Source organism: Aethalodelphis obliquidens, unplaced genomic scaffold (assembly GCF_003676395.1).
Source record: "Aethalodelphis obliquidens isolate GAN/ISIS:26980383/991018 unplaced genomic scaffold, ASM367639v1 scaffold51, whole genome shotgun sequence".
In the NCBI taxonomy this organism is placed as follows: domain Eukaryota; kingdom Metazoa; phylum Chordata; class Mammalia; order Artiodactyla; family Delphinidae; genus Aethalodelphis; species Aethalodelphis obliquidens.
This window is the reverse complement of record NW_020837995.1, coordinates 12541050-12601997: the sequence shown is the minus strand read 5'-3', so window position 1 is coordinate 12601997 and position 60948 is coordinate 12541050. Positions and strand designations below refer to the sequence as shown.

At 39.2% G+C, this 60948-nt stretch overlaps 1 protein-coding gene across 5 annotated transcripts; it reads left to right on the top strand.

The window, feature by feature from the left end:
- The first annotated feature begins 8974 nt into the window (after window positions 1-8974).
- SLC30A4 (solute carrier family 30 member 4) lies at window positions 8975-40711 on the top strand. 5 transcript variants are annotated; one of them, XM_027084212.1, is made up of 8 exons: window positions 8975-9172; window positions 9283-9787; window positions 17725-17871; window positions 30419-30572; window positions 32262-32463; window positions 33179-33284; window positions 34067-34201; window positions 34818-39320. In XM_027084212.1, the coding sequence occupies exons 2-8, from the start codon at window positions 9397-9399 to the stop codon at window positions 34970-34972; spliced, it is 1290 nt and encodes a 429-aa protein (XP_026940013.1). In that variant the 5' UTR covers window positions 8975-9172; window positions 9283-9396; the 3' UTR covers window positions 34973-39320. The 5 variants fall into 5 exon arrangements, with proteins under 5 accessions (XP_026940013.1, XP_026940015.1, XP_026940014.1 ...); XM_027084213.1 differs by having other exon boundaries at window positions 9042-9172; window positions 34067-34227; XM_027084214.1 differs by lacking the exons at window positions 33179-33284; window positions 34067-34201; window positions 34818-39320 and adding an exon at window positions 39913-40711 and having other exon boundaries at window positions 9041-9172.
- The last annotated feature ends 20237 nt before the right edge of the window (window positions 40712-60948 follow it).

Below are 60948 nucleotides of genomic sequence, written 5' to 3'. Positions count from 1 at the left end.
ACCACAACCTGATGATAATAGTTATTACCTCCATTTTACAGAGGAGGAAACTGAGGCTCAAAGAGATCTTGTAATTCATGCCAGTTCGCTCTGCTGGTGGGGGGCGGGGGCGGGGGCTGTCATAGACAACAACGCCCCAGCCAATAGGCTGAGGTCTACTGGGGTTCTGGCGCCTCTGTTCAACAAATGCTTGTCAAACACCTACTATGTGCCAGGCAGAGGGCCAGGTGCAGGAGATACAGTAGTGAGCAAAGACAGACAGCCCCCCTCTCATAGAGCAGAGTCTAACAAGGGAGTCGGAGGCAGCTCTTAGTCAAGTAATGCCACTAATGAAAATAAAAGTACAAAGTGAGGCATTAGCTCATGTAACAGATGGACTCCTCTAGACCTGGGGTGCCACGGGTGCCATGGGGGAGACTGGCCCCAGAGTCTACCTAGAATTGATTAGGAAAAGGAGTGGTGAAGAAAAGCATTCCAAATAAGGCAGCTGCAACTTACAAGGGCTGTGGTCAAAGCCTCAAACAACACAAGTTCAGTGCGGATTCCATTTATAGAGTGACTCAGTTGGGGGTGAGACAACGGTGGAGACACAGTCAGATTTCCATGCTGAAAAGTTCAATGCATTTTCACAAGAGTCGCTGGGAGGCTTGGGCAGCCACAAGCAGAGCACTCTGGTGGGTTCTGGGACCCCAGCTGCACCCCACCTATATGAGGACAGTTAGGCTGCCTTAATAGAATGTTGGGAAGCAGGGACTGATGGACCCAAGTGAACAGCCTGAATCCTCCAGCACATGTGTTAGGAAGGGGCTCACTGATAACGTGTATGTCATCAGGTGGAGGGAGTATGCAGTAAAATCCCTAACAACACTTCTAACTAGCGACTGGTCTAGATCAGGGTCAGCAAACTACAGTCCAAGAGCCAAATCGAGCCAGCATCTATTTCTGTGCAGCCCACAAGCTAAGAATGGTTTTTAAATGGTTGGGAAAAATCAAAAGAAGACTAATACTTTGTGACGCATGAAAATCATATGAAATTCACATTTCGGTGTCCATAAATAAAGTTTTATGGGAACACAGCCCTGCTCATTCGTTGACTATCCTCCACGGCTGCTTTCACAACACAGCGGCAGAGCTGTGCCACCGACACTGGGGTATTGCTGCAAAGTTAAACTTATTTATTATCTGGCCCTTTACAGAATAAGTTTTCCAGTCCTTGGGCTAGTCAGAAGCGCCTATAAATATGAGCATGTGTTCAGACAAATGACAAATGAGCTTTAGTAGGAACAAGTGCAAAGTAATGTACTTTGGGATAAAAATACCCAAACTATTTATAAAATGAAGACAGGGCTCTGAGCTGTGAGGCCACAACTCAGAACTAAGCACAATGGCAAGGACTGAAGGCAGCTAGAGTAATATTGTGTGAATTTCCTGCCCCAGACTATAAAAATCAGTACACAATGGATGGAGTTGGTTATCTGACGACTTCCCTGGATGGGGGCCCGGGGAGTGATTTCAGTAAAACTAAACTAAAATTCAACTGAGAAGAAAGGCTGTATTATTTTGCACTTTCACTTAACTGTTACATTTAGATATAGATAGCAACAGTCTGCGTGTAATCTCGGGAAAAATTAGTGATAAAGATTTACAATGCGTGGTGTGTATACAGGACTACTGCGGAATGGGTTATCAGCTAGACTTTGTCTTGTTCAATACTTTATAGTTTAATTACTGGCGTATGATAAGCACTCAAATAATATTTATTGAATAAGAGGAAAGAAGAAAAGGAAGAAGAGAAGGAGGGAGGGAGGGAGGGAGGGAGAGAAAGGAGGGAAAGAAGGAGGAAACTGGGCAAAACCTACAGGGTTTGAAGGCTGAACAGGAGTTAGCCGGCCACCGAGGATGAGGAAGAACAGCCCAGCAGGAAAACAGGAGCATTTAAGAGGCCAGGAGAGCCCAAGAGGCCTGGAAATAATATCACATAAACCCCCTGTCACCTTTGCTCTAGCTCTAAGGTAACTTGATTTCCCATATCACTGGTCCTGTGAAGGGGGCATCCAGGGCAACAGGAGAGGTGTATCCTTCAGGATAATTAAGTCATCAGCCACACGGTAATTTCCTCAGTCTTTCTGAGCAGTAGGGCGAACACCGATTTCTTCAGCCTGATCCTTAGGGGTAGTTTCCACAGCTGCAAAGCTTACCGAACTGACCTGGGACCTTGGAGGCTCTAACAGGGTCACTGGAGGCACTACCTGGTGTGGCTGGCCTCTCTCTTGGACACCTCTGATCTCTTCCATTTCAATGTAACAGGAGTCACATCCACAGAGTTCCCTGAGAACACCCAGCCCAGTGTGCTGCGGGCCCAAAAGGAATAAGGTGTCTTTCTCAAGTAAGATACTCTCCCGGCCCAGCAAAGACACAGCCAGCATTCAGGAATCTAAATATTCAGGGTTCCGGAATCTGTTCTCGCTGAGAGGTAAACTCATCCTGGTAAACCGAAAGCCCATGCCCGGGGAATCCCCCCTGTCCCAAGCAAACCAGGACAGCTGGGCACCTGCCAGACGGGTTCCTCATTTACAATGGGTCTATTGGGGAGGGGGAAATTTCCCTCTCTATTCTTCTTGAATTCGTGTGGTTGGATTAATAATAAAAGTAACAGAGAAAAAGGAACAAATTTTAATTCACGCCCATGGAGGACCCATAGCAATGAGACCTAAGAAGTAGCCAAAGCAGGCAGCTTTTATACTTTTTAGACAAACAAATTTGTAAGGAATTGACAGGACAAAGACACTTAGGTTCTGGGTGCCCAATTAGTGAAGAATCAAGACAGAGTTTGGGCTTAGGGTAGTAAGCTAAAGAAGTAGTAAGATTTGTTTATATAGTCTTCTCAGCCCAAATTCCCTACCTTTGGCGATAAAGGTGTCCTATCTCCAGACACAGGGAGTGCACCTTTCACATGAGAGATTTATTTTCTGCTTTCAGGAAGACAGAAGATTCAGAGTGTCCCTTCTTCTGTTGGCCATAAATTTAATTCAAAATAAATAATATGCCATTGAGGCGGTTTGGTCTACCCAACAGGCTTTTTTTTTTTTTGGCCTCGCCATGTGGCACGTGGGATCTTAGTTCCCCGACCAGGGATGGAACACGTGCCCCCTGCATTGGGAGCTCGGAGTTTTAACCACTGGGCCACCAGGGAAGCCCCCCAACAGGCCTCTTGTCCTACTGTTCCCCAGACCTCATGTGGGCCTATTCCAGAGAATCTGCTGCCTCCAGCCCGTCAACCAGAATGTGCAGAGTGGCTCCTTCTGGGTCAGGGAAAGGGACTGCATGGGCCAGGTGGGTCACTGGGGACAAAGGAGACCAAGAAACTGAGGTAAAGGGGTTCCCAAGGAACCTCAACTGTTGGAGAATTGGATCTAGGACTCCTGTCTTTTATCTGGTGTCTGTATGTGTTTCTGTGCAAACAAGGAGGATCGAACAGTACCCGGTATCAGGGAAAATTTTCAACATTTGCAATGTTTGAAGATAGGGAGGAACTACTAAAGGGAAGGCTGCCTGAAACCCTATTTGTGAATGAGCAGAATGTGAGTTATTAAAATATAAATAACAAAGAGGAGAGTAAAACTTTGTTGCTCAGTATAAAACAGCTGTAATAATTACAGTAACTAATATCTAATGACCATGTAGCATAGTGATTACAAGGCATTATTGTGTCATGTAAATCATACACCAAGATCTTTGTGATTAGCGTACTAAATTCTGCTCAGTCATGTGTGCACTGGTAGCCCACTTAAAACCATTAAAGGTAATTTAGGTTGGCTTAGTCTGGCTTTTTGCTTCAGGGAATACAGAGAGTTAAACGGTAGGTGAACTTGTTTCATTTGATTCTAGGAGGACCAATATAAAGATACTTTAAAAAAAATTAAAGCCATCTTTATTTATAAAAGAATTCTGGGAAAAAGTCAAAGCATTTTGTAGATTTTAATCTAATTAATCCTCACAATAACCCCGGGAGGGAGTTCTTATACAATGGCCTTCATTGTTTAAAGCCACCAGTTGTCAGAGGCCACAAAAGAGTCACTTTGTCTGCAGTTGCTTCTCTGTCCCAGCTTAATTCATAAACGTTATAATGTTCTTTGAAATAAGTCTAGTATAAACACAAACTGACTACTAGTGTATCAATAATCTCTAATCATTATGAGACACATTGACCTCACCAATAAGAATTTCGTACAAATGACTTTACACACCAGCTTAAAGAAATAGAAATGTTTGTTAGAGGGGAATTTAAAGTCATGGATGAGCTCTCTATAAACAGAATATTTTCATTAATCCACATGTAGTTACAGGGTTCCTGCTCTGAGCACGATGTTAGGTGCCATGGACACAAACAGAGCCTAGGAGAGAAATAAAGGAATTTTAACAGTGAAGCGTTATGTGGTGGTGACCTAGAGGTCTAAGTGAGCCAAAACACGTTATTAATAACCCAAGGATGGAGTGTAGCAGTCCTTAGAAGGGACAGGCGCAAGTGGAAGATATTTCATAACCAGCATTTGTCTGTACCCTTGCTTTGCAATTTGGTTCAGACGGCATGGTCTTTAATAGTTCTCACTAGTGAAGTAGGTAAGGGGACGCTTTCACATACAGAATCTCATTGCATTCTTACAGTGTCCCTATGAAATAGGTAGGACAACTATTATTTTCCACTGTTAACACACAATAAAATAAGCTCAGCAATAGTACACTGCTAGAGATCATAGTGAATGGATGGCAAAATTAGAAGCTGAACCAGGTTCTACAAGTTCCACCCTCACCTTCAAGCTCCCTCAGCCCAGCCACCACCTCCAGATTCCAAGACTGGCGTGCGTAGTTCTCAAATTACCGTCCCAGCTGGGACCTCGTTATTCCCTCTCATTTCAGCCAGACATGGTTAGAGAAATCCATAGGAATGTTTAATTTAAGCAATAAGCAAAGACAAAAACAAAGATATGAAAACAATGAACTTGACTAAGCGTGGTGTTGTTAGGTTTTGGCTCACAGGTTGGTGACAGGGTAGATGGTCTCAAGGGCCAGAGATCTTCTCATTTATCTCCTCCCCATCCAAGAAGGCAACTGCCTGTCCTCAGGCAATCTATTTCTGGTATTTCTTCTTCTTCCTTGGAGGAGGGGTTAAACTGAATCTCCAGCCTCTCTGTTACTAGAGTAACCCACAGAAAGAATAAATGATTACGTTCACCGTTCACCGTAGTGGTGTATCACATCACTAACCCTTGTTCATGCCCACCCAACAGCTTTCATCCCCTCCTGAAAAAGATAAGGGAACACATTCCAAAAACATCCTATGGGAACCTCCTATCGCCACATACTCCAATGGAGAAAGGAGTTCTCATGATGGGGAATATGCAGCATTGGAACCTGCCGACTAAGTGGATGAAGCACCTTTTCCACCTTTCAGTTTTAAAAAAACTTTTCACTTTTCTCCCCCTCCATTCCCAAGAGGGATTTCACCGGACAATGCAGAGGTCTCCAGGTGCTGGCAAATCTTTCATATATGAAACAGGGATCTCTCCTAACATACCGCAAGAAGTCTAGATGCTTTTTTGCAGATCATTCCATTTTTATGCAGAAAGAAACCGAGAGGGACAGTGTAGAGTGATGGTTAAGAGCTTGAGCTCTGAAATCAAACTGACCGGGAACTGAGTTCCTGCTCTGTTTGCTAGCTTCACGACTGTGGCCAAGTTACTTAATCTCCCTGAGGTTCCATGTCTCCACCTACTTAAAAAAATAGTAATAGCTGGCATTAATTGAGCACTTACTATGTGCTAGGAACTAGGTATGCTAAGTTTTACATGCTTTACATCCATTAACCCTCATCACGGCCCTGTGAAGCAGGTACCATCATCATCCCCACTTCATAGGTAAGAAAATTGAAGCACAAAGAGGTTAAATAGTTTGCCAGAAATTATAGGACCCTAAGATTTAAAGCCAGGATTCTAACACAAGCAGTCTGACTCCAAGACCCATGCTTTGAATCAATACCTTCTTCATAGTGATGTTGTAAGGATTAAATGAGCTCAGGTAAATCAGGTCCCCTGCATAGTGCCTGGCACATAAACAAGCCTTAAGTAAACGTTGGCTGTAGTATTATTTTCAGCATTGTCATTTGTTCTAAGAGATATCTAGGCCAGAAAACAGGTTTTGATATAGGGTATTCTGCATCTATTCCAGTTAACTCCCCCAAGATATGCGTCCTGCAGTTAAAATGACAGGCCTCTGTTGTTAACTAAACAATCTGTGTATTATGGGTTACCTGGTTAAGAGATAGCCTAAATCATTGACAACTTTTTCCATTTGCCCATGCAGAAAATCTCTTCACACTAAAAAGAAGTATTAAGTCTCTTATAAAAGAATGGCATACTGAACAAGAGCTAGCAGAATTGCAGGCAGTACTCAGCTTATAAATGGGTTGTTTCAAAAGTTGGTTTGTCTACTGTTATAAACTGAATACATAGACATAAGTTTGAAAATGGTGGTTACATTCCAAGACTATTCACAGAAGTCTATTTATTTAGCCCATTTTAAAGTTCAATGATAGAAACCATGCCACTAGCCCAAGGCAGGCCTAGGAACAAGAGCCCATGTGTGATAAAAGACTAAGAAAGGTATCTTTCCTGGTACAGAGGAAAGTTGATATAGACTATATTAGTCATCTATTGTTGTGTAACGAACTACTCCAAAACTTACCATATTAAAACAATAAACATTTATCATCTCATAGTCTCTGTGGGTCATCTGAGAGTGGCTTATCTGGGTGATTCTGCTCAGGATCTCTCATGAGGTTTCAGTCAGCATCACCCAAGCTACAGTCACCTGAAGGCTTTACTGGGGCTGCAGGATCCACTTCCAATATGGCTCACTCACATGGCTGTTGGCAGGAGGCCTCAGTTCCTCATCATGTGAGCCTTTCCACAGGGCTGCTTGAGTTCCTCATTACATGATAGCTCTGGCTTCCCTAGGTACAAGTGATCCAAGAGTGAGAACAAGAAGGTAGCTGCAATGCCTTTTATGACCTAGTCTTATAAGCCACACACTGTCACTTCACCCATATTCTGTTCATAATGAGACACAAGTTATACATTAAGAGCAGCCCACACTCAGTGGGAAGGGGAATTAAGCTCTACCTATTGATGAGAAGTATGTCACAGAATTTGTGGACATACCTTAAAATACCCTATAGTTTTTGTTGTCCTCCCATTACTCTCTCTAGGTACTCAGTACACAAAATAGTAAAAATAAACTGGGGTGAGGAGCTTCAGCCCTTCCCAACAAAGTTTACTGTAAATACCCCCCAAAATCCATGCTCTTGCCTCATCTTGCTTTAAAAACATCTATCCCCCAAAAAAATTAAAATAAAATAAAATAAAATAAAAAATAAAAACATCTATCCCCATTCCTTAAATGGAATCTCATTTGCAAAATGTATACTAAAGAGTGATCACATTCCTGAAATACTTGCTCTATTCATTTGTATCTCTCAGTAGTAGAATGTCAGGCAATGTAACAAACTAAAAGTAAAAACAACAAAGAAACTACTCCCAATCTGGGTGGATTAAGATATTTGGAATTAAGAAAGCAACCTTCAGGAAACTTTCTCCCTTCTGTCGATAATGACCTGGGTCCCCTGGTTATTGAGTATTCTGGGTCTAGGGAACTAGGGGATCTCTGATCCCCAGTTCCCTAGACCTGACCCCCATGGCTGCAGCTCTGCAGGAATATTGTGGGCATTCAAAAGTGATGGACTGCCCTGGATTCCAAAAACAGTTGCTGCTCTTGCACCAGAGACGTGCAAGATTCTAAAGTATCATCGGGATCTTCAGAGGAAAATGATGTTTCATATGACTTTCTATTGTATTTTTTGTAACTTGAAATTTGGTAATTCATGTAGACTGTTGTCAGAATACATTTCTAAACATTGGATAAATGGGAGTTTGCACTGTAATTCAACTCCAAGTAGAAGCTAGAGGCTTGATCTATGAGTTCTTCTAACAGTGTTGTTGTTTTAAATCTTGAGTGCCCATTTGAGAATATGATGAAAGCTAAGGGACTTACTCAAGAAAATACATATACCCACAAAATTTTAAGGCCTCCGAATCCTAAAACCCATCCAGGGAATCGCTGGAGAAGCGGGAGGCAGGGCTTATTGTCACTTCATTTTGTCCTTAAAATGTAGATCTAAATTAGAAGCTACTACTAAAAACTTAATTCTTTTTAAATCTTGTTGTTAAACAAAACCAACGGCCAGTACAGACACCTCTACTAGATTTTCTGTGCTGGGGTTTAGTCCATACTGTAAATACCTTGGAGGCAAAAGGAACCTGGCGGTGAGCACACAGAGGACAACACACATTTGCTGAAAAAAACAGTAAATATAACGCAGGACACAGAACTGCTGACGACCACAAGCCTTGCCCTCTCCAAGCTGACCTCACTGCGCAGCAAGTTCTGCCAATTTGCCAGAGAGGCAGCAATTCGAGGAGACAAAAGCGGCTCAGCAACCCACTTAAAAGCAAACGCTAAATTCGTTTTCTGTCGAGTATCAGAAACCCAAATCCCAGCCCAGGATTCTCTAGGCCCTCCTTCGGTGGAGCGAACTCCCGGCAGCAACGCCCAGCCCCGGGTGGGCGGGACCGCTCGAATCTACCCACTTAACCCGCGGACTCCAGCTCCATCCGCTCATACCTCTCAGCCTCGGGAAGTGGAAGGGCCGCGCGGGAGACTGGGGCTTCGCCTGTGAGTGTCCCCCGGGCAGAGGCGGGCCCGCGGGATCCGCATCCAGGAGCGGGACGAGGGGCGCCCCTGTCCCGTCCTTCGCGGGCGCCCCTGCTCAGCGCGCAGGGCCTGCGTGTCCTCGTGCCGACTCCTCCCTCGCGCGCCTCGCCCGCGGCTGCTCCGGCGCACGCGCGCGGCCTCGCGCAGGGCGGGGAGGGGCGGCGGCCGCGGGCGCCCGACCTCGAACCTGTCAGACCAGACCCGGGGAGCCGGCCTGGAGTCGTGGGCGCCGCAGGCGCGAGGACGGCCCCGCTGCCCCGCAGCCCCGGGCCGAGCTGTGCGTGCCGGCCCCGCCGAGCCGGCCGGGGGCGGAGAGATGAGCTGCGGCACCGCGGCGGCGCCCCAGGTAGAGCGCTCCCCTCTTTCGGAGCCCCGGCTCCCCCGCTGCCCCGGGCTTCGGAACTTGTGGGCTTTGTTGGGGCGCTTTTAATTTATAATGAGTTTCGTTTTCTACAGGATGGGGAGGGACGCGCGGCAGTGCCATCGGGAACTGGCACTCGGGTGAAGTAGGAGCCGCCGGCCGTCCGCCTGCACCGAGCCGTTCGGCGCCGCGGCCGCACAGCCTCTGCCATGGCCGGATCCGGCGTGTGGAAGCGCCTCAAATCTCTGCTGAGCAAGGACGATGCGCCGCTGTTTTTAAATGACACCAGCGCCTTTGACTTCTCGGACGAGGTGGGGGATGAGGGGCTTTCTCGATTTAACAAACTTCGAGTTGTGGTGGCCGACGATGGTTCTGAAACCCCGGAAAGGCCTGTTAACGGGGCGCACCCGGCCCTCCAGGCCGACGATGATTCCTTGCTGGACCAGGACTTACCTTTGAGCAACAGTCAGCTGAGTTTGAAGGTGGACCCCTGTGACAACTGCAGCAAACAGAGAGAGTTGCTGACGCAGAGAAAGGTGAAAACCAGATTGACCATTGCTGCCGTTCTTTACTTGCTTTTCATGATTGGAGAACTTGTAGGTGAGTTGTGTTGCCAACTCACTTTCCATTTACCTTGCCTGGAGAGTCTTTGTCAAGCTGTAGTTACACATAACTTGGCGTTTAAACTTTCTTTTTAGGAAGCTTGTTATTTATCAATATACTGATGTGAAAAGGCCTCACGGTTCCAAAGTGCAGATCAACCTAGGTACAACAGACTTCCAAAGATAACTCTGACCTTTTCTTCTGATTCTCCAAACACTGTGTCATCTACTGTAAAGTTAAGGACATTATCTTCATTATATATCCTGTAACTTCCTCTTTAAAAAAAAAATCTGATAAAACACCAGGTTAATTTTTGCAACCTTTTAAATAGTAAATGATTCTACAATTATTTAGAATCATAAAATTTTACAGTATGAAAGGACCTTACTGAACACCTGCTCCACCTTTTTCTTTTTTAAGAGATCAGAGGACCCAGAGGTTAAATATTAATAAATTATGAGGACACTTAAGTGGGTAATTGAAAAGCTACATCTACAGTCCCGTTGTCTTGATTTTTTTCCCTCTACATTTGAATTAAGTGGTCTCTTACTATTTCCTTTTGTGTTTATATTCAAGAAATTTGCAAAGCTAAATAATGCTAACTGACCTCACCATTTTTCATTATAAGGAGGATCTGAAAGCCAGAAGGCTCCCCTGGGTTTTATAGAACTTGGTTTTATTTTTCATTTTTAATTATTCAAGTAATGCAGTCTTACTATAAAATACATGCTCAGTTTAGATATTAATTTCAGAGTCACATTAATGTAACTGCTAACTTCTTTTAGTGACAATTGAGAAAGTGACATTAAAGCAGGGAGATTATTCTCCTGTGTTCTTTTTTTTTTTTTTTTGGCCACACCGTGTGGCTTCTGGGATCCTAGTTCCCGGATCAGGGACTGAACCCGGCCCCTCAGCAGTGAAAATGCAGAGTCCTAACCACTGGACCGCCAGGGAATTCCCTCCTGTGTTCTCTTAATGATGAACCATGACAAGAACAAAGGTGGCAGTCCAGATTTAAGATGCTGGCTGGAGGTTACGTGCAGGAAAATTATATACATTTCCTACCTCTTTTCATACCACTTCTCGCCAGTGCTCACTTCAGCCATGCTGGCCTTCTTTCTCCCTATGACTCACAAAGCTGTTTTCCTGCCCATAAGACCTTCAGACTGAGTGGTCTCTCTACCTCTGGCTTTCAAACTTTTTTGAGTTCACTATAGTAAGAAATACACTTAACATTGTGACCCGTGTAGGCATGCATGCATACGTATGTATGTATGTACACACACATATACATTTGTATAAATATATGAATAACTAAAACAAAAATTTTACTTCATGTGCTGTGTTCTACTGTTTTTTCAATTATGGTCCCAGCCCACTTAATTAATTTCATGGTCTACAAGTGGGTCACAGCCTGCAATTTGAAAAGCACTGCTTTATATGGACTGCCTTTTCCCAAATCTTCTCTTGGCTGCCTTCTTGTCATTCGTGTCTCATCACAAAAGATACCTCTTAGAGACCTTTCCAACTGCCTAAAGTCAACCTCTCTTCTCCCCTGTTCCTTCCCCAGCTTTAAAAGCCCTCAGCACCTGAGATTATCTTGTTTGTATATTCACTTGTTTAACATCAGTGTCCATTGAAATATAAGCTGAATTACCAGCACCTAGCACAATGACTAGCACAGAGTAAACACTCAATAAAATTTTGTTTAATTAATTAATAATTGCTGTTAGAGAATTATAAATGTTTAAGCTATGAAGAAATTAAAGACAGAAGTGAAACAGATCAGATAAGGCATGGTCAGCAGATTAAGAGTCAATGACTTGGGGCTTTCTGGTGGCTCAGTGGTTGGGAATATGCCTGACAATGCAGGGAACATGGGTTCAAGCCCTGGTCCGGGAAGATCCTACATGCTGCGGAGCAGCTAAGCCCATGCGCCATGACTACTGTGCCTGCGCTCTAGAGCCCGTGAGCCACAACTACTGAAGCCCCTACACCTAGGGCCTGTGCTCCGCAACAAGAGAAGCCACCGCAATGAGAAGCCCGCTCGCCACAACTAGAGAAAGCCCGCGTGCAGCAACGAAGACCCAATGCAGCCAAAAATAAATAAATAAATCTATTTTTTTAAAAAAAAGAGTCAATGACTTGCCCAAATTCCCAGTTAGAATATTGAGTCATTCAGACTTAGTGATTCTTGAAGTTAATATTTGAAGTTAAAATCACATTAATCACAATTTCCCCCTTAAAATTAGAGTTTACACCTATAAAAATTACTAAGATATAATTGTCCTGACTTAGCATTATTTAAATCTCTTACTTGGTAAATGATGTTTTGTGAAAGCTACAATAAGTATTTCCTTTCAAATACTAACTTTATTTTCAAATATGAAAATCTTTTGTTAAACACTGTAGAGATGCTAGTACTTAGAATAGACATTAACAGTATTATTCAGAATGTTACATAGAATTAAATTATATACAGTAGAGCATTTATTAAAGTGTGTCGAAAGCACTTAGAAATAAAGCATCTTATGTAGGAAGTATGGAGTAATTTTAAAATGAAGTATTTTAAAGATCTGAAAGGGGAAACTTGATTTTGAATCTTGGATTTGCTCTGAGACCTTAGGCAAGATCAATTCTTTCCATTCAGCAAGTATTTTTTAAGTACTTGCTATATACAATGGAGAACAAAACTTATGCTCCCTACTATCTAAAACACTTAATCTAATGTTTGGAGGACATTATATCTTCCTGTAGTGGAGGACACAGGTATTAATAAACACACAAATAAATTTAAAATTCAAATGGCCTTAAGTACTGTGAAGAAAAAGAACAAGATACTATAAGACATAGTTTAGACATGTCCAGCAGGACATGGTTTATGTATGAGCCACATACAGTTAAACCAAAAAAAAAGAATATTAGGAATAATTTGAGCAAAGGGAATGGAGGAAGATGTTTTCGACCAAAGAGAACAGCAAGTTCAAAACTCCTAAAACCTTCAATTCTTTAAGAGGATCTAAAAAGAAGACCAGTTTGGCCAGAATGTAGTAAGTAAGAGGGAAAGAGACAGGGGGACCAGACCACGGAGGTCATGAGAGACCATATTAAATGAGTTTAGTCTTTAATTCTAAGTACAACGGGGAGCCAGTGACTGCTTTGGAGTGGAGATTGACCTGATGGGATTTATCTTTTTAAAAGATTACTCTGACTCATATGGAGAGTGGATTGGAGGGTACAAGAGTGGAAGCAAGTGTACTTTTGCAGAGGTCCAGACAAGAAATGATTATGGCTTGAACTGGAGTGGATGGAGAAAAATGTACTGATTGAGAAACATTCTAGAGGTAACAATGGCAAAATGGCTAATGGTTTGAATGTGAGAGTTGATGGGAGAGCAGTATCAGGAATGATTCTGAAATTTCTTACCTAAGCAGCTGAGCATATGGGAATGTATGTCAGTTATGAACCAGGGAGAAAATACAGAGCAGGATTTAAGCATGGGCTCAAGGGTTGTTTTAGGCATGTTAAGTATCATATGTATGTGAAATAGACAAAGATGTCTAGTGAGCTGTTACATATAAGTCTGTCATTCAGAAGGGAGGTCAAGGCAGAGAGAGAAACAGTATGTAATGCCATAGCAATAGAAAAAATTATCTAGAGAGCCCCAGTTTTGAGGAACTACAACTTTAGAAGTCAGGCAGAAGGCAAATGGGTATCCCAGAACTGAAGAAAAGAGTATTTCAAAATGGAATAAGCTGCTGAGAGGCCTGATAAGATGAGAACTAAAATATCCTCTGGATTTAGTAACAGTTATTGATTGTTTTAACAGCTGCATTTTATTGGGAATGAAAAAACTTAAAGAATGAATGCAAATAGACTTCCAGGTAAAGATGGCAAATGAACTCATGCATCTAGTTGTACTCTCTTAAACTACAATAAAAGGATTTAAAATACACAGACACACACACACACACATATACACACACACATACATATACACATATATATATAGAATATATATATATATATCCACACAGGTGGGGAAAACCTGAGAGGAGACTCTAGCAACACAAACTAGAAAGGAATCAGGTAAAAGAGGTAACTGACTTGACCCAAGAAAGCCAACTCCTAAACAAGCAGTGGGGAAAGCCAAGAACCAATCTAGTTTACACTAATGCATCAGAAACACCTAGACAACTTACTAAAAAACAAATTGCTGGACCAGAGTTTCTAATTAAGTAGGTCTGGGGTAGGGTAGGGCCTGAGGATTTTCTAACAAGTTCCCAGGAGATGCTGATACTGCTGACCCTGAGGACTACACTTGAGAACTACACTAGAGAATCCTAAGCAGGCCCAGAATTGGTTGTACCAGGTACCCCTATAAGTGTGGTTAAAGAGGAAGGCTAAAATAAGGAAAGTTCATTAAAACCTGTTTAAGAGCCAGTCAGATATAATAGTATAATAATACAATAAGTATCCACAGAGATAAAATAAGATCATGAATCCATGAAACTAGAATAGGCTACTTTTTAAAAGAAATTCAGAGTAGAAAATAGAGCTTTTGAATAATACAAACTTTTTTTTTTTTTTGGCAGTATGCGGGCCTCTCACTGTTGTGGTCTCTCCCGTTGTGGAGCACAGGCTCCGGACGCGCAGGCTCAGCGGCCATGGCTCACGGGCCCAGCCGCTCTGCGGCATGTGGGATCTTCCCGGACTGGGGCACGAACCCGTGTCCCCTGCATTGGCAGGTGGACTCTCAACCACTGAGCCACCAGGGAAGCCCTAATACAAACATTTAAAATTTTAACTCCAAACAAATTAGAAGGTGAATTAAGGTCACCTCTCACAGAATATAGCAAAAAGAGAAGATAATGGGAGAAAAAAGGCAAGAAAATTAGTATATTAGTTCAAATTCCAAATAATAGGAGTCTGGGGAATAGAGAAAGCAGAAGGAAAGAAGTTATCAACAACACAGTTTAAGAAATTTCCCCAGGGACTTCCCTGGTGGCACAGTGGTTAAGACTCCACGGTCCCAATGCAGGGCCCCAGGTTTGATCCCTGGTCAGGGAACTAGATCCCACATGCATGTTGCAACTAAGAGTTCGCATGCCACAACTAAGAAGCCCACATACCGCAACTAAGGAGGCCGCCTGCCGCAACTAAGACCTAGCGCAACCAAGTATTTTTTTTAAAAAAAAGGAGAATCCTTACCGCAAAAAAAAAAAGGAGAATCCTTTCCAAAAACAAAGAAAAAGAAATTTCCCCAGAACTGAAGGGTATACAATTCCAGATAGAAAGAGTCAATAGGGCTTCCCTGGTGGCGCAGTGGTTAAGAATCCACCTGCCAATGCCAGGGACACAGGTTTGAGCCCTGGTCTGGGAAGATCCCACATGCCACAGAGCAACTAAACCCGTGCACCACAACTCTTGAGCCTGTGCTCTAGAGCCCACAAGCCACAACTACTGAGCCTGTTCACCACAACTGAAGCCCGCACACTAGAGCCTGTGCTCTGCATCAAGAGAAGCCACCTCAATGAGAAGCCTGTGCACTACAACGAAGCGTAGCCCCCACTCTGCATCTAGAGAAAGCCCGCGCGCAGCAACGCAGACCCAATGCAGCCAAAAAATAAATAAAATAAATAAATTTTTAAAAAAAGAGTCAATAAAAGCCCAAATTGGATGAAAATAATCCCACACCAGGTACATCATTGTAAAATTTCAGAACACATGATACACACTTATTATTGCTTCAGGCAGCTGCTGTGTTAAACAATTGCCTCTGATAGTTTTTGACAAACACTGACCGAGGTTTGCACCAGGGCCAAGCTCCAAGTCAAGTCAAATAAAAAGAGCCTTGCAAGTATAGTCTCCCAGGGAACCACCAGACAGGTCAAATAATGACAATTTCCTGGCAATGGAGCTTTTCTTTTTTTTTTTTTTTTTTTTTTTGCTGTACGCGGGCCTCTCATGTGGCCTCTCCCGTTGCGGAGCACAGGCTCTGGACGTGCAGGCTCAGTGGCCATGGCTCACGGGCCCAGCCGCTCCGGGGCATGTGGGATCTTCCCGGACCAGGGCACGAACCCATGTCCCCTGCATCGGCAGGCAGACTCTCAACCACTGCACCACCAGGGAAGCCCGCAATGGAGCTTTTAAGGAGCTCTAACGCCATCCTATTCCTTGCAGTGGCTGCCAGGCTGAGGTTTTCACTGTGGTTGCTGCTTGTTAGTTTTCAAGGCTACCATAGAACTGAAGAGGGGGAGATTGGGTATAAGGCAAGTTAAAGTGCCACAGAGCTAGTGAGCTTCTTACCAAGATTCAGCCTTTTTCCTTGAATAAATGCTACCTGTATCAGCCTTTGTTTAATTTCCATAGTTTTCAGAATGCTGATTTGGACAATTTTTGCCCACGTTCTTATGGCTTTTATGGAGGAGATGATTTTCATAGGTCCTTACTCTGCTGTTTTTGCTGGTGATCATCACATGTGGCTCTTTAGGTTAACAAAAATTAAATAAATTCAATTCCTTAGTTGCACTAGCCGTATTTCAAATTCTCAAAAGCCATCTGTGACTAGTTGCTGCTCCATTGGCCAGCACAGATAGAACATTTCCATCATCTCAGTTTTATTGCACAGTGTGGCTTTAGGGTATTATCCTTATTTTATAGATGAGTAAACTGAACCTCAAAAATGGTAAGTAACTTGCTCAGTCTCTGAGATTTCAAAGCCCCATGTTATTAACTGCCAAGCTGTATTTTCTGTCAGTGATTCCAGCTTTTTCATGTAAGGGAATACATAAAAAATGATATTTCTATAGAGCACACTGGCTGGAGTAAATGGATGTGACTACAAGATCACCAGCCCCAGTTCTCCTGCTGCTCTTGACTCTGCATACACATCCCAGGAATAGGGGAATCAACATCTCAGCACACTTATGTGTCACAACATCCTGATCATGAAGTTCTGCTATACATTATAACAGTATTTCTCAGTGTGGTTACAAGACCAGAAGCATCAGCATCACCTGGGAACATGTTAGAAATGTAAATTCTCAGGCCCCATCTAGACCTACTGAATTAGAAATTCTGGGAGTGGGGTCAAGAAGTCTATAGTTTAACAAAACTTCCAGGTGATTCTGATATACATAAAAGTTTGAATACCCTGTATTATATTATAAAAACTTATTCTATGGTGCTAGGAAAATTGGTTGACCATAATGGTCATAAATAAGTACATATATATGTATATATGTACACATATATATATTATTATGTATATATATATATGCACACATATATAAAATACATATACACACCCACATATATGAAATATACACATTATTATTATGTATAATAATACATAATACTGGAAAACTAATATAAAAATTGTATTCTAAATACCATCTTTTATCCCTCTATTAGGAGACATTGCTGTTTATACCGAAGAGAATCAGTTAATTTTTATCTTTTGTTTTGAACTAATGAACATTTTGTGAAATTTCTTCAGTTTATGTTCAAACCCTCCCAAACAAGTGAATACCTACCTTTTATTCAGCTTTATTGTAATATTTAGATATGGTGGTTATTAATTTCACTGTCTAATAGTAGAATTAGTAGGTTGAGTAAAAACTGTATTGCTAAACACACAAAACTTCTCTTTGTGTCAGCCCCCATTTAATGGCTCTTAAATTTTTTAAGGTCATTTACTCCTCAGAGAATCTGTTCCTGGAAATGGACATCTTCACCATTAGAAAAATATGCATAGTTAATGTTTTGCATAAAATTTCAGGATACCTTGACTTAATTGCAATAGGATAAGTATTTAGTTAACTTTAGTTAGAAGTTTATGTTTTGTAGGATGCTGCATATTTTTGGTTTGATTGCTTATGTTTATTATTTTAATTAACTTATTCCTTCTTTCCTGTCACCCTTACTCTAAGGTGGATACATTGCAAATAGCCTAGCAATCATGACAGATGCACTTCATATGTTAACTGACCTAAGTGCCATCATACTGACCCTGCTTGCTTTGTGGCTGTCTTCAAAATCACCAACCAAAAGATTCACCTTTGGATTTCATCGCTTAGGTAGGTAATTGGGCGTTTCTTTGGTTTATAAAATTTTATAGTAAAACCACAATGAACTATAATCTTTGATTAACTGAAATCTTTCTGATGATAGTCTGTTTGAACAAAGCAAATGAAAATAGACAAATAAGATTCATTCAGATATATATCTTCCAGGGTACATGCAGTTCAGTCAGCTAAATAGTTTACACATATAAAATTACACGGTAATCAGGGACTTTCCTGGCAATCCAGCAGTTAAGACTCCACACTTCCATTGCAGGAGTCATGAGTTCGATCCCTGGTTGGGGAACTAAGACCTCACATCCCACATGCCGCATAGTGCGGCCAAGAAAAAAAAAATTGTGTGGTAAACATTAATCTTCAGATGTTGTTCCTTGTGTCCTGAAGGTGTTAACAGAAAAAAGTTTACCTTCAGTTTATCGAACCAAGCAAAACCACATGGATTTAATTCATCAATGAGCATTAGCTTTTCTTTCTCTTAAGGTATTCCAACCAAAGCGACTTATAACCCAGGTTTTAGGCACTACTATAATATGTATAACATACTGTATGGCTGACCTTCATTGTGGCCATTAACTGTAAATGCTAACAAAGATTCTTTGCTTGACCAAACGTTTGTCAGTCTCCTGAGCTGTCTCCCAAGCCCATCTCTGTACTTCCTCATTAAATCTAGTTTTAGGAAGAACCCTGCCAAACCAATTTAACAGAACCTCCACTCTCAATATTTGATGGGTTATTCCCAGGTGATGTCTCATCACCCTGGCCTGTTTTCAACAAGGCTTCCCTATACCAATCTTGATAGCTTCCCCCCAACTGTATTAAAGTCTTCTTTACCATGTTTTAATAAGTGTCATTGAATTTTTTTTCTTTCACAATGCACACATATTTATATTTTCCTATTTTGAACAAATATTAATATTTAATTAAGAGAGGTTAAAATCATACATTGTTATCCACACAACTCTTCTTGCCATGTTAGTGTTTTTTTTAATTTTTACTTATTGTCAAAATACATATAAAACAATTACCTGAATTAGTATATGAAGTGCCATATGACCAATTTTTTGCTTAGAACCCAAAAATTGATTTAGGCAGCTTCAGCAAAACCTGTCTTAAAGAACCAGAATTAACATCTTGTAGTTTTATTTTGTGTAGACAATGACACTCTTGGCTAATATTCCATTCAGTTCCTCCCCTTCTTTGTTACTTTTTAGCCTAATCTTAACATCTAGGTCTCCTATAATTTAGTAGCTGGGTCTTCTAGTGTAAAACTTGACATTTTACCTGAATGGCTGTATTCCAAGTAGCTATCCAGGTCGTAAGTTTGGGAACTTATCTGGCATCCCCATTTCTCAGCACCCTCAGCTGCTGTACAAGAGCAGTAAAGCCCTGAGTGAGGCCTTTCCGTTATTTGTTAAGCAACTGAATAACACATAATGCATTTGGATGTGTTCCTAAAAAAAACTCCCACTTCTAGCTGACACATTATACATCCATTTGTTTACTGATTGCCTTGGGGTTTTTAAAAAACTTCAAAATTATTCTTAAACTTTAATATTTTTGTGTGACTTAAACACCTGCAATTTAAGAGCAAAACTCAAACTAGCATCGTGGAATGGGGATTTTTACCTTCTAACACTATTTGAGAGAGTGCATTCATTTTAGGTTATAGACCCCTTGGAATTCTAATGAAAACAGTGGAATTCTCCCCCAGAAACATGCAATACCAGAACATAGAAAGTTCTACAAATGATAAGTTAAGAACCCATAATCATGAAAATTCTATTAAATATCAGAGAAGTACTTAGTGTTTATCTAGATAGTCATAGATAACAAGTACTATGAAAAGATGAAAGAAAATAGAACTGACTGGTCCTATTGTATTTCTGTACATTTCTATAGAAAGTCAAATTTTTCCCTTTCCTTAAAAGTACTACTTCAAGATGGTGGACTAGAGGTCAGCATTTGAGAGTCCATTGAAATAAAAGGTACCAAATCAACACAGAGAAGCAAATGGTTGAGTCACCAATCAACAAGACATTTTCAGAAATTTCTGGAAGTTGGAAAGTAGATGGGAGTGGGTTGAAGAAAGAAACAAGCCAAGAAGCGACAGCCTGGAGAACGCTAGGGTAGAACTGGACCAGCCCAACAGAACTCCAAAGAAGACTCAGGGACAGAGATGGCAGAAGTGAGAATTGGGGCTGAAAACAAGACTAATTGAATGACTGCAAATGAGAGACTGCTCCCACTAGTCCACTGTGTCCCTACCTTCCTCCCACCGCCACCTCCACTCAGGCAGTCCGCATTTTCCCCCATGTAAACACCACATAGTTCTTCCAGAAGGAAATTGAATCAAATGTTTGGAGAAAGCTGAGGCTTTTAGTGTGAATGTTGATGCTCCAAAATAATTCGTTTTCATACTAGAATTCAGGGTTCTCCAGCCTTCTAGTTTGGTTCCCCACATACTCACACTAAAGTAATACACTTGTCTTAGTCTTCCCTGCTCTACACCCCTTATTAGTAACCATTTTAAATAGTTATGGCTTATCCTTCCAGCATTTCCCTTTTGCAAAGGACAGTTTCCCTATCCTATTACCCTAAATGTGAACGGACACCCAAGGATCTTTCAGAAAATGGGAAAAACCAGCAGCATGAAAGAAAGTTAAAAAACAAACAGACAAACAAAAATTTGTCGTACAGGAAAGAGAGGTGACTTAGGAAACAGAAGAAAATGTTTTCAATTATCTTATTAATATACCCAGAATAATAAAACAGTAAAATGTTTTGAAAAAGAAACATACAGAAAAAGCTCTTTGAAATTGAAATATTACTAAAATTTTTAAAGTTTTTTTCAATAGAAGGACTAGAAAATATAATCAAGAAAGTCTCGGACTTCCCTGATGGCACAGTGGTTAAGAATTCACCTGCCAGCAGGGGACATGGGTTCGAGCCCTGGTCCAGGAAGATCCCACGTTCCACGGAGCAACTAAGCCCGTACGCCACAACTACTGAGCCTGTGCTCTAGAGCCCGTGAGCCACAACTACTGAGCCCATGAGCCACAACTACTGAAGCCCATGCACCTAGAGCCTGTGTTCCATAACAAGAGAAGCCACCGCAATAAGAAGCCCGCGCACCACAATGAAGAGTAGCCCCTGCTCAACGCAATTAGAGAAAGCCCACCCACAGCAACAAAGACCCAACGCAGCCATAAATAAATAAATTTATTTTTAAAAAAAGAAAGTCTCCCAGAAAGACAAATACCATATGATATCACTTATATGTGGAATCTAAAATACGATACAAATCAACATATCCATGAAACAAAAACACACCTACAGATATAGAGAACAGAGTTGTGGTTGCCAAGGGGGAGGAGGGGTAGGGGAGGGATGGAATGGGAGTTTGAGATTAGCAGAGGCAAACTATTATATATAGGATGGATAAACAAGATCCTACTCTATACTATGTTCAATATCCTGACAAACCATAATGGAAAAGAATATGAAAAAGAACATATAAATATGTATAACTGAGTCACTTTGCTCTACAGAAGAAATTAACACAACATTGTAAATCAACTATACTTCAATAAATTTTTTTAAATAGTTAAAAAAAAAAAGGTCTCCCAGAATACAGAACAAAAAAATAAAAATAGGAAGAAAAAGTTTAAAACTATAAAAGAATAATCTGGGAGGTCCAAAGTTGTGTTATTAAGAATCTCAGAAAAAGAGACTTACAAAATAAAAGGGAGTGACTGCTTAAGGGGTACAGGGTTTCTTTTTGGGGGTGATGAGTGTGTTCTGGAATTAGATAGTGGTAATTGTTGCACAGCCTGTGCGTATACTAAAAGCCACTGAATTTGTCCACTTCAAAATTGTTAAAGTGGTGAATTTTGTTATTTGAATTTTATCTAAAATTTTTTAAGTCATCTAAAAAATAAAAGGAAGAGAATTGTTAAGATATAGACAGGTATTTTCCAGAGCTAGGGAGGGAATCACATCCTCACACTAGCAGGGCCTTTTTGGGATCTTCTTTTTCTTCTTTGTATTACAAAAGCTTATAAGGATATATCTAGATAAGACTTATTTCACTTATCCTGCTCTTTGAAGTAATGGAAGAAAAACTTATGATGTGGGGAGGATTAAAAAGACAACAAAGATATGTAGAATTGAATAAAGCTATAAACCAAAGCAGTGGCTGTCCTTGTGTGCTGTAAAATTCCACCACCTCACGAGTAATCTCTCTAAGTTCTGTAGGGAAACGTTTGTTTACATTGGACACATTTAGATAGTGTGCCTCTTATGACCTCTACTACCAAGACTTGGGAATTCAGGTCTTAAAGAACACCGCAGAAGGAATCCCCCCTAAGAAACTTCTGGTTTATTACTGTGTTGTAGAATTTGCTTTGTTTTAATGGCATGGGTGGTAGGACAGGAGTTGGTTTTTTCTTTGTTGATTTATTTTGTAAATCTGTAAAACATGTCACAAAAGTCAAAAATTATTTTTTAAAAGAAAAGATTTACTCAGAGAAGCCTCGCTTTCATTCTGTCCCCTCCAACCCATCCTCCTGCCCCACTCCTAATTAGCAATCATTTTAATTAGTTTCTGGCCTGTCCTTCCAGCATTTCCTTTTGAAAGTATAAGGAAATACATATATATGTTCATATCCCGCTCCCTGCCACACTTTCTTATGCGAAGGCAGCATCCTGGAGGTGTGTGTCTGTGAATGAGAGTCAGATAACAGTAGTACCATACCCTAAATTTTCTTTTTGTTTTCTCATAACACTTTATACATGCCTAATAGCATTTATCACATTTTTATAGATATTTTTATGAAACAATGTCTCCTTCTAGACCATGAATTAAGTAGGGACAGGAACAGAAAATATTAAACTCCATGGGTCTGGCACTAATAAGTGCTGTATAAGATATCATTAATCAAATTGTTGCGTATTCAAGCTGATTAAATATGGTTATGAAAACTGAAACAGATAATCTAGTATAGCTCACGATCCACAAATCATTTGTGTTTGGGTTAAATTAAACCAATTTCTAAACTGAGAGTAGGAGTATTTTTGAAATTTTGGGACAAAAATATTTGGGACTTGAAAACATTTATCTGTAATTCTGAATCTGTTTATGCTCACAAACTATAAAAAATTATTTGATCTGTAACATAGCTGGGTTATATAGCCTGGCTTATAGGTCCTTTGGACCAATTAAGAAACTAGTCAGAAGGGAATTTCTTCTTATCTCAGTCAGGGGCTGATCCTATTTGTTTTGGTACTTAACCTCTTTTAGAGTTTTGTGGTTAAATTGTCTTTGGTTCACATCTGAGATCTGCACTTTTACTAGCTGTATGACCTTTGGAAGAATGATTTAATCTAAGTATGGGTTTTTACTGTAAAATACGGATGATAATGTATAAGTTCCTAACATGGTACCTGGCACAGAGTAAATTCTCAGTAAAAGTTAGTTCCAGTCTTCTTTTCCTTCCCTCTTCTACCTGCCAGTTTATCATCTTACCCAGACTTTTTATATCTCTCAAAATGCTCCATGCTCCAAAACTACCTGCCTTCCCCCCTCCCCCTAATCGGAATTCTTATCCTTTTAGCAAAACTGTCTCAGCTAGGTAGGAGGAGAATAAGATGATTCACCCTGATGATTAAATAACAATTTTAAAAGATGTGCTTTTTAACTCAGGTCTTTGGTAACATTTGGGACAATATAACAAAATTTATTTTAGCAAAAATCATTCAGTCAAGGCGAGAGAAAGGTAGTTTTAGATTTGAGGGGTAAGCCAAACTCATTGTCCCAGGAGTCAGGTCCATTCTGTTGGTACTTTCTTTCCTTCATGTGAACTCAGAGATTGTGTAAAATCATTCAAGGTTTTTCTTTTTCTTCTTTCTTTATCACACTACACTGAGCTACAATGGCAGCTCTTTTGTGGGAAGAGGGAGAGCAGGGTAGGAACTATATGTGAGTTATTTTTAAATGCCTGGATTTATTTGACTTTGGGTATGTCTTCTTATTCTGGAAGCTACTAAAACTTAGAACTTCATGAAGCCACACTGTAGGAGAAATCCCACAAATCCTTAGGAAGAATAGCCTATGTCTCAGGGGACATGCTATTCTAAAGAGAACAGCCCAATCCCTTGCTTGCTTTCTACTTTTATCTTTCTCTGTGGATTATGAGTGTAATTGACTTTATTTATATGACTATTCCAGTTCTTGGGCTGAAGAGACTGCATGGATTAGATAAAGATAGTGACCATGTGAAAGGACCGTAGTAAGCAGAGTTGTCTGTATTTGAAATAAAAAGCGAGATTTACTTTGGTAATAAAATCATCAGCCTAGGTTAATAATGAAGTGACAGTGCAGGGATCTTTAGTAGCAGTGTGTCATTCTACCGAACAAAGACCTTGGCAGATCTGACTAGATGATGGTTGTCCTGAGGTAGGTATATGGTTATAATGCTAGTTCTACGTAGTCTGTTATTTTTCTCCTGATACTTACTAAAGGAACAGAAAGGATTCAGCTAAAAAAAAAATCTCTTCCCCCATACGTGCAGCAAAAAAAAGCCCCACAATGCTTCTCCCTAGTGATTCATTTTAACAACTTCCTCCCACCCCTGACAAGAGTTATTCCTATTAGTTATATTCACATCTTAGAGTTATTTCATATCACATGAACATCTATAGGAAAAGAATAGGTACATGCTAGAAATGGGAATTTTTACTGAGGCAGGAGTAAGACATGAGTGAGGTGGGCAACACTGGATAGCCAAAAGTCAACTTGAGCACACTGGGCACCTCGGGTGTGGGCTATAGGGAATGGTATGAAGGCAGGAAACAGGAGGTGATTCAGAGTAGGAGGTGAGAGGATCCAAAGACAAACTTTGCAGTTTAGCTTAGCATTCTGGTGGCAACAGTGGGCCCCTGAAATCCTACATGATGTCTTTATCCTGAGTGCATCCTCATCTGTGGATGAGGTGAAATTAAAATACTATCAATAGTTTGGAGGTCCTAGGCAAATCCAGTACAGCCCACTGATTTCCTTCTTTTCTCCTTCCTATCTGCTTTTAGAAGAATGTAGAAAAGAGAAATAGCAAAAAGAAAGTAGAAGAGAGACTATGTCTCCACTTTCCTTCCCTATTCATTTTTATAGACCTCTGAAACCTGAACTTTAGATGTTTACTATGAGGCAACAGAAAGACAAGTGTAATATAATTTAAGGGAAATATACATTATTGGCATCATAGCATTAGCAAAGATAACAGTTATGATAGGCCAGTACATCTAGGCAGCACTCGTTAAAAAGCAAATATGCTTGAGTTGAGTGTGGTTTACATAGTTGAAGCAGATTGTTACTCATACACTGAGTAGGTGCTCAAAAGTTACCTGTTGAATGAATGAGTAATGTTATAAGGTGGGGAGACAGGCAGTAAATATGTACATAAGCACAACATAATCATAAATTGTATTAAATGCTGTGAAGAGAAAGAATAAGGTACTATGATGGAGAATAACAGGATGTCAGAGAAGGACTCAATATTCTTCATGTGAACCTTGAAAACCTCTAGTTTTGGCAATTTATAGATGTGTTAAAATGTGCAATAAACATTTTTCATATTTTATCCTATCAAAACTTGATAATCATCTGTGTTTTCTCCCATTTAATTTTTGCTCTTACTATTTATTAGCCATTCAAATCAAAACTGTTTATTCTCTGTATGCGAAATCCACGGTATATTTTGGTCTTTATTATATCATTGACTATAAATAAACATTTGTTTATATTTCAGCTGAAAAAAAAGACCCAAGTGATGTTATAACAAAAAACACATATTCATTCATCTTACTCCATCCTCCAATGCTACAGTTCAGCCAGGTGGAGTGATATAATTATTTGTGTGTAGAATAAAATAGCAAAATATGTTAGAACTACTATAATAATAGGTTTCTAGAATTTCCATAAAAATCTATTTCAAGAGTTTTTCATTTATGCTAAATTTCCATTTAGTCAAGTTTGTCCAAAATGAATAGGGTAGTAACTTTCACAGAAATCCAGCATTTCATTTATGGAAGTTCCTGGGTCTCCTTTAGAAAATGAAAAATCCACCTGTCGTGCACTCCTTTCATCTTGAAAAATTTTACTGTATGTTGTGTGACCAGATACCAGCCCAAGGCAACAGGGCAAGAATGAGAAGACTGGAGCAAGTCATAATTTGGTTGTTGATTGAAAGCTTCCTTCTCTCTTAAATGTTGTGGGAGAAAAAAAATCCTGCCTATATTTATCTGCATTCCATCATATTTAAAATACTATGAAAAAAATTCAAACACTAATTAGTTCTACTCATGATATTTCACCAAAGTTTAATTTATTCACAGTGAAAGAGCTTTTTGTTCATTTTATCAGAATGATCATACAACTACTATTAGGAATTTTAGCTATATGGTATTACTGTGCCTTATACTTCTCAATTATAAATCTCAGCCCTAAAAATCTGCTTAAAATTTTGAGTTTTTTTGCTTTTGCATTTATCAGTATTCTGTTTAGAAGACATTTTGACAGGTCATTAGAATAAAAAAATAACAGATGAATGTCTTTGCTTTTCACCAGGGAAACTAGATATGAGGCATATTCCTATTAATTGCTGAATAAGGCATATCTTTAATAACAATATCCTAATATGTCATTTTGGGAATTTCTAGGAATCAGTTGAATTCCATTACTCTTAACTAGGGGCAGGCATTAGGATCCTTTGTGCTACTTACATGGGTGAAAACTGTGTGGTGGAAAACTGAGTTTTCAGCTGCAGGGACCTAGGGCCTTCAAAGGGTGGGAATCCTCCTTGTCAAGAGCTTTGTTTATGCTTTAGTTTGACTTTCATTTTACTTTATTTTGAATGTGGTTTTGCCTTATCTGAGGGTTCACAAAAAGATCATTTTCAGTGTTTAGGAAAACTATCACTGGGATGTGGGTGTTGCCAGATTTAGCCTGCTCTCTCTCTCTCTCTCTCTCTCAGGATGACAGTATGTCTGAAATATTGCAGGGGACATACTTATATGGAAAAAATTAGTTGTTTATCTGAAATGAAGATTTAACTGGGCATCCGCTATGTTATCTGGCAGACCTACTAGGGTAACAATATATCTTATCATCCAAACTAGGACACTTTTGAGAGTTAAATGGGACACTTTTAACAATTATGCCAGGATAACAGGCATAACTTGGAACTATCTGGGAAAACTGGAAAGTATGGCCAACCTAATTACAAGGGGTTTTGAAATTTTTAATTATTGGTTTTAGATTTTCATAAGCAGTCACATCTCTCTGTCATTAACTTGTATAGCTGTTAATCTTTATGAAGTATATTGCTTTATAATTTCATATTAAAAATTTGATTAAGGCACCTTTAAAACTTTGGTGTCCTAACTGCTAGCTAGCTTCAAGCTTGACACAGGGTTAGAGTTCTCTTCTTTTTTTTTTTCAGAAGAGTTTGAGAAGGATTGATATTTTTTACATACCAATATTAAAGAGAATTAAAGTTCTCTTTCTTCACGAGTAAAATGAGGAGCCTACCGTTAGTACATGAGATTTTATAGTTCAAAATTTTTAAATTATTTCTTCTTTCTTTATATTATTTATATATGTATATGTTGCCATCAGCAGTTATAACTTAAGACAAGAAATTCCATGTGTTTTCAGTCTTATATTTGGCTTCTTTTTCTTTTTAATTTATTTATGTGTTTTTTTTTGGCTGCGTTGTGTCTTCGTTACTGCACACGGGCTTTCTCTATTTGCCGCAGGCGGGGGCTACTCTTTGTTGCGGTGCGCGGGCTTCTCATTGCTGTGGTTTCTCTTTGTTGCAGAGCACAGGCTCTAGGCGCACAGACTCAGTAGTTGTGGCACGTGGGCTCAGTAGTTGTGGTTCACGGGCTCTAGAGCGCAGGCTCAGCAGTTGTGGCACATGGGCTTAGTCGCTCCACGGCATTTGGGATCTTCCCCGACCAGGGCTCCAACCCGTGTCTCCTGCATTGGCAGGCGGATTCTTAACCACCGCGCCACCAGGGAAGTCCCTATTTGGTTTAATTCTTTTCTTTTAACCTATTCTTGTTTTGGGGGATTTAGTAAATAATTATTGTTCATATTTAGCTTTACCTTCTGAATTGTATATATACCCCTTTCTCTTCCCTTGCTCAGCCTAACTAACTTCAGTCTACAGATCCATCCACAAATATATGAGTACATGTTACATGCCAAACTTTCTGCTGAATGCTACAGTAAATGTGATGTGGAATGTAACTTGGTTATATCCTTAGGGGCTTAGAGTCTAGACTTGATATGGTAGTCTCTCCACAGCTTTGTATATTTCAGTTGGGGTTTTTTCTCTGTCTTCTTCAAGCCTGTGTCTCCTATGAAGTACGATAATTAGTATATCAGGAATACATGAATCATGGTTTTGAATAGGAGTTGTATGTTTTTTGTCTTATTCCAGTACCTGTTGATGCACAGAATTTTATTAGGGTTTTGGCTACATTAATGAAATGTCTTTGGGAAAAGACTTTTTACTGCTAGATAGTTTTTCTGTGTTGCAATTTATGAGGTGGAATAAAAATGATCATAGTCCAATATACTTGAACTGCCTTTAACCTTTGAGCAATGAGTTGACCCAGATAACAATTTTCCAGATTGTTTTAACTTTTAACACTTAAAAGTTTAATATCTGGTTTCTTTAAAGAAAAAAAATTTGTGTATTTTCTTGCTATTATTGTTTTGAGTGTCAACACTAGTTTTATATAATAATTATTTTAAAATGTACATTGCCCTATTTTTATTATTTTGAAAACATATAAAATTATTTCTACTTCATACTCACATGGTAGAAAACTCACATGGTATAAAAGCATATATAGTGCAAAGTCATCCCTGTCTCCTAGCCACCCATTTTCCTCATAATCAGTTTTTATCAGTATTTTGTATATTCTTCCAGAGTTTACATGTACAGATCATTATTTATATATTCTCTTTCTTCTTTTTGCACAAATGCTAACATACCATACTGTTGTATACTTTTCTTTTTTCACATAACACTGTTATTTTGAAGATGACTCCTTATCAGAACATAAACAGCCTAATGTTTTTTTCCAAGCTGCATAGTATTCCATGTTACAAGGCCCCTACTAATCACTTTTTTTAAATTGTTTTCACTTGTTTGCTATTATATACAATGTTTGATAAATAGCTTCATAACATACCTCATTTTGCACATGTGCAGCTCAGTTGGCAAGAGTGTGTATATCACTCCTGGAAAAGGAAATCCTGAGTCAAAGTGCATTCATACATGCCTTAAAATATGGGTTTGTTTTTCTTTAGTCTAAAGGTAAATGTGTTTATAGTAAAAACTTAAAACTTTTCAAGCGTTACCAAAAAGAATAAAGTGAAAAATAAATTCCCCAAACTCTTAGTCTCACTTCTCAGGTATAACATTTTCTCATCTGTCTTTCTTGTGATTATCAATTTGCCTGATTTTTTTTCTTTTTTTTTAATATAAATGAACCACCAAGGACCTACTGTATAGCACAGGGAACTATACTCAATATTTTGTAATAGCCTGTAAGGGAAGAGAATCTGAAGAGGAATATATATATATCACTCTACTGTACACCTGAAACTAACATGATATTGTAAATCAACTATATTTTAATTTTTTAAAAATACATATTTATATATATGACTCTATGGTATCCCATTATATGTATATACCATAATTTATCCATTAAGTTCCTCATTGGTGGGCATTTAAGATGTCTCCAGATCTTTTTTTATACTACAGACAAAGCTACAGTAAAAAACCTTGTAGATACCTTTGCATACATTTGGATGTGTTTCTACTGGATAGATTTTTAGAATATAAGGAATATATGCATTTTAAAATTTTATTAGTTTTACTAACTGCTCTCCAAAAAGATAGTTCTGTTTTATACTTCCACCAGTATATCCTTGCTAACTATGGCTGTTATCAAACTTTTTAATCTTTGCCAATTTAGTAAGGGGCAAAAAGGAATTCTTACTTGAATTTCTTGTATTATGATTGATTTTGATAAATTGGCCATTTCTGTTTATTTTCTGTGTATTACTATTTGTGTCCTTTACCCATTTTTCTTATGGGTTGTTCACTTTTTTATTGATTTGTAAGTATACTCGTCTATGGGGAAATTAGCCTGTGGTCAAGTATGTTACAAATTTTATTCTCAGTTTTTTCATTTTTTTTATCATGTGTATAGTCTGTAAATATACATAATTTGACACTAAAGAGATGAGGAGAAGGCGGGGAGTGGTGGGAGTGAATTAGTGGAGGATGCAAAGCAAACTACTAATCACTTTTTAAGTAGGAAGAATAATATGACAAAAATAATGTAGTGCTTTTATCTCCTTAGAGGAAAGAAGATATAAGTAAGAGATTGTACAGTATTTCGTATATATAAAGTATAATGACCATTCTGCAAATGTATTTATTTTTTATATTTTTCCCTCCAGAGGTATTGTCAGCTATGATTAGTGTGCTGTTGGTGTATATACTTATGGGATTCCTCCTGTATGAAGCTGTCCAAAGAACTATCCATATGAAATATGAAATAAATGGAGATATAATGCTCATTACCGCAGCTGTTGGAGTTGCAGTTAATATGATGTAAGCTCTATTTTTTAAAAAATTTTAATAGGCTTTATTTTTTAAAGCAGTTTTAGATTCAAAGCAAACTTGTGCGGAAGGCACAGAGCTTTCCCATATATACCCTGCCCCCCCCCACATGCATAGCCTCCCCGGTTATCATATCCCCCACCAGAGTGGTACAGTTGTTACAAACCATGAGCCTACACTGACACATCATTATAGCACAGAGTCCGTAGTTCACTTGAAGTTTCTCTCTTGGTGTAAAACTCATTCTATGAGTTTGGACAAATTTATAATGACATGTATCCACCATTATAGTATCATATACTCTATATTGTTTTCACATTAATATTTTCAAGTACTGTGAACTTAGAGACTATTATGTATGCATTCAGTAGCCTGCAGTGATATTTTAATGTATTTTAAAGTTATGTAGTACATTAATTTTTCTTCTAAATGTTAATAAAACACTATTGGAATTACAAATTTCTCATGGGTTTGCTCAGGTATACTGAAGTTTGCCTAACAATCAGGAATTTAAGTAGGACAAAGTTTTTTTTAACTTTTATAATATTTTTATTTTAATAAGATTTTTTTGTAACTACCAACTTTTTTTCCTAAAAACTACAAAATCTTTAAGTTACATACCTAATCATTTGGACCAGGGGTCAGTAAACTTTTTATGTAAAGGGTCAGATTATAAATATTTTAGGCTTTGAGAGCCATACAGCCTCTTTGGCAGCTACTTAACTTTGCGGCTACAGAACAAAAGCACCCACATTCAGTATGTAAACAAATGAGCATGGCTGCGTTCCAATAATACTTTATTTACAAAAAAAAAAAACTTATAAAAACAGGCAGTGAGCCAACTATGGTCTACAGACCATGGTTTGCCAATCCCTGTGCTAGTGGCCTCCATTAATACTTAGAATAAAATCAAAAGTTTTTACCATAGCCACCCCTCCAACTCATCTCCCAACACTCTTGCTCACTTTATTCTAGCCACCATGGCTGTCTTGCTTTTTTTTTTTTTTTTTTTTTTTTTGTGGTACACGGGCCTCTCACTGTTGTGGCCTCTCCCGTGCGGAGCACAGGCTCCGGACACGCAGGCTCAGCGGCCATGGCTCACGGGCCCAGCCGCTCCGCGGCATGTGGGATCTTCCCGGGCCGGGGCACGAACCCATGTCCCCTGCATCGGCAGGCGGACTCTCAACCACTGCGCCACCAGGGAAGCCCTGTCTTGCTTTTTTAAGCACATACACATACAGCACATTTTCATCTTAGGGCCTTCGCCCTGGTGTTCCTTCTGCCTAGAACACTCTTCCACCACCATTTGCTTCCGGACTTCATTGGAGTCTCTACTCAGAATCTTAGTGAGGCCTTTTCTGATCACTCCCCATCACTCTCCACCTCCTTGAAATGCTTTACTTTTCTTCAAAGCATTCGCATTGCCCACCAGTACATTATGTATTTATTTGTTAATTCTCTGCCCTCTCTACTAGAACATAAGTTCCATAGGGATAGGGATATGTCTGACTTATCACTGTTTTGATCCCAACACCTAGAACAGTACCTGATACATAATAGGTGCTCAAATATTTATTAAATGAATGAGTTCCATGTTGCCTCATTAGTGTCTGATTAGTAACAAATATTTCTGTCAATAATATTAGGAAGAATAATAATCTTTTCTTTTATTTTTAACAGAATGGGGTTGCTATTGAACCAATCTGGTCACCATCATGCCCATTCCCACTCCCTGCCTTCAAATTCTCCTACCACAGGTTCTAGATGTGGAGAGAACCATGGGCAGGATAGCTTGGCAGTGAGAGCTGCATTTGTACATGCCTTGGGGGATCTGGTACAGAGTGTTGGTGTGCTAATAGCTGCATACATCATACGATTCAAGGTAACATGATTGCTAGTATTTTTATTTTAAAATATATATTTAATTTCAACATTAAAACTAAAGGTGACTGTCTTATCAGTATACTAGACACCTGTGCCAGTCCTATTCATTTTGCATTATGCAAGCATACTTGAACTATCAGTATATCTCTTTTATTAGCACCAAACACAATAGTATCAACCTCACGGGGTAACTTATCTGTTGGCTTTGGTGGTGCCTTCACTGAAGAACTCAATTCTAAGCCTTGTCACTCAACTGCTAGGTACTGGAATGTGTGCTGGAGTGCTCTGGAAATCCAGAGATCTGAGTTCTAGTCTTGGCTCTGCCTTTAATGCTTTGACCTTGAGCAGGTCCCTCAACTCTAAACTTGAGTTCCCTCCTCTTTAATAAGAGGGGCTTAGACCAGATGGATGGCTGCTAAAACTCCTTCCAGCTCTGATAGTCTATGGTTCTGGGTGGAAGATTTAGAGAAAGCACAGAGGAAAACAGTGGAACAAATGACTAAACTTCTGGAAATACAATAGGTTTCACAAAGAAAGGCATTTAAACAGTCTAGGAAAGAGTGAAGACGTTTCTCAATTGGCATTATCCAAGTTTTAAAGATGTGCTCCAGTCCTGCTAAAGAACAGGGGACAGAGTATGCCTTACTTTGCTTTACAGACTGTTTTATGACTGTCTGTATTTAATCACGCAATTTTGATCTGTCATTTTTCAGCCAGAATACAAGATTGCTGATCCCATCTGTACATATGTGTTTTCATTACTTGTGGCTTTTACAACCTTTCGAATCGTATGGGACACAGTAGTTATAATACTAGAAGGTAAGATCTCTAGTATCCCCACTGTGGGTTTATTATTTCCCTAAATCAGATTGGGGCTGTTGGTGAGGAACAGGAATACTCCAGGGTAGGAGCCATGTCTTTCTTTTTATTGATACTTATTAGTCTATAATACCACCTTACATGTAAAAAACATGTGAGAGTCAATGCACTCTCCCATCTATTACCCATTTGATCCTTATAATAGCCAAGAAAAGTAGGTAAGGCAGACATTATTATTCCCATTTACCAACAAGAAAATTGAGGCTCAGCGAGATAACATAACTTCATTAAGGTCATGCTGCTAATAAACTGTGGACCTAGGACAAGAATGCAGCTCATGATTCTTAATACAGTTATGTTTAATAATTTATTTATTAAGTCTGTAATTCCCATTTAACTTGCTATTCTATTTCCAGCATCCCTGCCTTACTGATATTAAGTATAAGCATTTAACTATAAGTTCTCAGAAGTAGGTTTATCTTTATTGTATGTTCGTTTTTCTTTTTTGTCTATCCTAGCTTGTTTATTAGATGAAGTCATCTGGTTTGAGTGACATTTCTTTTTAGTGAGAATGAACATTTTCTAAGTATTTATTAACCTCTTGTATATATCCTGCTATATGTGTGCATAGTTTATCTTAAAGTTTTAATATATTTTAAAGTGTTCATTTAAACTGAATTTGGTAAAGCCATTTGGTTTCTTTTTTAAAAAAATGTCCTATTAGTAATATATAAATGTTTTCTCAAAATAACCTTTACTTATAAATGATACATTCTGAATAGGTGTACCAAGCCATTTGAATGTAGACTATATCAAAGAAGCTTTGATGAAAATAGAAGATGTATATTCAGTGGAAGATTTAAATATCTGGTCTCTCACTTCAGGAAAACCTACTGCCACAGTACACATACAGCTAAGTATGTTGCTGACGGTGAATGCTGGGGTTGGTGGACTTCTATCTTTGGAATTAAACATCTGTGCTTATGATTAAATAGGAAGACTTTTCTGATGGAAAGATATGTTTTAAGGGAAGGGTGAGGCTCTTCAGAACGTGAGTTGCAGGTCAATTTATTGTTGGCAGAGCAATAATTTTCTATCTCTTTGGTGAGATATTACAAATTGATTTTTTCCCTTCAGATAAAAGGCACAAAGTATATTTACCATGTTTTTTCTATATAAGGAAAGCTAAACTCTATGTTTTTATTTCTTTAAATCATTTCACAGCTTTTTACTTTTTTATCAAAATAATACATGTATATGGTTTATTTTAAAAACTACAAAAGATGAAAGACTTGTAATTGATGTCTAGTATTTTTTCTCTACCCAAGAGTGGAATAGAGAGATTGGAATAATGAGAAGTCATTCTGGCTTTGTAAACTGAAATACTTCTCTAACAGAATAGCTTCAAGAGGGTAGAAATCAAACTAATAAAAATCTGTTCACAGTATAATAAGATTGTTTTTGCCCTTTGTCTTGTTCACTAATGTGTAACTGTATACAATGAATAGTAATGATATTTTCTTGACCTTGCAGTTCCTGGAAGTTCATCTAAATGGGAGGAAGTACAGTCCAAAGCAAAGCATTTATTATTGAACACGTTTGGCATGTATAAATGTACTATTCAGCTTCAGAGTTATAGGCAAGAAGTGGACAGAACTTGTGCAAACTGTCAGAGTTCCAGTCCCTAATTGTATACATTTTGGAGACTACCGCCTTATTTATCCTGCAGTCACAGATGTAAGAGCAATAAATGCACACCTAAATGAGAAATGGAACCCCTGACAGCTGTGTCAGTATCAAGCACCGGTCTCTCAAAACAGTCACTCTAGCCTGACAGTGCTACTTTCTGTTTAATGGCAAAATGAGACTTCACCATGATTTTCAGATGAAGATGTTTCTAAAACACTGTTTACAGAATGAGACATGACTCTACAGATACCTCATAGAAGACAATCCGAGACCGTACTTCATTAATTATGACAGTACATGTCTTAAAGGAAGCAACAAGAATTCAGTATTTGCATTTAAAAATCCTTTTTAAAGGCCATTTTATATCAAGCCAGTGCTGGAAAACTGAATTTTTTTATTATGTAATCTTGAACCCAGCTTCTGGAATTTGACACCCAGCTCTCTTTTTACCAAAATTATTTCTCAGCAGATTTCAGCAAGTACTACTAATTATCCAGAGAGTGGAATAAGCATGTATTCCTAGAGTTTCAGAAATGTTTGATTTCACAAATAAGTCTTAATCTTACTGTTAACAATTTGTAATCAATTTTTTCCAGACGTTACAGGGTTTTGAATCTCAAAGTTAGCATTTTTGGTTATTTGTAACCTTATCAGAACCCAATCTTTACATATTGTGGTCACTGTCATTAAATTGTTTAGGAAATATTTTCAATATTATTCTGAATAGCAGAAGTTAATCATAAACTCAAATTACTATATGATAATTTAAAACAAAATATGGGAGTGAGGATGGGGTGTGGAGTTTCAGATTTAAGTCTTCCCGAAATCACTTGTTGTTCATGGAATTATTTTAAGAACAGCAAGAGACTGCAAAAGGTAAACAATGATCCTCTGTCCTTTTAAGAACTGCTTTACCTTTTGTACAGAAAGTTTGCTTGGTACCTTGCTTCCTTCCTGCTTCCATACCAGTTAATCTGTGTGAGCCCTTTCAGGGTAAAACTCTGGGAAGCTAAGGTTCAGTGTGCCCTTCACCTCTCATGTGTAGATTAACCACATTCCTCCAGAGAATTTTGGCTGGATGATATGAATTAGGGATTCTCCATGGAATCCAGAAACCCTAGGATGTAATTTTGAAGTTTTTCCAATAATAATACCTTAACAGAAACTCCCAGAGGGATTGGGGCAAGATATTACTCTGAGAAAACAAAATTTTCAAGGGTTTTTGACCTTGTGTGTGTGTTTTTTAAAGCAGGGGAATGGGGATGGACATGAAATCTGTGTTGTAGGGAGGCTAAGCATAAAAGTTTTCAGAGCAAATGCAACTAATTGGTAACAGTTGTGTTAAAGAGGCAGCTGTGAATATTCATGTTTCATTTTGCAACTGTTGGTTTTGAGATTATCTTTATGCACATTAGAAATCCATTTTCAAAAGGAACAGTTTCTTATCCCAAGAATGGATATGGTTCTTTGACTCCTCAGAATCAGAGCAGAGTGTACTAGACAAGTTGTGAACTGAAATCCCAGGTGGGCATGCAGCTGACTTCTGATATAAATGAAGAATAGGAAACAGATTTCATCTTCCTACCAAGAAACTCACTATGTGATAAACCTAAGATAAAACCTAGATTTACCTAAAAATTTATTGAGTTGATGGTATCCAATAAAAGGGTTGATGAGGATTAATGGCTCCTAATAAAACCCAGTGTCTGTTGAATTGAATTGAAAATTCACTTTATGGGATTCTTACTGTGAATCTATTTAAAATAATGCTTTGAATTTTTCAAAAATTTCAGTAGCATATAAACTGTTTAAATCAAAATAAATATAAAATTAAAATACAGAGGGCAAGTAAGAATAAATGAGAGGCATTTCAGTGGACATCTGGGTATTTATGGACTTTGAGTACCTAGCAAGAGAAACGAAAAGAATATGCGTTATATATGCTAATTATGCTAATGAATTTCCCCATATTTGCTAATTGTTCCTCATATCTATGGAGCTTGTTTCTTGTAAACTTTCCTTTATCTTAAATAGCTATATATGACTTTTCATGATGACCCATTCCTTGGAAAGTTATTTGATGAAACAGTCTAAAATCTATTTGAGGATTGAAAGGATCCTCTTGTAAAATGCAGAAACACTGAAAACTTTTGTAGATTTTAATTATAGTGTTCTCCTTAAAGTGAGGTACACATGAAGTTTCCTGTGCTTTGCTTTTTGTAGCAAAGACTATAGACTTTGTACTTGTACTCCACTGGGTCTGTAAGATTTGAGGATTGATAGATTTAACTTTTTGTAACTTCACAAGACCCACAGAGAGGGATGTGAACTTAGCAGATACGACCAGGAACTGCACAGCTGGTCTGTCCTTCACCTGCTTAGTTGCAGCCCTAAGTTACACTCCTCAGCCAGCCCTCAGAAAGGGCTTTCCATTGTCCTGGGAAAGGCAGTGGCTGTTTGTATAAATACCAAGCATTGTTAATATTGCACGGAAAACATCACAACATAAAAACTGGGCAGTTCTTCATTGCAATGTATTTCAGTTAACATTTGCAAATAATCAGAGTTACTTGTGTATATAACCTGTGTTTCACAGCTCTGGCCAGATGCAGCATTTTGATTTATTTTAGGAAAAAAAACCTATTGTTTCATTAATGACCATGCTGCTTTAGAAATATAATGTGGGGAATGCAGTTGAGTAAGGCATATTTCAGAAGGCTTTGAAATGCAGAACCGGTAGTGCTTGTAATTCCTCCATACATTTTCCATTAGCTATTTCTTGTGTAATGTGAGCCCAGATTTTCACAGCTTGCAGCTCCCATCAGTATTATTTGCCAAATCACTGGATTTCTTATTTTACTGTTTTCAAGTTTGGGTGCTTTGTTCCCATTTTTCTAAAACTAGTTTTCTGCTCTTAGGAGTCTCAATGTTCTGGTTCTGTCTCTTGAACCCAGGTGTCCTCACCGACAGTGTTTGTCTTTAGTAGAATTTTCCCAGAATAGACTCAGGCAGGATCAGATACTTGAGCTTCCCTTTCATTTTAATGTGAGGAAAAACCATCTTTCAGAGACAAAGCACCACTTATAAATGTGTTTCTGGGTAGGGAAGAACCTTGTTTTAAACAGCTGGTTGTTCCTGATCCAGATTTCTCTGCATGCTGAGCTCTATAGAGTAAGTGTGGTAGAAGTGGATACACTGTACAACAAACAGCAAGCCAAGATCACTGCTGATAAGACTCGGGGTTGTGTTTCTCAAACCACCACTCTTACTACTTTAGAAGAGAGAAGAATTCACTTCTGAAACAAGCACAATTAGCTAAATTTATTTTCTTCTTATGTGTTTAGATTAATTGGTTCACCGTAATGAGTAAGGCGTTCTTACGGAATTTGAGCCCCTTTGGAATAAGGTTTTAGGCACTTTTGCTGTTGCCTCTACCGTACGTACAGTAAATTTAAAGTTATAGAATGTGTTCATAGATACAAGATTAGTTCATTGGGTTCAGTTTGTCTTTGAACCAAACTTCACTTTTGAGCCTGTTGGGTATTAGTCACAAATGAATAGTGGCACCTCGCTATATGCTGTGTTGAGGGGAGGCCAGCCTGATCCCCAAATTGATGATTAAGCTTAATGTCTCTATAACCAAAATACCATTTGCAAACCCTGGCTACAGATCTATCCTGTGAATCCCACCAGACAGGGCTTCAGATTTATGTTAACAGATCGCTAGCCAGGGATATTGTGATGTTGATAGGAGCACGCAAATTGGAGAGAAGAATTGTTGTGAGAGTTCCTCGGTGTTGAATTGTGTGTGTGCAACTGGGTTACACATTCGGGCCAGCCTGTCATTGAATTCTTGCTTACAAAAGGTTTAACCCGTTCTTCCAGTCATGTGGTGAGGACCAACAAACATTTTCTGAGTTTTGGTAAGATTGGAAAACATTATGGAGACTTTCCCAGTTAAACCTGTGACAGTGTCAATTTAAATATTGCAATTAAGTATATTACGAAATAACTGCAACACAAAATTGAAATGTGCCAGTATGTCAGCTTTGCACCTGAAAAATAATGTATATTTGGAAAGCTTATGCTTCTCTAAATAAATGTATGTTAATAAGTAAGCCATATCACAGTTTAAGAAATTGTATATACTTTTCCATATACACCTTCAGAAACTAGGTATTTTGCATAATGATTGATTTTAGAAAGATTTTGAAGCTGGAGTTTGTCCATGTAATTTAAGATCGAAGTACAGTATATGTATATGTACTGTATTTGCAATTTGCAAATTGTAATTTCCTATACATTTATTAAATAAAGTATTGTTTTGCCATGTGGTTTATTAAAAAATGAAAGTGTACATTGCCTTAAATTTCTAGGCTTTTTAAATTGAATAAATAATCATAATAGGCCTTAAAAGATAATCTTCTTAGAAAGAAAAGCATTGGAAAATAGATTTTAACCTATCTAGTTTTATTTTTTTTTTTGATTTATTTATTTTTTGGCTGCGTTGGGTCTTCATTGCTGCGCGTGGGCTTTCTCTAGTTGGGGCGAGTAGGGGCTACTCTTTGTTGCGGTGCATGGGCTTCTCATTGCGGTGGCTTCTTTTGTTGCAGAGCATGGGCTCTAGGCATGCGAGCTTCAGTAGTTCTGGCACGCGGGCTCAGTAGCTGTGGCTCGCAGGCTCAGTAGTTGTGGCGCACGGGCTTGGTGGCTCCGCGACATGTGGGATCTTCCCAGACCAGGGCTCGATCCCGTGTCCCCTACCTTGGCAGGCGGATTCTTAACCACTGCGCCCCCAGGGAAGTCCCCTTATCTAGTTGCATAATCTCTGATTGTAATGCCTTTTAGATGTTTAAGAAATAACATCTTCCAGATAGGATAAAAGAGAGATTAGAAGAACCTTTACTTTTTATATCAATCACTTTTAATGTCCCTGCAGCCCCAGCAACAGTGGCAGACAGGAAAGAAAGAGGCCCTAGCGGGAGTGAGTTTGGTGAGGACCGTCGGGAAGTGTGAGCGTTGCGACCTGAGGAGCCTCCAACGGTGCAGACCAGGGGTCGGCGGCACGCCTCACAGGCCCGTCTGCCAGCCTGTTTGTATGGCCCAAAGAGCTGAGGGTGGTTTTCTCATTTTTTTAATGGTTAAAAAATCAGAATAATAATATTTCATGAGGTGAAAATTATGTAAACTTTAAATTTCAGTGTCTGTAAATAAACTCACTGAACCCATCCACACGCATTCAACCATGGCTGCTCTCTCATGCTGCAGTGGCAAAATTGAGTAGTTGTGACAAATATATTTACTATCTGTCCCTTTATAGAAAAAGTTTGCTAGCCTCTGGTGTACCCTATTGTACCATTTTAGGGCCATAACAGCATAAATGGATGCAGCAAGCTCTTGTAGAGCCCCCTTGGAAGTTTCTGTGACTGATCTGACGGCTACCCAAGTCACCAAAAGGTCTTCTCCTCCCTTTACCTTTTTTCTTTTCTTTATCCGCCTTGGAGTTTGGGGCCGAAATATAGGGAAAGAGTAGCAAGATTTCAAATATTACCTACGTACCATATGTTCTATGTAATGTTCAGCGGCAAAGCCATTTTATACCTAGAGCACCATGATCACCAGCATCATTTAAGAACATTCTTCGGGACTTCCCCGGTGGTCCAGTGGGTAAGACTCGGAGCTCCCAATGCACGGGGCCCAGGTTCGATCCCTGGTCGGGAAATTAGATCCCACATGCATGCCGCAACTAAGACCCCACGCAGCCTAAATAAATAAGTAAAGTATTTCTTAAAAAAACTATTTTTCAACGTAAAGCTTATTCACCTGAATTTTTAAATTTCTCACTTAAGTTATGACAAACAAATGAAGGAAATAAAAATGTATATATGTTGAATACCTTATGTGGTTGGTGCCAACTGGGAGTTCACAAACAAAAAACATTTTATCTGCTAAGTAAATTGAAAATTGGCTGTCAGTCTTTTAAAAGAGTATGTTCTTTAGAGTTTTCCAGTTACCTAGCTAGTAAAAGACAACTATTTTTGAAAACAGTAATAAATACAGTTTTAGATAAGTTATACTAGTAAATACTGATATGTTACATATTCTTTGTGATTATATACCTAGCTCTATTTGTTTTTGATGTGTTATATTTTGGGGTCCATGTCAGATGCTAAAACAAATCCTAATCTGGGCTACCAGCCATACAAACTCTTATTTATGCTAAACTTTCAGCTTTATTTAATATATTAGAATAACATTTTTATTATAATTCAGTTCCAACTATGATCTATTATAATTGCTATAAGCTGTGAAATAAACTAAGCATAAATAGGAATTACGAAGCCTTAGGACATCTCTATGTGAATCTTGTTTAAGATTAAGATGTTTAAACCTCCTAAGATTATAAGGTTCAGTGAAATATAACCAAAGATGTCATTTTCAAGCAGCACTCTGGTTTAAGGCTCTCATGTAACTTTTACAGAATGTAAACTGTAAAGTTTGGCCTGTGGGTATTACCCAATAAACATGAAGATGATACTTTGTAAGTTACCAAATAGCTTCGATGTCTCCTGTCCTGGACTTTTCAAAGACTTATTCTGGTTTGATTTTAAATTCCTATTGTCTGTGTTTCACTTACCCGTTTCTGCACATTGGTTTTGGGTTGTTTTTGTTTTTTCTTTTTTAATTTTTTTATTATTTTTAACATCTTTATTGGAGTATAATTGCTTTACATTGTTGCTGCTGTATAACAAAGTGAATCAGCTATACGTATACACATATCCCCATATCCCCTACCTCTTGTGTCTTCCTCCCTCCCTCCCTATCCCACCCTTCTAGGTGGTCACAAAGCACGGAGCTAATCTCCCTGTACTATGCAGCTGCTTCCCACTAGTTATCTATTTCACATTTGGTAGTGTATATATATATATCCATGCCACTCTCTCACTTCGTCTCAGCTTACCCTGCCCCCACCCCGTGTCCTCAGGTCCACTCTCTATGTCTACGTCTTTATTCCTGTCCTGCCCCTAGGTTTTTCAGAACCATTATTTTATTTTTAGATTCCATATATATGTGTTAGCATACATTATTTGTTTTTCTCTTTCTGCCTTACTTTACTCTGTATGACAGTCTCTAGGTCCATTCACCTAACTACAAATAACTCAATTTCATTTATTTTTATGGCTGACTAATATTCTATTCTATATATGTGTCACATCTTCTTTATCCAATCATCTGTCGATGGACACTTAGGTTGCTTCCATGTCCTGGCTATTGTAAATAGTGCTGCAATGAACATTTCAGTACATGACTCTTTTTGAATTATGGTTTTCTCAGGGTATATGCCCAGGAGTGGGATTGCTGGGTCATGTGGTAGTTCTATTTTTAGTTTTTTAAGGAACCTCCATACTGTTCTCCATAGTGGCTGTATCAATTTATATTCCCACCAGCAGTGCAAGAGGGTCCCCTATTCTCCACACCCTCTCCAGCATTTACTGTTTGTAGATTTTTGATGATGGCCATTCTGACCAGTGTGAGGTGATACCTCATTGTACTTTTGATTTGCATTTCTCTAATGATTAGTGATGTTGAGCATCTTTTCATGTTTGTTGGCAATCTGTATATCTTCTTTGGAGAAATGTCTATTTAGGTCTTCTGCCCAGTTTTGGATTGGGTTGCTTGTTGTTTTGATATTGAGCTGCATGAGCTGCTTGTATATTTTGGAGATTAATCCTTTGTCAATTGCTTCGTTTGCAAATATTTTCTCCCATTCTGAGGGTTGTCTATTTGTCTTGTTTATTGTTTCCTTTACTGTGCAAAAGCTTTTACGTTTCACTAGGTCCCATTTGTTTATTTTTGTTTTTATTTCCATTTCTCTAGGAGGTGGGTCAAAAAGGATCTTGCTGTGATTTATGTCATAAAGTGTTCTGCCTATGTTTTTCTCTAAGAGTTTTATAGTGTCTGACCTTACATTTAGGTCTTTATTCCATTATGAGTTTATTGTACAGTGTTAGGGAGTGCTCTAATTTCATTCTTTTACATGTAGCTGTCCCGTTTTCCCAGCACCACTTATTGAAGACGCTGTCTTTTCTCCATTGTATATTCTTCGCTCCTTTATCAAATTTAAGGTGACCATATGTGCATGAGTTTATCTCTGATTCCGCCAGCTCCATTTTTCTTTCTCAAGATTACTTTGGCTATTCGGGGTCTTTTATGTTTCCATACAAATTGTGACATTTTTGTTCTAATTCTGTGAAAAATGCCATTGTTAGTTTGATAGGGATTGCACTGAATCTGTAGATTGCTTTGGGTAGTAGAGTCATTTTCACAATTTTGATTCTTGCAGTCCAAGAACATGGTATATCTCTCCATCTGTTTGTATCATCTTTAATTTCTTTCATCAGTGTCTTATAGTTTTCTGCATACAGGTCTTTTGTCTCCGTGGGTAGGTTTATTCCTAGGTATTTTATTCTTTTTGTTGCAATGGTAAGTGGGAGTGTTTCCTTCATTTCTCTTTCAGATTTTTCATCATTAGTGTATAGGAATGCAAGAGATTTCTGTGCATTAAATTTGTATCCTGCTACTTTACCAAATTCATTGATTAGCTCCAGTAGTTTTCTGGTAGCATCTTTAGGATTCTCTATGTATAGTATCATGTCGTCTGCAAACTGACAGTTTTACTTCTTCTTTTCTGATTTGTATTCCTTTTTATTTCTTTTTTGTCTCTGATTGCTATGGCTAAAGCCTCCAAAACTGTGTTGAATAATAGTGGTGAGAGTAGGCAACCTTGTCTTGTTCCTGATCTTAGTGGAAATGGTTTCAATATTTCCCATTGAGAACGATGTTGGCTGTGGGTTTGTCATATATGGCCTTTACTATGTTGAGGTAAGTTCCCTCTATGCCTGCCCTCTGGAGAGTTTTTTCATAAATGGGTGTTGAATTTTGTCAAAAGATTTTTCTGCATCTATTGAGATTATCATATGGTTTTTATCCTTCAGTTTGTTAATACGGAGTATGACATTCATTTATTTGTGTATATTGAAGAATCCTTGCATTCCTGGGATAAACCCCACTTAATCATGATGTATGATCCTTTTAATGTGCTGCTGGATTCTGTTTGCTAGTATTTTGTTGGGGATTCTTGCATCTATGTTCATCAGTGATATTGGCCTATAGTTTTCTTTTTTTGTAACATCATTGTCTGGTTTTGGTATCAGGGTGATGGTAGCCTCATAGAATGAGTTTGGGAGTGTTCCTCCCTCTGCTGTATTTTGTAAGAGTTTGAGAATGATAGGTGTTGGCTCTTCTCTAAATGCTTGATAGAATTCGCCTGTGAAGCCATCTGGTCCTGGGCTTTTGTTTACTGGAAGATTTTTAATCACAGTCTCAATTTCAGTGCTTATGATTGGTCTGTTTATATTTTCTGTTTCTTCCTGGTTCAGTCTCGGAAGTTTGTGCTTTTCTAATAATTTGTCCATTTCTCCCAGGTTGTCCATTTTATTGGCATATAGTTGCTCGTAGTAATCTCTCATGATCCTTTGTATTTATGCAGTGTCAGTTGTTACTTCTTTTTCATTTCTAATTCTGTGGATTTCAGTCTTCTGCCTTTTCTTCTTGATGAGTCTGGCTAATGGTTTATCAATTTTGTTTATCTTCTCAAAGAGCCAGCTTTTAGTTTTATTGTTCTTTGCTATTGTTTCCTTCATTTCTTTTTCATTTCTTTCTGATCTGATCTTTATGATTTCTTTCCTTCTGCTAACTTTGGGGGTTTTTTGTTCTTTCTCTGATTGCTTTAGGTGTAAGGTTAGGTTGTTTATTTGAGATGTTTCTTGTTTCTTGAGGTAGGATTGTATTGCTATGAACTTCCCTCGTAGAGCTGCTTTTGCTGCATCCCATAGGTTTGGGGTCATCGTATTTTCATTGTCATTTGTTTCTATGAATTTTTTGATTTTGTCTTTGATTTCTTCAGTGATCTCTTGATTATTTAGTAGTGTATTGTTTAGCCTCCCTGTGTTTGTATTTTCTACGGATTTTTTTTCCTGTAATTGATATCTAGTCTCATAGCGGTGTAGTCGGAAAAGATACTTGATACAATTTCAATTTTCTTTAATTTACCAAGGCTTGTGACCCAAGATATGCTCTGTCCTGGAGAATGTTCCATGAGCACTTGAGAAGAAAGTGTATTCTGTCGTTTTTGGATGGAATGTCCTATAAATATCAATTAAGTCCATCTTGTTTCATTTAAAGCTTGTGTTTCCTTATTTATTTTCATTTTGGATGATCTGTCCATTGGTGAAAGTGGGGTGTTAAAATCCCCTATTATGATTGTGTTACTTTCGATTTCCCCTTTTATGGCTGTTAGCATTTGCCTTATGTATTGAGGTGCTCCTATGTTGGGTGCATAAATATTTACAATTATTATATCTTTTTCCTGGATTGATCTCTTCATCATTATGTAGTGTCCTTCTTTGTCTCTTGTAATAGTCTTTATTTTAAAGTCTATTTTGTCTGATATGAGAATGCTACTCCAGCTTTCTTTTGGTTTCCATTTGCATGGAATATCTTTTTCTATCCTCTCACTTTTAATCTGTATGTTTCCTTAGGTCTGAAATGGGTCTCTTGTAGACAGCATATATATAGGTCTTGTTTTTGTATCCATTCAGCCAGTCTGTGTCTTTTGGGTGGAGCATTTAATCCATTTACATTTAAGGTAATTATTGATATGTATGTTCCTACTATCATTTTCTTAATTGTTTTGGGTTTGTTTTTGTAGGTCTTTTCCTTCTCTTGTGTTTCCTGCCTAGAGAAGTTCCTTTAGCATTTGTTGTAAAGGTAGTTTGGTGGTGCTGAATTCTCTTAACTTTTGCTTGTCTGTAAAGGTTTTAATTTCTCCGTCGAATCTGAATGAGATCCTTGCTGGGTAGAGTAATCTTGTTTGTAGGTTTTTCCCTTTCATCACTTTAAATATGTCCTGCCACTCCCTTCTGGCTTGCAGAATTTTTGCTGAAAGATCAGCTGTTAACCTTATGGGGATTCCCTTGTATGTTATTTGTTGATTTTCCTTTGCTACTTTCAATATTTTTCCTTTGTGTTTAATATTTTATACTTTGATTAATATGTGTCTGGCGTGTTTCTCCTTGGATTTATCCTGTATGGGCCTCTCTGTGCTTCCTGGACTTGATTAACTATTTCCTTTCCCATATTAGGGAAGTTTTCAACTATAATCTCTTCAAATATTTTCTCAGTCCCTTTCTTTTTCTCTTCTTTTTCTGGGACCCCTGTAATTTGAATGTTTGTGCATTTAATGTTGTCCCAGAGGTCCCTGAGACTGTCCTCAATTCTTTTCATTCTTTTTTCGTTTTTCTTCTCTGTGGTAGTTATTTCCACTATTTTATCTTCCAGGTCACTTATCCGTTCTTCTTGCCACAGTTATTCTGCTATTGATTCCTTCTAGAGAATTTTTAATTTCATTTATTGTGTTGTTCATCATTGTTTGTTTGCTCTTTAGTTCTTCTAGGTCCTTGTTCAATGTTTCTTGTATTTTCTCCATTCTATTTCCAAGATTTTGGATCATCTTTACTACCATTACTCTGAATTCTTTTTCAGGTAGACTGCCCATTTCCTCTTCATTTGTTTGGTCTGGTGGGTTTTTACCTTGTTCCTTCATCTGCTGCGTATTTCTCTGTCTTCTCATTTTGTTTAACTTACTGTGTTTTGAGTCTCCTTTTCACAGGTTGCAGATTCATAGTTCCTGTTGTTTTTGGTGTCTGCCCCCAGTGGGTAAGGTTGATTCAGTGTAGGCTTCCTGGTGGAGGGGACTGCTGCCTGTGTTCTGGCGGATGAGGCTGGATCTTGTCTTTCTGGTGGGTAGGACCACGTCTGGTGGTGTGTTTTGGGGTGTCTGTGAACTTAGTATGGTTTTAGGCAGCCTCTCTGCTAATGGGTGGTGTTGTATTCCTGTCTTGCTAGTTGTTTGGCATGGGGTGTCCAGCACTGTAGCTTGCTGGTTGTGGAGTGGAGCTGGGTCTTAGCATTGAGATGGAGATATCTGGGAGAGCTTTCTCCAATTGATATTACATGGGGCCAGGAGGTCTCTGTTGGTCCAGTGTCCTGAACTTGGCTCTCCCACCTCAGAGGCTCAGGCCTGACACCCCGCCGGAGCACCAAGACCTTGTCAGCCACACAGCAGTGAATGTGGCGGTCTCCATTATGAAGTCAGATTACGAGGGTCTACAATAGCTGTTCAGCTAGAACAGGCTGACTTGGTAGCACTTTGTCTATGAGGCTGCCTCCAGCAGCTGGTGGCTAAAAGCGTAGGTCTCAGCATGTGCGGCCTGAATCTTAAACGTTTATATAGAGGTCTTCACTGGGTTCAGTCACGGATTCGGTACAGAAGGTCTTAAGAACACCTTACTCTCTCAAGGTTGTGTGCTTGAAACAGCTCCTAAGCCTGAGGATCTACAAGCTGCAGAAAGACGAGACAGCCGGGGGCGGCCTGAAAGCCGTGATTCTTGCCACGAACCCTGCTGCTGCCGTCGTGGAATCCAGCTTCCCCTGCCGCTCTGCAATGAGTTTTCAGTGAAGCTTTCTCTCTGTGCTGATGAGATTCATGCTACCTGAGTTGCCCAAAGCCACAGAGCTCTTCGATGTTGGGGCAGGGGTACAAACCCAGCAAACCTGGCTCCAAGGTCGGTGTCATCTCACCCTGTCTGAAGCAAGGTCCCGGAGAAACACCCCACTGTGTGTGGCAGACAGCACGCAGGACCAATTTTTTTTTTTTAACACTTTTGTTCACTTTAACAAAATGCTGACAGTATGGGTAGGTTTTTCTCCAAAATATATTGAGGTATTTCTTGTTAAGAGAGTAGGATTTTTTTAAATAGGAAACTTTTAGAGACCTCATGAAACAAGGTTAGCCCTAGAGCAAGACAGACCACCTCTGTTCCCTTGACTTTCCTAGGATTGAGGCTCTGTCCCCACCTTCTTCTATCACCTTTCCCCTACTTCCTTTCCAGAAGAAACTTGCTAACAGCATAAAGGTAACAGAGATATTTACCTCTGAACAGTGATTGCATTGAATGTTTGGCCTCAAACTTCAGAACTGGGGTGAAGACAAGAGTTTCCTGGACTTCCATTTACTAATTATCATATTCAACTGTGAAGGCTACAAGGCAAATCCTAGTTCCAACAGGTTTTAAATCAATTACAGCTTGACCAGAGTTTCAGTATTATTAGAACATGAGCCTATTCCATCCTCTCTTTGCTTTTTTGTATAAGAATATTTTCCAAAGCCCAGAATATTTTTAAATCCCCTGAGACAACGTATTACAGAATTTATAGTGTTTTAACCATTGATATATATTTGGTTTTAGAAGCATTCTCATCTTTAAGATACAATGATATTGAAGTCGGGACATCTCAAAAAGTTGGTTCAACTGGTTGGAAATTTTTTTTTTTTCTAGAGTAGATTGAGACTATTTCCAGATGCTGATTTTATAAGCATTCAACTAAGAATTGCTCTTTGAAGGTCACCTCCCTACCACTGAACATGTTACGGAATAGAACACGAAACTCCTACATATTTTTAAAATTAAACAGGAAATTAAACAATATTATGTTTTTGGAGAGCAGGTTGAGCCATACGGTCACCCCTATAGATAGATCACGCTCCCATTAGGGATGGCTTGAGAAACTGGCCTGAAGGCTAAAGCCCATCTTCTTGGTAAAAACACACAAAATCCTTCTAATTGGTGACTGCTGACTTCTCCACCCACAGTTCCATCCTCTCCATGACTGCCATCCTACTTCCCATGCATCAGCCATACCAAGCCACAGTCAACTTTTGGTTAATGGGGGAAATAATTGCTAACATGTATTGAGCCCTTCAGACACTGCCCTTCAGACACTGCCTTACTGCCCTTCAGACACTGCGCTGTGCACTTTTTATGTATTATTTAACCCTCGTGATGGTACTTTGAAGAATATTATAATATTCATTTTGCAAATGAAGGAACTGAGATCAGAAAAGGTTAAGTGACTTGCCTGAAGTCCTATAGGTGGAGCAGTAATGCAGGAATAGAAGCCACAGACAACTCTTTAATATAGTTGTAACTAGTAAACATGTAGTACAAAAGGGATGCAATGTAGACTAATGTAGTTAAAATCACAACCAAGTTTTAATAATAGATGTATAAAAGTAATAGAAGTATAATAGTTTAGGAACATTCAACCTTATATAAGTTCATGCATGATTGGCAAAAAAGTAGCCAAAAGTTTACTCTGTTTCTTGAGTTCTTGTTTTTTGAGGTACGAGAATGGCACTTAATAGGGTCCCAGCATGTTCCCTTCATTGGCCCTTCCTGTCCTTATTCCTCAGCCCTCACAGCCATGACTGGGAAGGGTTGGGATCCAAGCCACAGGGCTTGGACTCCTCCTGGCCTTCCCTCTGTAGCCAGCCACTCCTCTAAGGCCAGGACACTGCATTTCCCATTCCACACCTGGTCTTGTTTGTGAGGGGGGTGGGGGCAGTCCATGTTACAGTCAACATACCATGGCACCCATTGGTCACAGCAGCCCCCCAAATCTTAAGTCAATTCATGCATGGTTTGGGGGGAGGGAAGGAAGGCTAAATTAAGAAGGGGCTGTGCCCACCAGTCAGCCATCACCAAGACAGGACAGAGACAAACAGCTCGGAAATGCTGCATAGAGAATGTGAACCCACAGGAAACAAAACAAATGAAAACACAAGCCTCTGGTAATTCATAGAAATTTCCAGGAAGACAATGAACTTCCCACAAGTCATGGAATTATGGGTTAAAGTTGATCTCATCTTGGTTGGGAGCACACAAAATCTAGTTGGTATCTGGGTTAGTTACTAGGTAGCTCCAAACCAAATAGATGCTTTCATTGTGAGCTCACACAGAGGCAGGGACTCTGGCAGGCAGCCTAGATTTCCATCCTGGCTCTCTCACCCTAAGAATTGCGGAAAGTTACTAAACTTCTCTATGCCTCAGTTTCTCCATTTGCAAAATGGGGATAATAATTGTCTCTACCTAATGTGACTTTTACGAGGATTAAATGAACCACATAAAGTATTAAGAATACACAAAGCTCAAACGTCAACTATCGTCTACAAGTTAATTTCTTCACAAATGCGCTTTTATTTTTTTAAAAACACTAATTGAGCACTGCCAGTCTTGCAGCTCCCAGAACAAGACAAACTTTCTTATCCTCTGCTCCCTTGCCCCCTTCTTTACCTGAAAGATCTTTTCCCCAACTTCTTTACCTCAAAGAAACCAACTCATCCTTAAAGACTCTCCTCAGGCATCACCTCCTCCAAGAAGCCTTCCTTGCCCTCCCTAAGTGAGTTAGGAGTCCCTCCTCTGTGCTCACTTCCCTAATTCTGTCTCCGTCACCCTGGAGAGGCACCACTGTCTGATTACGCACAAGCCCCCTGGGGTGGAACCTACGTCTGCTCTTTGAATTTCCAATGTTAGAGACACAGGAGGGCTGGGTGAATGTTCCCATGGTTGGAAACTATACAGTCATTAAATATCTATTTATACACAGAAAATTTTTAAGGAGCCCTAAGAACCCCCACTGTCAATGCTCTAACCTCTTCCCTGTAATGTAACTGAAACCCTATTGTAAAATTACTCTTCTGGAAAAATGTTCCAGATTGGCCATCTCCCAATGACAAATTGGTTTTTTCTACTTATGATATGTGTAATTATACTGCAGCCATGCAAGTATTTATGGTTTTCTTTATCTTTTTAAGATTGCAACAGAAATTAGACACTTTTCTGAAACACCCAAGACAAGTATGCAATTAACTGCAACTAAATTGGTGTTAACAGCCAGCAGTTTTTATCACTTACAGGGCCTGATGATCTCTCTTGGAGCCCAGTGGTAGGACTGAGCTGGTTCCTATCAGTTCTAGTCTTCTTGATGACAGCTTCTTTGTTTTTATAAAAGACCCTTTCTTTTTGAAAGTTGAATGAATGAAGTGATTATTTTCAACATGGGGGAACAGTTCAGGCTACTTTCAAAATATCGATGGATTTTAAATCAATAATCTTAGCGTTAAAGCGTGTAGCCAAGTATACACAACTGCTCTGGATTAAGAGGCCAGAGAATGGGTTCTGATCCCAGCTTTGCTATGTGTGTCTCATCGGACAAGTTACTCTGTTTTTCTGGGCCTCAGTCTGGCTCTCTGAATAATAATAATTAATAATGGGGACTTCTCTGGTGGTCCAGTGGTTGGGACTCCGCACTTCCACTGCAGGGGACGAGGGTTTGATCCCTGGCTGGGGAACTAAGATCCCACATGCCACGTGGCATAGCCAATAATAACAATACTTATTATTATTAATACTTAATAATACTTATTATTATTAACAATAATTATTATATTATACTTAATAATAATACTTATTATTTTTTAAACATTGATTGAGTGCTTAGCGCTATACACACCAGGCATTGTTCTAAAAGATTTTTCATTTGGAGTAATTAACAGTTCTAAAAGCTTTTCAGGTTTTTGAGAATCGTACCAAATAGTCCTATGAGTTATCATAACCCCAGTTTTACAGGTGAGGAAGCTGAGGCAGAGAGAGGTTAAGAAATTCGCCTAAGGTTGACTAGTAACCTTGAGCTGGGATTCAAATCCAGGTGGTCAGGCTCCAGTGTCCATGATGTTACCCTTTATGATGTGATTAGAGCTGTGACTGGCCTCATGGGTTATCTAGTACAGTATTGTGCTATGCTCTCTGAGGGCCCCGGGTGGCTGCCCTGGGCCACAGCAAGAACCTGCCTCTGTGGGCGGCTGTGTGGGTGGCATGGATGTGGGTGAAGAGGGGCATAGCAGGAACGTACCTGCTTCATCAGTGATTGTCCAACTGGATGGACAGGTTACCTTAACTCTGCCCCCATGTCTCCCAGGATTGCCTGAGGCTTTCTAACACGTTTTGCAAATAAAGACCCCAAGGGGCTATGCTCTTACTGCCTCTTCTCTTGTATACTTTGTTGGTGAGACACTAAGGAGAGACAGCATGGTGCAGTGGAAAGGAGAGGGTTTGGATCCAGCCTGCAGTCAGTTCAAATTCAGCTCTGTGAACTTAATAGCTATGTGACCTTAGCAAGGGCCTAAAAGTCTCAGCTGTGCAAGAGGATAACACCCTGGGCCTCACAGGCTTGCTTTAGGGATGAACTAAAGCACTGTACGTAAAATGTCTACATGGTGCTTGATGCTCAGTTAAAATGCCATCTCTTTCTTCCACTCCCAACTCCGGGGTTGAGAAGTTGCAAGTGTCCCTGCTGGACACATATAATCAACTTAGTCTAACTCAGGCAGATTCTCTCAGCAAGGGACCAATGTAAAGATGGAAAGAAACTAACGGTTATCAGAGGTTTTATGTCAGGTCGTTTCATACATACCAGCTTCTCCTAACTGGGGCAAAACTGACCCTGACTTTATATCCAGGTTCACTCAGTGAGACCTTAGGTAAATTATTTGACCCCTTCAGGCTCAGTTTTTTCATTGGTAAAGTGGTGGTCATAATATTACCTGACCTCATAGGACTGTTGTGAGAATTAAATGAGATGATGCATGCAAATGCTTCGTGCTCACTCAGTGGAGGCTGCAGCTGTCATTATTCCTATTTTGGTTTCCCGATCTTCCTTGGCCCCACAGAAGCTTTCCTGACACCCTAAAAACAGGTTCAAAGTCACAGACTTAAATATGCAATTAAGGTGCAGGATCTGCTTCACAAGGAAGTCACTCATAACCATCCCAGCACAGATCACACCGTCAGGTCAAGGATGACATATCTCAGCCCCTTCCTCTTCCTTCCACCAAAATCCTGTGCTTAGGGCTGCTTCTGGGGGAAGTATCCACAGCAGACTCTGATAAGCCATGAACACAAGGACGTAAAAGTTTTTAGGAAGCCTCTTGGTTCAACAAACACACACCTTCTAACTCATGGACCAAAAATAGTTTTTCTCTAGAGGGAGACCCAAGTAGAGAGGTGTGTATATCATGTCCTAGTGACAGAATGGGAGCTCAGATTATGGGGAGTCCCCCTACTGTGCCCCACCATGTCCCTCGGACAAGCGCAATTAGTACTAGGACAGCATGTGTCCTCATCTCTCCCCCCAACAACACATCCCCCTACCTGAAACATCAAGTTCGCAACTATACCCCCATCCTCCAAACATACCATCTGTCCCTGTCCCTTGTTCTTATTTTCATAGTAGGACAGTAGGACTTATTTCATCAGTAAGACAGGGAGGGCCTCCATCCCTCACCCTAGCCCCACACCCTTCCTGGGGCCAAGTTAAGAGCATCTAAACAGACCTGAACTACTCTACTTGATCATCACATTGGATTCTTCCTCCCCTTCCTCAGTGGACTTCAATGTTGAATACACCCATAGCCCAACCAAACTGAGTCCACTAGACTGTGAGTGCCTTGAGGACAGGGTCCACATCTATCTTGCCCCATCCCATCCTTAGTGTCCAGCACGATGAGTGGCACAAAGTCGATCTCAAAAGATCTTTGCTGAATAAATGATGAATAATTAAATTCAGATTTTAGAGAAGGAGCAGAAGTCTTGAAACCAAGCAGGACCCTGTGGGGCCCTCATGGGTACAGGTCCTTTCTGTGTCCCCTGTTTCTTGTTTATAGGAAATAGGCTTCATTCAGCCTCCTTGATCTTCCCTGAGTTCCAAAGGGAAAATTCAAACAGTTGCTAATCAGGGAAGGGAGGAGACGCAGAAACAAAGGAGGAGCAGTCAAGAAGTATATCAACTATTCATACACACAACAACGTGGATGAGTCTCAAAATAATTATGCTGAGCAAAAGAAGTGGACAAAAATAAATATTGTATAATTCCATTTATATAAAAGTTGAACTACTCTATACTGACAGAAAGTAGGTCAGTGGTTGCCTGGGGATGGGTGGGGACAGGGAAGCATGAAGGGGAGGGATTACAAAGGCACACAAGGTAACTTTTAGGGGTGATGGATATGTTTACCATCTTGATGGTGGTGACTGTTTCCCAGGCATATACATATACAAATATTATAAAATTATACCCTTTAAATATGTGCAGGGTATTGTATGTCAATTGTATCTCTATCAAAAACAAGAGTAAAGGCCCTGAACCAAGATGGCAGAGTACAAGGACGTCCTCTCACTCCCTCTTGTGAGAACACCAGAATCACAACTAGCTCCTGGACAATCATCAACAGGAAGACAATGGAACTCACCAAAAAAGATACCCCACATCCAAAGACAAAGGAGAAGCCACAATGAGACAGTAGGAGGGGCGCAATCACAGTAAAATCAAATCTCATAAATGCTGGGTGGGTGACTCACAAACTGGAGAACACTTATACCACAGAAGTCCACTCACCGTAGTGAAGGTTCTGAGCCCCACATCAGGCTTCCCAACCTGAGGGTCCAGCAACAGGAGGAGGAATTCCTAGAGAATCAGACTTTGAAGGCTAGTGGGATTTGACTGCAGCATTTTGACAGGACTGGGGGAAACAGAGACTCCACACTTGGAGGGCACACACAAAGTAGTGTGTGCATTGGGACCCAGGGGAAGGAGCAGTAACCCTAGGAGAGACTGAACCAAACCTACCTGCTAGTGTTGGAGGGTCTCCTGCAGAGGCGGGGGTGGCTGTGGCTCACCGTGGGGACAAGGATACTGGCAGCAGAAGTTCTGGGAGGTACTCCTTGGTGTGAGCCCTCCCAGAGTCTGCCATTAGCCCCACCAAAGAGCCCAGGTAGGCTCCAGTGTTGGGTTGCCTCAGGCCAAACAACCAACAGGGAGGGTACCTGGCCCTACCCATCAGCAGTCAAACGGATTAAAGTTTTACTGAGCTCTGCCCACCAGAGCAACAGTCAGCTCTACCCACCACCAGTCCCTCCCATCAGGAAATTTGCACAAACCTCTTAGATAGCCTCATCCACCAGAGGGCAGACAGCAGAAGCAAGAACTACAATCCTGCAGCCTGTGGAACAAAAACCACATTCACAGAAAGATAGACAAGATGAAAAGGCAGAGGGCTATGTACCAGTTGAAGAAACAAGATAAAATCCCAGAAAAACAACTAAATGAAGTAGAGATAGACAATCTTCCAGAAAAAGAATTCAGAATAATGATAGTGAAGATGATCCAGGACCTCCGAAAAAGAATGGAGGCAAAGAGCAACCTTCCAGTAAAACAATTCGGAATAATGATAGTGAAGATGATCCAAGACCTTGGGAAAAGAATGGAGGCAAAGATCGAGAAGATGCAAGAAATATTTAACAAAGACTTAGAAGAAGTAAAGAACAAACAAACAGAGATGAACAATACAATAACTGAAATGAAAACTACACTAGAAGGAATCAATAGCAGAATAACTGAGGCAGAAGAACGGATAAGTGACCTGGAAGACAGAATGGTGGAATTCACTGCTGCAGAACAGAAGAAAGAAAAAAGAATGAAAAGAAATGAAGACAGCCTAAGAGACTTCTGGGACAACATTAAACGCAACAACATTCACATTATAAGGGTCCCAGATGGAGAAGAGAGAGAGAAAGGAACCAAGAAAATATTTGAAGAGATTATAGTCGAAAACTTCTCTAACATGGCAAAGGAAATAGCCACCCAAGTCCAGGAAGAACAGCAAGTCCCATACAGGATAAACCCAAGGAGAAACACACCAACACACATAGTAATCAAATTGCAAAAGATCAAAGACAAAGAAAAATTATTGAAAGCAGCAAGAGAAAAATGACATACAGGGAACTCCCATAAGGTTAACAGCTGATTTCTCAGCAGAAACTCTACAAGCCAGAAGGGTGTGGAATGATATACTTAAAGTGATGAAAGGGAAGAAGCTACAACCAAGATTACTCTACCCTGCAAGGATCTCATTCAGATTCGATGGAGAAATCAAAAGCTTTACAGACAAGCAAAAGCTAAGAGAATTTAGCACCACCAAACCAGCTCTACAACAAACGCTAAAGGAACTTCTCTAAGTGGAAAACACAAGAGAAGAAAAGGACCTACAAAAACAAACACAAAACAATTAAGAAAATGGTCATAGGAACACACATATCGATAATTACCTTAAACATGAATGGATTAAGCGCTCCAACCAAAAGACACAGGCTTGCTGAATGGATACAAAAACAAGACCCATCTATATGCTGTCTACAAGACACCCACTTCAGACCTAGGGACACATACAGACTGAAAGTGAGGGGATGGAAAAAGATATTCCATGCAAATGGAAATCAAAAGAAAGCTGGAGTAGCAATACTCATATCAGATAAAATAGACTTTAAAATAAAGAATGTTACAAGAGACAAGGAAGAACACTACATAACGATCAGGAGATCGATCCAAGAAGAAGATATAACAATTATAAATATATATGCACCCAACATAGGAGTACCTCAACATAAGGCAACTACTAACAGCTATAAAAGAGGAAATCAACAGCAACACAATAATAACGGGGGACTTTAACATCTCACTTACACCAATGGACAGATCATCTAAAATGAAAATAAATAAGGAAACACAAGCTTTAAATGACACAATAGACCAGATAGATTTAAATGATATTTATAGGACATTGCATCCAAAAACAGCAGATTACACTTTCTTCTCCAGTGCGCACAGAACATTCTCCACGATAGATCACATCTTGGGTCACAAATCAAGCCTCAGTAAATTTAAGAAGATTGAAATCATATCAAGCATCTTTTCTGACCACAACGCTATGAGATTAGAAATGAATTACAGGGGAAAAAACGTAGAAAAACACAAACACATGGAGGCTAAACAATACTCTACTAAATAACCAAGAGATCACTGAAGAAATCAAAGAGGAAATCAAAAAATACCTAGAGACAAATGACAATGATAACACGACGATCCAAAACCTATGGGATGCAGCAAAAGCAGTTCTAAGAGGGAAGTTTATAGCTATACAAGCCTACCTCAAGAAACATCTCAAATAAACAATCTAACCTTACACCTAAAGGAACTAGAGAAAGAAGAACAAACAAAACCCAAAGTCAGCAGAAGGAAAGAAATCATAAAGATCAGAGCAAAAATAAATGCAATAGAAACAAAGAAAACAATAGCAAAGATCAATAAAACTAAAAGGTGGTTCTTTGAGAAGATAAACAAAATTGATAAACCACTAGACAGACTCATCAAGAAAAAGAGAGAGGGGACTCAAATCAATAAAATTAGAAATGAAAAAGGAGAAGTTACAACAGACACTGCAGAAATACAAAGCATCCTAAGAGACTACTACAAGCAACTCTATGTTAATAAAATGGACAAACTGGAAGAAATGGACAAATTCTTACAAAGGTATAACCTTCCAAGACTGAACCAGGAAGGGATAGAAAATATGAACAGACCAATCACAAGTAATGAAATTGAAACTGTGATTAAAAATCTTCTAACAAACATAAGTCCAGGACCAGATGGCTTCACAGGTGAATTCTATCAAACATTTAGAGAAGAGCTAACACCCATCCTTCTCAAACTCTTCCAAAAACTTGCGGAGAAAGGAACATTCCCAAACTCATTCTATGAGGCCACCATCACCCTGATACCAAAAGCAGACAAAGATACTACAAAAAACAAAATTATAGACCAATATCACTGATGAATATAGATGCAAAAATCCTCAACAAAATACTAGCAAACGGAATCCAACAACACATTAAAAGGATCATACACCATGATCAAGTGGGATTTATCCCAGGGATGCAAGGATTCTTCAATATACGCAAATCAATCAATGTGATACAGTATATTAACAAATTGAAGAATAAAAACCATATGATCATCTCAAGAGATGCAGAAAAAGCTTTTGACAAAATTCAACACTCGTTTATGATAAAAACTCTCCATAAAGGGCATAGAGGGAACCTACCTCAACATAATAAAGGCCATATATGACAAACCTACAGCAAACATCATTCTCAATGGTGAAAAACTGAAAGCATTTCCTCTAAGATCAGGAACAATACAAGGATGTCCACTCTCACCACTATTATTCAACATAGTTTTGGGAGTCCTAGCCAGGGCAATCAGAGAAGAAACAGAAATAAAAGGAATACAAACTGGAAAAGAAGAAGTAAAAGTGTCACTGTTTGCAGATGACATGATACTATACATAGAGAATCCTAAAGATGCCACCAGAAAACTACTAGAGCTAATCAATGAATTTGGTAAAGTAGCAGGATACAAAATTAATGCACAGAAATCTCTTGAATTCCTATACACTAATGATGAAAAATCTGAAAGAGAAATTAAGGAAACACTCCCACTTACCATTGCAAGAAAATGAATAAAATACCTAGGAATAAACCTACAAAGGGAGACAAAAGACCTGTATGCAGGAAACTATAAGACACTGATGAAAGAAATTAAAGATGATACCAACAGATGGAGAGATATACCATGTTCTTGGATTGGAAAAATCAATACTGTGAAAATGACTCTACTACCCAAAGCAATCTACAGATTCAATGCAATCCCTATAAAATTACCAATGGCATTTTTTACGGAACTAGAACAAAAAACCTTAAAATTTATATGGAGACACAAAAGACCCGAATAACTAAAGCAGTCTTGAGGGAAAAAAATGGAGTTGGAGGAATCAGACTCCCTGACTTCAGACTATACTACAAAGCTATAGTAATCAAGACAATGTGGTACTGGCACAAAAACAGAAACATAGATCAATGGAACAAGATAGAAAGCCCAGAGATAAACCCACGCACCTATGGTCAACTAATCTATGACAAAGGGGGCAAGGATATACAATGGAGAAAAGACAGCCTGTTCAATAATTGGTGCTGGGAAAACTGGACAGCTACATGTAAAAGAATGAAATTAGAACACTCCTAACACCATACACAAAAATAAACTCAAAATGGATTAGAGACCTAAATGTAAGACCGGACACTATAAAACTCTTAGAGGAAAACATAGGAAGAACACTCTTTGACATAAATCACAGCAAGATCTTTTTTAATCCACCTCCTAGAGTAATGGAAATAAAAACAAAAATAAATAAATGGGACCTAATGAAACTTCAAAGCTTTTGCATAACAAAGGAAACCGTAAACAAGAAGAAAAGACAACTCTCAGAATGGGAGAAAATATTTGCAAACGAAGCAACTGACAAAGGATTAATCTCCAAAATATATTATCAGCTCATGCAGCTCAATATTAAAAAAAAAAACAACCCAATCCAAAATGGGCACAGGACCTAAATAGACATTTCTCCAAAGAAGACATACAGATGGCCAAGAAGCACATGAAAAGCTGCTCAACATCACTAATTATTAGAGAAATGCAAATCAAAACTACAATGAGGTGTCCCCTCACACCAGTTAGAATGGGCATCATCAGAAAATCTACAAACAACAAATGATGGAGAGGGTGTGGAGAAAAGGGAACCCTCTTGCACTGTTGGTGGGAATGTAAATTGATACAGCCACTATGGAGAACAGTATGGAGGTTCCTTAAAAAACTACCATATGACCCAGCAATCCCACTACTGGCCATATACCCAGAGAAAACCATAATTCAGAAAGACACATGCACTCCAATGTTCATTGCAGCACTATTTACAATAGCCAGATCATGGAAGCAACCTAAATGCCCATCAACAGACGAATGGATAAAGAAGATGTGGTACATACATACAATGGAATATTACTCAACCATAAAAAGGAACGAAATTGGGTCATTTGTGGAGACGTGGATGGATCTAGAGACAGTCATACAGAGTGAAGGATGTCAGAAAGAGAAAAACAAATATCATATATTAACGCATATATGTGGAACCTAGAAAAATGGTACAGATGAACCGGTTTGCAGGGCAGAAATTGAGACACAGATGTAGAGAACAAACGTATGGACACCAAGTGGGGAAAGCGGCAGGGGGCGGGTGGTGGTGGTGGTGATGAATTGGGCGATTTATGCACTGATGTGTATAAAATTGATGACTAATAAGAACCTGCTGTATAAAAAAATAAATAAAATTCAAAAATTTAAAAAACAAAAAAAAGCAAGAGTAAAAAAATTCAGTGAAATTTAAAATTCAGTTCCTAAGTCATTCTGACCACATTGCAAGCACTCAGTAGCTTCATGTGGCTGCTGGCTATCATATTGGACAGCAAAGATACAGAACTTTTCCATCATGGTAGAAAGGCTATTGCACAGTGCTGCTCTAGAATAAGAAACACCAGATTTTCAAGGTCCTCAGAAGGCATCTGCACAACTCTCCACCAAAGTATAACTTTGCTCCAAAAATCCTGGACTGCCCCTGTGGCCTCACGTGCACACCAGCGTCATGCTGCACCATCCTTAGCCCCCGGGCAGGGTGTGAAACAAAGTAACTGAGCTCCCTGGCTGAGTTTATGATTAACCTCTTTTTTAAAATTTTTGTCCATGCCAGGACAGTCCCTATAATTAACTTCTCTGTCCAAAACTTTATTCCCTTTCTTTCTCCTTTCACCTCTCTGATGCTTCCTCTGGCTTCCTCACCTCCTCCTTAAATATTCCTTAAATGCAATGTGACTGGCACATAGTAAGCACTCAATAACTATCAATTTCTCCTCCACTCCTCACCCCCTCCAACCCCCAAATACTCCTCCATCCTGGTGGCCAGATGGGCTGGGGAGGCTCCAGGGACTTTATAACCCTCTTCTCTCATGCTTCTGCTGAGAGATGCCAGGCTCTTGCTGGCAGATGCCTGGGGAAACTGAGGCTCAAGGGCACCACTTCATCTTAGCAACAATTAAAGGTGGGAAAAGTGACAGTTCTTCTCCTTTTTGGGATACAGTTATTTCCTTCACCATAAATACACAGTTCAGAAATACGAACCGATGAAACAAAATAATTATGCCACAATCCCCAAATTATGGGAAATTTATAATC

What these genes read in the sequence shown, in the direction of transcription:
- SLC30A4 (XM_027084212.1), top strand. Translation starts at nt 9,397, where the DNA reads ATGGCCGGATCCGGCGTGTGGAAGCGCCTCAAATCTCTGCTGAGCAAG. An exon ending in CTTTGGATTTCATCGCTTAG is followed by an intron (nt 17,872 to 30,418) that starts GTAGGTAATTGG and finishes TTTTCCCTCCAG; the next exon opens with AGGTATTGTCAGCTATGATT. An exon ending in CACAGTACACATACAGCTAA is followed by an intron (nt 34,202 to 34,817) that starts GTATGTTGCTGA and finishes TTGACCTTGCAG; the next exon opens with TTCCTGGAAGTTCATCTAAA.